The 72,089-nt window shown below is 40.0% G+C and overlaps 4 protein-coding genes and 1 non-coding gene across 5 annotated transcripts; 1 reads left to right on the forward strand and 4 right to left on the reverse strand.

Annotated features, from left to right (window-relative positions):
* Positions 1–8,018: 8,018 nt before the first annotated feature.
* Positions 8,019–8,681, reverse strand: LOC107811122 (uncharacterized). The gene has a single exon (XM_075232372.1). The coding sequence runs from the start codon at positions 8,679–8,681 to the stop codon at positions 8,019–8,021; it is 663 nt and encodes a 220-aa protein (XP_075088473.1).
* A 2,255-nt stretch (positions 8,682–10,936) lies between these two features.
* On the reverse strand, positions 10,937–12,561 carry LOC107811123 (uncharacterized). The gene is made up of 4 exons (XM_016635994.2): positions 12,409–12,561; positions 11,962–12,264; positions 11,476–11,721; positions 10,937–11,341 (listed from the first exon to the last, which is right to left on the reverse strand). The coding sequence occupies exons 1-4, from the start codon at positions 12,559–12,561 to the stop codon at positions 10,937–10,939; spliced, it is 1,107 nt and encodes a 368-aa protein (XP_016491480.2).
* Positions 12,562–16,669: 4,108 nt separating this feature from the next.
* Positions 16,670–16,776, reverse strand: LOC142171341 (small nucleolar RNA R71). The gene has a single exon (XR_012700913.1). It is a non-coding gene; the product is annotated as a small nucleolar RNA R71 (small nucleolar RNA).
* Positions 16,777–26,819: 10,043 nt separating this feature from the next.
* Positions 26,820–27,350, reverse strand: LOC107811124 (uncharacterized). The gene has a single exon (XM_016635996.1). It carries the CDS (start codon positions 27,348–27,350, stop codon positions 26,820–26,822), a length of 531 nt encoding a protein of 176 aa, XP_016491482.1.
* Positions 27,351–31,773: 4,423 nt separating this feature from the next.
* On the forward strand, positions 31,774–36,058 carry LOC142170457 (uncharacterized). Its single transcript, XM_075232374.1, has 10 exons — positions 31,774–32,589; positions 32,706–32,822; positions 32,998–33,141; positions 33,265–33,469; positions 33,692–33,790; positions 33,875–33,925; positions 34,046–34,132; positions 34,250–34,472; positions 34,556–34,816; positions 34,930–36,058. The coding sequence occupies exons 1-10, from the start codon at positions 31,774–31,776 to the stop codon at positions 36,056–36,058; spliced, it is 3,132 nt and encodes a 1,043-aa protein (XP_075088475.1).
* Positions 36,059–72,089: the final 36,031 nt, after the last annotated feature.

The following is a 72,089-nucleotide window of genomic DNA, read 5'->3' on the forward strand; positions in this document are numbered from 1 at the left end:
TACACTCCAATAAAGAAGAACGAGCGACCGTGCAAGCTAACACCCGACTGGGCTCAAAAACATCCAACCTCACGAACTGATTGGCCAAAGCCTGAACATCCAAAGCAAGCGGCCTCTCACCGATTGGAATATAAGCAAGACTGCCTATATTGGCTGACTTCCTGCTCAAGGCATCGGCCACCACATTGGCCTTTCCCGGATGATATAAGATGGTGATATCATAATCCTTCAACAACTCCAACCACCTCCTCTGCCTTAAATTCAATTCCTTTTGCTTGAACAAATACTGAAGACTCTTGTGATCCGTGAACACCTCACATGCCACGCCATACAGATAATGCCTCCAAATCTTCAATGCATGAACAATGACTGCCAACTCCAAATCATGAACCGGATAGTTCTTCTCATGAATCTTCAACTGATGCGAAGCATATGCAATGACCTTGCCATCCTGTGTCAACACTGCACCAAGTCCAATACGAGATGCATCACAATAAACTGTATAGGGCCCTGAACCTGTGGGAAAAACCAACATCGGTGCCGTAGTCAGAGCTATCTTGAGCTTCTGAAAGCTCGCCTCACACTCATCCGACCATCTGAACTGGGAACCCTTCTGGGTCAACCTAGCCATCGAGGCTGCGATAGATGAAAACCCCTCCACAAACCGACGATAGTAGCTTGCCAATCCCAAGGAACTCCGAATCTTTATAGCTGATGTTGGTGTAGGCCAGTCCTTGACTGCCTCAATCTTCTTCGGATCAAACTGAATACCCTCTACTGATACAACATGACCCAAAAATGCAACTGAACTCAACCAGAACTCACACTTTGAGAACTTAGCATATAACTGACTATCCTTCAAGGTCTGAAGAACCACTCTAAAATGTTGCTCGTGCTCCTCAGGGCTGCGAGAATAGATCAAAATATCATCAATGAATACTATCACGAACGTATCCAAATAAGGCCTGAACACTCAGTTCATCAAATCCATAAAATCTGCTGGGGCATTTGTCAACCGAATGACATCACCAAGAACTTATAATGCCCGTACCGAGTGTAGAAAGCTATCTTAGGGACATCGTATGCCCTAATCCTCAACTGATGGTAGCCAGATCTCAAGTCAATCTTCGAAAATACCTTGTCACCCTGAAGCTGATCAAACAAATCATCAATCCTCGGTAATGGATACTTATTCTTGATCGTAACCTTGTTCAACTGCCGGTAATCAATACACATTCTCATCGACCCATCCTTCTTCTTAACAAACAACACCGGCGCACCCCAAGGCGAAACACTGGGTCTAATGAAACCTTTCTCAAGCAGGTCTTGCAACTGCTCTTTCAACTCTTTCAACTCAGGCGAGGCCATACGATACAACGGGATAGAAATGGGCTGAGTGCCCGGAGCCAAATCAATGCAAAACTCAATATCCCTATCGAGTGGCATACTCGGCAGGTCTGAAGGGAATACCTCAGGAAACTCACGAACAACAGGCACAGAATCAATAGAGGAACCTCAGCACTAGAATCACGAACATATGCCAAATAGGCCAAACAACCCTTCTCGACCATACGCCGAGCCTTCACATAAGAGATAACACTACGGGTAGAATGACCAGGAGTCCCTCTCCACTCTAAACGAGGTAAACCTGGTAAGGCTAAGGTTGCAGTCTTGGCATGACAGTCCAAGATAGCGTGGTAAGGTGATAGCCAGTCCATCCCCAATATGACATCGAAATTAACCATTTCCAGAAGAAGCAAATCTACATGAGTCTCAAGACCTCCAATCATAACTATACATAATCAATGAACACGATCCACCATAATAGAATCACCCACTGGCGTAGACATATAAACAGGGGCACTCAAAGAACCACTAGGCATGACCAGATGCAGCGCAAAATAAATCGAAGCTTCTATGCTACAAACCAGAACAATACCTGCGCCTCCACCTCTAATACCTCTACCTCCACCTCTAGCATCTCTATCTCCACCTTTAATATCGCTACCTCCATCTCTAGCTAACTAAGCGGGCTAGACGAGTCCCTTAATGAACCTCCTCGCTCTCTCTCTCTCTCTCTCTCAGTGGGAAGCATGATAAGAGCATGACGATCCAAGTCGATGAATCTGATCTCGTACTGAGTAACAGTCATAGAACCCTGCTGGAGATGCTCAAACTGCCTCCGATAGGACTCTCTCTGAGTGATGGGGAGAAACTTCTCCAGAAATAGCTGTGTGAATTGTTCTCAAGATAAAGCTGATGACATAACTGGTATAGCCAATCAATAATCTCTCCAACAGGTCTTGGCAGATCCAGACAAGCGAAAGGAAACAAGATCGACCCCAATTGGTCTCCATGATCCCCATTTCCTGAGAACCTCATGATAACTGTCTAGATAATCCTGGGGATCCTCAGTAGAAGCACTAATGAATGTAGTAGTGAAGAGCATGGTGAAACTTATCCAACCTCCACAAAGCCTCCTAAGACATAGCTGATCTATCACCGGTCTGTGCTGCTCCTCGGCTGAAAAAGCGGTACATGACCTCGCCTGTCGCGAAAGGATAAGAGTAGAGGTTTCAATTTAGCATTGAGAGAACAAAATCGCATGATAGGGAAGAATAGAAGTGAAACTTTCCCTAACTCTGTAGCCTCTGGTGGATAAATACATACGTCTCCGTACCGATCCCTAAGACTCTACTAAGCTTGTGTGTGAACTTTGAGACCCATGTAACCTAGAGCTCTGATACCAACTTGTCACGACCCGGATTTCCCACTCTCGGGAGTCGTGATGGGGCCTACTAATATGAGTTAGGCAAGCCAATTATATGAACAATTTACCTTGGTTACCCATTTTATATTCATTAATAATTGCGAAGTAATAACATATAAACAATTGAATTTAACATAAGCGGAAGAAAAAGCAATAAGCTAGCTAAACATGAATCCAATACAGCTGTTTGAGTCTCGACTACCCAGAACCGGTGTCACAGTTTCACAGATGGTCTATGAATACTACAATTAAAGGTCTGAAAGAATAAATACAACACTATCTCTGGAAATGCATGAAAGAAACATGAATAGTAGATAGAAGGAGACGCCAAGGCCTGTGGACGCCTGCAAGACTACCTCGGGTCGCCTGATGAGCAAGAATCAACAATCCTACTGCGGTCTGAAGTCGACAACACTGGGGTCTGCACAAAAGAGTGCAGAGTGTAGTATCAGCACAACCGACCCCATGTGCTGGTAAGTGCCTAGCCTAACCTCAACGAAGTAGTGACGAGGATAGGACCAGACTACCAAATAAACCTGTGCAATTTAACTATATACAGCAGAAAAGAAGTACAGAAAGAAACAATCATATAGAGTCAAGTATGGGAGAGGGAAAACATGCTACGGGGAAACATCAAATAGTAACAGAAGAGCAACAAATAAATATGAGGATCACCACAGTTCAATTGAAAATTGGAAGGGGAAATCATGCTGCGGGGTACAGCAAGTATCAACAAGAAACCAGCAATTTAGTGTAGAGAAATCGTAACACAGTTATCAATAAAAATTAGGAAATCAAAAACAAGTGCACAACATCACCCTTCGTGCTTTTACTCTCTCTCACAATACACGATATTACACTTCGTGCTTTAATACTCTCTCACCAAAACAAAACACGGCATCACCCTTCGTGCTTTACGCTCTTCCTCACCCAAACAACAATCACAAGGAAAATAGGGTAAGGAAATCTATAACCTCGAAATACAATCAAATAACAATAGAAAATGAGTAAATAAACGTAAAGGACAACATAACTCAATTATCAGCAAGAATCAGGGAAATCAAGGACAAGTGCACGGCACCACCCTTCGTGCTTTTACTCTCGTCCTCACCATAAGAATCAATACAATAGGCACGGAATGGTACATCGTGCGGCATGACATCACCCTTCGTGCTTTACACTCTTTCCTCACCATGAAATCAATATAATAGGAACGGAATGGTACATCGTGCGGCACAGAATCACCCTTCGTGCTTTACACTCTTTCCTCACAAAACAAACAATGCACGACATCACCCTTCGTGTTTTAACTCTCTTCCTCACCCAAACAACAATCACAAACAATACAGCAAGGAAATAAAGGAAATTTGCAATATGAATCCTGGCAAGGGAGCAACAAGTCAACAATTAAATCCCGGCAAGGGAACAACATCAATAACATCCACATCCCGGCAAGGGAGATAACAAATAAATCAACAATAGCCCGGCAAGGGTGACAAGATAATGATCTCTTCTCTTTCTCAATTTTACTTCACAATTCACTTCACAACTCGAGCTAATACTCTAGAGGTTCAATTATCACTCATACCTTTGCAACTCATTTCACAACTCGAGCCAATGCTTTAAAAGTTCAATTTTCACTTGTACTTTCAAAATTCGTTATACAACTTGAGCCAACGCTCCTCAATGTTCATAGGTCACAATTCTTTCCACAAACTTTATACAACAATTAGAAACCCTCACCAAGGCATGAAAGATACAACGAAGTCATGATAATCACAATTTAAGGGCTCATGGTCATGCTAGATACCAACGTATAGATACTCGTCACCATGCCTATACGTCGTACTCAACAATTACCACATAACAGATAGGACTCAACTCCTAATCCCTCAAGCTAAGGTTAGACCAAACACTTACCTCGATGCCACGAACACAATTCATGATTCAATTATAGCTTTACCCCTTGATTCTACCACCAATTTGTTCATATCTAGTCACAAGTTACTTAATTACATCAATAAACGCCAAATGAATCAATTTGAATGCATAAAAATGAGTTTTCCAAAGTTTTGCCCAAAAAGTCAAAAATCGCCCCTAGGCCCACATGGTCAAACCCGAGGTTCGAACCAAAACCCGATTACCCATTCCCCCACGAACCCAAATATATAATTTGTTTTGAAATCGGACCTCAAATCGAGGTCCAAATCCCCAATTTTTGAAAAACCTAGGTTCTACCCAAAACACCCAATTTCCCCCATGAAAATCATTGATTTCAAGTTGAAATCATGTTAAAAGATGTTAATGATTAAAGGAAATGAGTTAAAATTAACTTACAATCGATTCAAAAGAAGAGTTGTTCTTGGAAAATCGCCCTAAGGAGTTTGTGTTTTGAAAAGATGTGAAAAATGGGTTTAAAATTGTTTAAGTATAAACGTTGCAGGTCTCAGATATGGGAATTGCGAACAGGGGTTCGCAATCCTCTGCTGGCTTGGGAATTGTGAAACAGGGCTCGCATTTGCGAACCCTTCAGGAAAATAGGACATTCGCATTTGCGAACAACTTGTCGCATTTGCGACTTGGGAATTGCGACCACTTCATCGCATTTGCAACTCAAGACTGGAACAGGGACTTTCGCATTTGCGAAAGAAGTCTCGCATTTGTGAGAATGGGCAGGCCTGGGCTGGTTTCGCATTTGCGATCCAGCCTTTGCATTTGCGAGCCAGGCCTGCAGGTTTGGACACACCAGCTAAAATCTGCAACTTTTCTAAGTTTAAAATGCACCCTGTGACCTATCCAAAACTCACCCGAGCCCTAGGGGCTCCAAACCATATATATACACAACCTCAAAAACATCATACAGACTTATTCGTGTAATAAAACCACCAAAATAACATCATGAACATCGAATTAAACCTCAAGATCGATGAAATTTTCAAAACTTCTTTAAACATCAAATTTGCATTTAAGGTCCGAATCACGTCAAACGGATTCCGTTTCTTACCAAACTTCACAGAATTATCTTAAATCATATATAAGATCTGTACCGGACGCCGGAACCAAAATACGGGTCTGGTACCAATATGTTCTAATCAAAATTCACTTCCAAATCCTTTAAACAATTTCAGAAAATAATTTTCTTCAAAAATTCATTTCTCGGGTTTGGGACCTCGGAATTCGATTCCGGCCATACGCCCAAGTCCCATATTTTCCTACGGACCCTCCGGGACAGTCAAATCACGGTTCCGGATCCGTTTACCCAAAACGTTGACCGAAGTCAAATTAATTCATTTTATAGTCAAAATTTATCATTTTTCACATTTAGGCTTTCCGGCTACACGCCCGGACTGCGCACGCAAGTCGAGGTGATGCTAAGAGAGGGTTTTAAGGTCTCGGAACGTAGAATTTATTTAAACAAGTGATGAATGCAATCACAGTAATTTATTTAAAATAAATATAAAATATTTTTCTCCTGGTTACCGATCAACTTTGGTCGCTTTTTTGGACCGACTAAATTTGGTCGCTAATTACCGGATTTCTAGTAGTATAGCAGTGATATACCATATCTGAGAGCTAGGAACAAAAAAAATTCAAGGAAGAACGGTAAATAGAGCAGAGGTAGTTACACAAATTAAGAGGGAAGTTATAGAAAGGGTAGAGTTACTTCAAAAGTCTAAGAAAGCACAAAAATGTAGGAGTTTAGTTGGACAAATTATCTGTATTTAGTTGATTTTCTGTTTTGTTGGAGGCTTGAAAGTCGGTGGTCAGATTTTGCTCTATAAGTGTAATTATTTGGTGTTGTCAATGGTAATATTCACATTGAAAAAAAAAAAAAAAAAAAGTTGGCTACTACTACTTTATTTGTCGAATAATGTACAGGGTCGTTATTTTTCACCTGTCTAGATTAAAATCCTAATCAAATAGTTTCCCAATTCTTCTCGCTTTTAGGAGTTTTGCCCCTTCACTCAACTTACCATGCACAGTCTCCATTAACGTTTGCCACAATCTCTTCTGCAAAACAAAATATAAAAGAAATAATGCATGGAAAGCTTTTTGCAATTATGAGAGCGCTGAGAAAAATTCTGTCGGTTGAATGAACTAGTTACCATATAGGGTCCAAGATTGCTTCGTCGAATAGGACGGGAAAAGGAAGAAAAAACACTCAACCAATACTATTAAAAACACGGTGAAAAGCGACCAAAATAATCGACCGAGGGTGGTCGATTAGTTAAGAAAACCGACCAAAAGCCGACCGAAATGCGTAGTCAGTAACTGGTTGGTCGCTAAGGCATATCCGACTGAGACGGTCGATAAATTCCGACCGTTTGTGGTCGATAAATTATGTTGTTTTTAATTAGACAAAGCTTGTGCATTAATTAATTGACTAAAGGTGTGAGAAGCATGCATGGAGTTATGTGAGGAAACAATACAATGGGGCAGGCTAGTAAAGCATTTGCTTTAGGCTCCCAAAATTTTGGGGCCCCAAAAATAATTGTGAATTTTTAACTTATTTTTGCTTAGACAATATTAAAGTTTATACAAACTCCTTATAAAAGTAGAAATAAAGACTGTCTACTTTTAATAATAAAAATATTTTAGAACTTTGAATTAAAATACTCAAATCTTCATACTGGTAAATAATATTTTTTACAATAAGATCCATGGTAACACGTTGTAAATATGTTGCTAACATCTTAGTAACTTGAATTTTCTTACCAATATAAATATTAGTACTACGTATTATATTTTGTAAGATAACTAAATTACAGACAAAAAGAAAGGAAAAAACCAAAGTAAATATTAGTATTACATTTTGTAAGTTAACTACAATATAAATAAAACAAAAAAGAAAAAAAGTCCCATTGTTAAAATTTGACTTTAGGCCACGAATTTTATTGAGACGTCATTGCGTGAGTATGAGAAGTACGATGGCTGCCATAGTTGAAGCTCCAACCCAAGGACTACTAAAATAATTACGCTTCAAACTTGCCTTCGTTCGGTTTCATGGGTTTTCACAATGTTGAACTAACTTTATGCATTCTTGTTTGCAATAGAACTCATCTGAAAAGGACACCCCTTTCCCGATTTTGTTGAAGAGGCTAGCCACTTCTTTGTTCTCTCCTATATATTGTTCCTGATGATTCCTTTTAGGCGAAGCAAACTTACATCTTTCTCCGAGTCAATAAGATAATCCATGAAAGTTGCAAAATCACTGAAATATGTTGGATGTACATCAGATTATTGTTGCTCATACTATAAGATTTCGCATGAGAGTCTCCGTATTATCATCCACTTCAAAACAAGGAATTTCCATTAACCCATTCTCAAATGTGACATCAAATAAACTTGTGTTATATCTAAGGTCGTCTTCGTCTAACCTTCTATAAATATATCCGACTTTTACGAAGCTAGCTCCAGCTTCCGAAAGCTCTATTGCATTTGGCATGACCTTTAGATGGTCCTTATCTCTTGGCATATCTTTCATCTTTGAAGAGTGGCACGATATGTGTACTATTTGAAGTAAATGTTTGATTTCTGTTGTGTTACCTTCACTCTCATTAAAGGATGCAGGGGTCATCTTTGGTAAGAAAGGAAGAAAGGTCTTCTTCACCATATTTATGAATGGTATTTGATGGTTTGTCGTCGTGTCATGAAGTTTGGTCAGGACAAAAAAAGGAAGTTTGTTTTCTATTAACAACAAATCTTGACGTACAATACCTCTCATGCAACCTGCCTTGATAATTATGTCTTCTCCGTTTGGCTTTATCCTACTACGCTCTCGAATATACTCAACCACAAAACATCCATCAAGCAACAATATTTCTGAAAATTTCTCAACAATATCACTGCCAAGGTCGTCATCCCCTATATCATCATAACACTTAAGTGCTTCATCTTTTAGTTTCTCCATTTCACTAATGTAACTTTCACATTAATCTCCGTTTTTCGTTTGAGAAACCGTTGTAGGTACAACAACTTGTACTTCTCCATGGACCGAAGTTGAGGACTTTTGATATGGTAAGGACCAGTGGAGATCATTTTTGGGGTATAAGCATCTGGATTTGAATCACGTAACCCCACATTTACTTTGAATATGGTACATGATTTGGTAGACGAATTTTTCAAATCCTTAATTCTTTTATCAAAGATATGTTTTGCGGATTTATTGGTATTCAACGCTTGACCATACGTAGTTTTCTTTTATCTCAATTAAATGATCCACTTTCTTCCCTTCTTCTATCTGTAATTAGTGGAAAGGAGTCGGTCACATTTTATTTTTCTTTCGCATTTTCTTTACATAAAGTGTCACTAAATAATGATCAGACAGAACAAAACTATATTAAGACTGAAAATTACCTCTGTTTCATTCAGAAAAAGACAGAAGTCTTTCCAAAATAAATAAATTTAATTAACTAAATATCAAGCAGTGCGTATATGTTCTGTAAAGAAAAGGTATACAGAGAAGGATGTGCCATTTACAGAGAAGTCTCTCTCACACTCAGGGGCGGATGTAGTTTGTTATCAATGGGTTCAATGAACTCATAACTTTCGACGCGAAGTAAAATTTCATTAAAATTGCAAAAATAATAGATATGAATCCATAACTTTAAAATATAATGGATTTAATGACAAAACCCTTAAAAGTTGAACCCATAGAATTTAAATTTTAGATCCGCCTTTGCTCACACTTTGTGTGCGTGTGTGTGCATGAGAGAGAGATTTACAGAAGTTTGAACAAGTAGTGGAATTTGATGATCCATTTGGGTAATCTCAATATGATGTGCCATTCTTCTTGAAACTGCAACTCCTACAACAGAGAGAGATAGGGAGATGAGCTAATTACTTTAGTCTATCAACCCAAAGTAATTACAATTTGCAGCTGTATTAACTTCTATTCTTTTGCCCCAAAAAAAAAAAAAGAAAAAAAGAAATACAGTACATTTAAAGAAATGGAAACACAAAGGATTGACATGTCATAAAGTGAAAAATAGATAGTGGCGATTTATACAGCTGATTCTAGTTATCTTGGGATTGCAGCGCGTCCGTAATTGTACTTGTTCCTCTAAAAACTAGAAAAAATTACCATTTCTACGAAATGTATATTGTATGAAAAAATTTAATGCTAATTTGCAACAGAAAAGTATTGAGTAGCAAGACGAAACAAAATAACAGAAAAGATTGCTACGAACTGTAACTTGGGAGGTAGCAAATTAAAGAATGAAAGAAAAAAACCTTTCTTTATTCTCAATATATTATATTCCTTTCTTTGACTCGCTAAACTTCCCTGCAGCTACATTAATACTTATAAAATAATTGCAAAAATGTGAGATAACATGGGTAAAGAATGTAACGATTCAACCACTTGTTTTGAGCCTGTTCCCACTTTATGTTTTGAGCATGTTTATGATATTATTATTTGTGACTTGCATTGTTGGGATGATTTTGGTTGAGACGCAAGGTGCTCGGGGGTGTTTCGGAGCACTTGAAAGTTAAAACAAATTGCTGGTAATTTTGTTATTGTATATAGGGTGGTAATTAATATTATAGAACCGTAATGAAAGGTCTTTGGAATTATTTCTATATTAAATTATTAATGCCTAATGGTAGAAATGAGTTTTGACTATAAATGGCTTTTGGCATATATGACATAATTTCATACAAGTATTATCCTAAAGTCAAAGGACATGAGCTGCCTTTCACATTACTAATTTTTTTTTTTAATAGAAGAGGGATGGTGGTCATATTCTTTTACATAAACTGGCTCTAATTAATTGCATTAGACGTGCTGCCTTGATCACATTACGAATTTTCAATGAATTAGCATTATTTTATTACATGAACGGAACTAGCTCTGGTTGCAATGGATCAACTGCATTTTTTTTAAAACCACTCCCAAATTAGGAGGATCTATAGTGTTTTCACCCGTGGCGGACCCAGATTTTTCATCAAGCGAATTCAATAGATGAAGAAGTAATGCATAAAGAAATTGAAAAAATAAATTATTATTAATTGAAAAAATAATCTAACATATTATTCCAACTGTACTCTACGAGTTTTCATTTCATGAAACCTATTCATAATTGTTTCATCAGAAACACTATTAAACATTTCTCTTTCTACATAAGGTACCAAACAACCACTCATAAATTTATCATTCATTCGATTTCACAATTCACTCTTGATCAACTTCATTGTGGAAAAAGTTCTTTCAACTGTAGCAGTGGCAACTGGCAGGAGCAACGCAAATTTCACTAGGCGAAACACAAATGGATAATTCAAATGCTTCTTTGTCTTAACTAGCTTTTCAGAAAGATCACTAAGTCCTTTTAAATTAGAGAACCTTTCATCAACATCACGGATATTAACGATATAAGTCGCAAGCTGATTCTCAAGAGTAATCATAATATTTTCATCAAAATCATCAGGATATAATTCAGTCACTCTCAGTATCTTCTTGATGTCAAAACTAGAAAATGAGTCAACTGGATTCAAGCAAGCGACTCCCATAAGCAAATATGTTGTCTCCTCATTAAAACACTCCTTGAGTTCATGAAGTTGCCAATCAATAATCTTAATAAACACATTAACACGATAGTGATGTGAAATGGTATGCTCTGCAACTTTGCGTTGAGATCTTCCAGAGTTAACATAAACTCATCAAAATTAGGTATCACTATGTCATGCTTGATACAAAATGCAGACACCTTATCAATAAGTAGATCCCATCCTTCATCCCTTAGCCTTTGCAATCGTTTTCTTGCCACATCAACAAGTAGAACAACATTTGTAATATCCTGTTCTTTCTTTTGTAAGGATGCATTAAGCTCATTTGTGATCACCAAAACATCTCTCATTAAACATGAAAGGAACCTCAAATGTTTGACATGTTCTAAGATATCCTGTTTCCTTAGCTCTTTCTTCTCAAGACCGAGCATCAATAACGATAGTATCTAGAACATCAATAATAGAGCCAAACATATTAATAAAGTTCTTAAAAGATTTATAGTGCGACCCCCAACGAGTATCAGCAGCTCTAGCTAGACCAAGTTCTTGATTTAAGCCCTTGCCAGTATCAATTTCTCCCATATCTAATAGAATAAGCTGATCTACTTTCTTTTTGAATCAAAGTTTTAAGGCCACTTAGATCCCCTTGCATATTTGCTTGCTCCATCATAGCATTGTCCACGTACATAAGATAAACTCAAAGAATGCTGAGCAAGGTAATTAACAATTGCTTCCTTTAAATATAAAGAACCAGTGTCACGAACATGTACGATCCCAATAAACCGCACCACCATAGATCCCATTCTATCAACATAACACAAGACAATAGCCATTTGTACTTTGCGTGAAATGTCACAAGATTCATCCACTAACAATGCAAAATTGTCACCATTTAGATCCTCTATAATAGCTTTAATTGTCTCAAGCTTACATGCAGTGATAATATCTTTTTGAATTTTATGAGAAGTCAACTTATCATTTTTTGGAGCCTTTTCCAACACAAGATCACATATTTTATCACACCTTTTTGCATACCACTTAAGGATTTCAAGAAATTTACCTTTGTTTAATGATGATTCATCTTTACGATGTCAGCGGAATGCTAATCCTTGATTCAGAAGGAGTGTCACCACCTCAATTGAAGCCTTTAAATGAAGTCGGTGTTCGAGCTTTGTTTGAGTGGATTGCCTATCAAATGCATTTTGAATTGACTGTTTCTGTTGCATTAGATCTTCACATTTTTTCTTTGCTTGGTTATGAATGCTGCTCAGCCCTCCAATATGCATGTCTAATCTTTTCTTTTTATGCCAACTTTTAAGTCCTATACTCAAAAATACATCAACTCCACCTTGATGAATGCTTTCATCTTGAAATAAATAACAACACAAACTTTGATGTTGCATCTTCTATCATACTATACTCTAACCAATCATGATATTGATCAAACTATTTGGGATTAAAACGATGCGTTAAACAGAAAAAATCTCTTTTAGGAAACTTGTGATTTCGAGGTTGGTAAGGACCTCTTTGAAGGTATGCTCTTCTAATTTCATCACGCTCATTTGGATGATAGTCCCTAATAGATATTCTTTCCTTTGGATCAGCCTTTAAAGAGTCCAGATCAACTCCTTGCCTTTGTTTTTTAGATGAAGGAGGTTGTTCTTCTAATCGGTTCGGATTTTCTTCTCCTGGAGGAGCATTTTAACGGGAAGAACTTGATTGCGGCAACTTAGAAGATACTGGAGTGAAATATCGCTTCATTGAATTTTGAAACTGGATTACCAAATTAAATTTCTAATTAGAACAATAATTTAATAAGTATATTTAAACTTATGTTTCAACTAGCATCACAAACAAGAATAATCTTAAAGTCAATTCACAAAATAATGATGGTGATTGGTGCCAATTCCCAAATTACAAGAGAGAAGAAATACCCAAACCCAACTGTAATTACCAATGATTTTAAGAGGTGCAAATTTTTCTTATTTGAAGAAATCACAATTCACACACAACCATGCTACTTTTATAATCAGATATAATTAGATACATTATACAAAAAGTAGAGAATAAAGAAAAACCTGATTGGTGACTTTGCGGATGGCGCGAGAGGTGGATTCTAGCGAGATGACAATGGGCAAACAAAAGCGAGGCTACGGCCGATGGTGGAGACCTTGAGGTTTGAATGTTTTACGGGTGAAAGTTTTTAACCAAGAGAAGACTATTCAATATTTAATATGTAGTTTTTTTTCCTAATGAATAAAGAAAGCTTTTACCGGAGAAAAAGTAAAAAAGCTTATACACAGAGGAAACGTTGTTGGCCAGTTTCGAACTTGGGATCCTTGGAAAATAATGAACCCGCTATGCCAGAGAGCTGGGCGCTCTCTTTCTGTCAAAGTGGATTCAAAATCTTACTTATCCACTTATTTTCTCAAAGAAAAATGAGATATACCTATATAAACAGTATAATTTTTCGGCGAAGCGGATTCATATGAACCCGTTTGATCCCATGTAGGTCCGCCCCTAGTTTTCACACTTCCTCTTCAGCGTGACTTGAAATCAGGATCTAACGGTCGTGGGTGGATATGTTTTTACCAACTGAGCAAGCCTCATCAATTGCAGCTAATTTCACATTATAGGTACTAATCTATAGTGAACAGGTGGTGGTACTATCTAAGTACATAAATAGGCTTGGGTAATTATGTGACTAACATAGTAAAAATTCTCATAACTTAACAAAAGCATTGACATACACAATGAATTATATTAGCTATAAATTAAAATCATCTTGATTTGTACTTACAAGTTTTTGATCTTTCATTGAGGAAAATTTGAAACTGTACATATTTTGGACTATATTTATAATGTCATAGGTCATCGAGCTTGTGAGATAGCTAGCCACATTTACCATGTTCAAGATTATTTGATGATTTAAGAATCGCATAAACCAAAACTCAATCTTATTTTCTATAGCTAATTGCAAGTACTTCTGTGATGATTTCTTCACATTCTCACTTACTTGCTTTGTCACTACAGAAGGCAATTTTCTCGGAAGAAATAAAGAGTGAAGGCCTGCAAAATTAGAATTTGAAGTTTTTGGGTCTAGAAATCTAGTCTGTTTAACTTAATGGGTTCTAAATTAATAATTGCAGATATTCAATTAATTTCTTAAGACAAAAATAGAGTTTAGATTAAAGTTATTGGGTTCAACCAAACCCGTAACCTATGTTCTAGCTCCGCCCCTCCCTGCAATTGGACCTCTGAGTTAGGGTAAGTAAGCCGATTAGGAATATAGCGTGGCTCGCGGGAGTCAACTCTTGAGGTGTGGATGTTACACTAATGTACTCAATCTATGAGGAATATTCTTGGTGTGACGAATTAGGGAAGTCGCTCAGGGAAGTTAGGCCTCTGTAGAGTGTGGTTTGATTGCTCAAGGACGAGCAAAGGTTTAAGTGTGGGATGTTGATAGTAGATGATAACTATGCAATTTAGATACTATTTACACTCTAATTTGGGTGCACTTTATCAATGTTTGAATGTAAAAGATAACAAAATAATCTAATTAAGAGTTTTACATTTTGCAGGAGCCATTCCGAGCTAGGAGAAAGCTAAAGAGTGTTTTGGAGTCAATATGGCCAATCAGAGGATAGCACGGTCGAAAAGGAGAAAGAAGATCAAGTGCCAGCTCCGCAGTCGCGAACAGAACAATTGCCAAATCCGAGGTCGCAGACGGGTTGACGGGAGCTAAGAACCCAGGGTCAATTATGTAATATCGAGGATGACTAACCTAAACCTATATGAAGCCTAATTCGTCCAAAAAAGAAGAGAGTTATTTTTAGAGAGATTTGAAGCAAGAACACGGAAGAAAGACAGAGAATTTCCTTAGAGTTTTTATATTCTTCTTTTTAATTCCATTGTTGATTATGACTTTATATAGTGAATTTTTATCTCTTAGTATGAGTAGCTAAACCCGTCATCTAGGGTTGATGGAACCAATTGTTGGATTAAGTCTTGACTCTGTTTTGATATAATTGAGCCATTTTTACTTTATGATTGTTCAACTACATGTTGTCTTGTGATTAATTGAAAGGGCCCTTGATTAATCGTGTCTAGTTATCTTATGTTTCTTGAGAAAGAACACTTGGTTAGATTATTGTTGAACAATACCACTTTCGGGTAAGTTAAGAGATTAATTACTTAAATTTAAAATCAGGGTTAGAGATAACGAAGCTTTGGTGGGATAACTCTGAGTTGCATAAATTGTTAACTAGAGTAGTTCGAGAGAATGCTTCTAGTAAATTATCATAATTGATCGAGAGATAATTGCGGTAACCCATGACTCATATTTCTTATAGAGTGTTACGGCGAGATTATAGCTAACGTGTCAGGAATTAATCCGATAATTGGGGAGATCAATAACCCTAGACCATTTTACCATTGAATTCAACTCTATTCTAGATTATTGCTAGTTTTATTGTTATTTTTCCTTAGTTAACTAAATTCTACTCATTATCCAATAAAAATCTTGCATCCGGGGATTGTTTGAGCTATTCATTAGCAGTGTTAAAAGTTATAGTAAATAGGTTAGTTTTCTGTGGGATTCGACTCCGGACTTGAACCAGATTATATTTACAGAGATCACTTAGTCCTTTTTATAAGGCATAGTTGGGCGTGATGAAATTTTGTCTCCTTTGCCGGGGAACTAACAGTGTTATTTATTGCAACTTGGAAGAATTGCTAGGATTATTAGTTTAGATCAATTTTCCGTGGTGTTAAAAATATTTCCATTGAAATTCTCACGTTTGAACTCTTGTGTGACTCAAGTGCATGCCTAGAAGCTCTTTGAGAACTGATGAACTCTTTGAAGGACTCTCAGATCCCGAGAAAGCATTCTGGACATTGAACTGGGCTAATAAGAAGAGCAAACAGCTAGAACAAAACGAACAAATTGAAACTGAAATGGGTGACGTAGACAACATGAATGATCGAGATGACCCAAACGTCAGAGTGGTAGCACCTCTTATTCCGGAAGTTGCTCTTTATGATTGGGCGCAACCAACTGCTGATAACTTAGCCACAACAATTTCGGTTCCTAAGATACAAGCGGAGACATTCCAGATTACCAACAATATGGTGCACTTGTTTCAGAATAAAGGGCTATTCTCTAGGTCATGCATCGAAAACCCACAACAACATCTGAAGAGCTTTCTATCGATATGTGTCACTCACAGACAACCAAATGTGACTCCTGAAGCAATCAAATAATTATTGTTCCCATTCTCAGTGACTGAGGAGGCTCAAACTTGGCTGAATTCGCTCCCAATAAACTCCATTGCTACTTGGGAGGAACTAGTCAAGCAGTTCTTAAACAAGTTTTATCCACCCAACAAAACTGCGAGGCAGATTGATGAGATATTGCAATTCAGGCAGAAACTGACTGAGACTTTTCAAGAAACCTGGGAGAGGTTTAAGAGTATGTTGGTGAAGTGTCCTCACCATGGCATTCCAGATCAGATGCTGGGACAGAGATTCTATATGAGTTTGGCTGACAGTCTGAAGGCCAATGTAGATGCTTCTACCGAGGGCGCATTCTTGAGAAAAGCCTTCACAGAGTGTAAGAGTCTTTGTGACAAGATGTCTCAAAATTCAGGCTGGATGATGAGAGACACAACACTCACTCCAATAGTACATTCTTTCGCTCTTGACCCAAACAACACAAATGTAGAAAACATAGCCACTCTTATGACCTAGATGAGCTTACTGACAAAGAAAATTGATGAGATGGGTACGAAACAGGTGCACATTGTTGATACCACAAATGGAGGCTTATGCACTCCTTGCATAAACCAGTCATATGTGTGCTCGTAGAGTGGAGAGAATGACAACCAGGGTTTCAGAGAAGACATGAATTATGTCAATAATTTTGGAGGTCAGAGGCAAGGTGGGCAGAAATGGGGACCAACATCAAACTAGCAGTATAGACCAAACCAACCACAACACAAACCCAGTCCAGAAGGAGCACGACCACAAGGCCAAGTCGTGCCTTATCAAAGGCAGCAGGGCTATAATCAGCAGCACCAACAACAGTTGACCTACCAACTACCTTGATAAGTACATTTTACCTGATTTTAATATATCACTTTCCTCGCAAAAGTATAAAAATTATCATATTTCTTTCACAAATTTAATTTGATTGCGCAGGAAATGCTACGAGAAGAATTGGTGCACAAGCAATAAAACTTTAAGAAGAAGAAAAAAAGGGAAACAAGCTACAACAAAATACGGATTGCATAAAATCCATCTACCACAACAAAGTGGCCGTAACCAGATTCAAAAAATAAAAGAATCTTTCATAACCAAAACAAGTGGTTATAACCAAACCAACTTGTTTTGGTTTGATTATAAAAGCATACGATGATGAAGGAGAGGGGGGAGCTCAGCAGACAACAAAAATCCATTTAAGAGTCTTTCCTTTGCATTTCAGTCAGTTGTTTAGTTCTTTGAATTTTTATCCAGTCATTACAGTGGCTTTTATTCCTAGTTCCTAATAAATCTTAGCTTTGAAAATTACTCTATATCCTGCTTTTAATTAAATAGGGGAAATTATTCTTTCTGAATATTTCTTTCTATTTTCTTATCTAATGGATAAGAATATTTTCATTAGCAGTATTAGCTCCAGTATGGAGTAACTTTTCTTGTGTTGGGAGAAATACGGATCTTAATAGTTCTATATAATAGTTGATATTATTCCTCAAATTCACATGCTTGAGCTAGAATTTATTTAACTTTTATCTGCTTTTACAGTTAGAAGTTATTTAATTTATTAACATCTATCCATCTTGTATTACATATTAACTATTTATTAATTCTGTAATCGAGAGAGGCGGAAGAAAATAATATAGTTAAGTGTAGTATTGATAAATATTAATATTTATTAAGTAACATCTATCTCTTTTATGTTATAGTTAATTTTACACTTATTTGTAATCGAGAGAGACGAATAGTGTAATAATCAGCTATAACAAGTAGGGTAACCGAAAGGGACTTACTAAAAAAAACGTATTTTAGTTCAATCATATATTTCTGGTTCTTTAATATTACTAGTTTGAAGATTAATTTGTATAACCGAAAGGAGTGCGATTAATTATTCAACTTAAGTAATAATATAAATTTGTAATCGTGAGAAGCATTTATACATTTTTGAGAAATAGAAATTGAAGAATAATAATTCTACTACATAGAAATATTAAGTGAAGTCAAGATCCCAACACCTTTTTATTATATTTGTGAAAAACAAAATATTTTCTATTGCTTTATTCGTGCATTTTTAGTTAGTTAATTCACAACTCAACTCTTTTGGATTTTCTTAAATAGTAATTAAAACAAGAAACGTCTGTAGAATAGATAAATCAATCTTTGTGGGTTCGACATCTTTCTATACTACAATTTCACAGAGTACGAGTTTAAATAATATATGCCAGACACTCGTCAAATTTTTGGCGCTGTTGCCGGGGATTGGCAAAATCTACTACAAATTAATTGTTTTATGATAACGACAAACTATGCCTTATACAAAGACACACACAGACGTAGCAAATATAATCTGAGTAATTCTGCCCAGAGTCGAACCACAAAGAATTAACCTATCAATTACTTTTGACTGATTTACTAATTCACAGAATCAATTTTCCCAAAAATTTGTAATTCACAATTGATGATATTTCTAACAACTAAAGTCTGAAATTAATTAACAACTGAAAATTAACTATGTTTGATGTGTAAACAGTTGGAATAAGGTCTAAGGTAATGGTTTCCCCCGTTAGTGATTTCCTTGGTTGTATGTTTCTTATAGCGATACCTTAGTTGTCTCTATCAATCAAGAACTCTCCAGCTATCATAAATCTCTCTCAAGTAATTATGATAATTTACTAGACGCACTCTCTCAAGCTACGCTAGCTAGATTCACATTACTGTTCTTTTAGATTGCACTCGAGGTATCGTTATCTCTAATCCAATCTCTAAACCCTCGGTTGTGACTCTCGTCTATACTCCGGGAGTGATGTTGTTCAAACAACTACCTAATATACACTCTCTCTCAAGAAGATACATAATAAATAGGAACGGATAATTGAGGGCCCTTTCAACTAACCACAATCAAAACGTAGATGAACAAATAGAGATTAACAACCAATTCAAACTATATTAATATAACAACCAAGTCATCCCCAACGGTTTCACCAAAACCTTAGATTAAAGTATTTAGCTACTAATGACAACGTAAGAATAAACTACGAAAATATTCACATGGAAAATTGCAAGAAAAATAGTAGAGAATAAGAACTATGATGTTTTGGGTGATCTCTCACACTTGTTCTTCTTGCAAAAGTAATCTCAAAATAAGCCTTTTTGTCTTGGGCGAGTTTCCTACATCTTATAAGGGTTTTACAAAAGCTTTCCCGAATTGACACTTTGGCCCCTTAAATTTCTGGACTGTTAATATGCCGACGCGGCCGCGGCGTCGACCGCGGCACTGACCGCGGAGAACACTGACTCTAACCACGGTGCGGACCGCGGTGAGTATGCTGGACCTTTTTGTCTCCACGTTCCTTCTCTTTTTGCTCTTTTGTGTTTGGGTACTTCTTGAGTGGGTGTTTTCTTCACGTTATTGCCTCTAAACACTTCATGTTGCTTCCTCACATCTTATATTCCTTGCGAAACCAAATAGCATTAATTAAAATATTTTATTGGTAACTTACATTATAAAACAACAACAAAGCATGGGCAATTATGGTGAAAATAACAACTATATAGCCTATTATCAACACCCCACACTTAAATTATTGCTAGTCCTCGAGCAATTCACCACACTCCATAAAAATTCATTCCCTATGCTTTTCCCTCAACGACTCACGCCATGAACATTTCACAAGAGTTACACCTAGTAGTGAACAGTTTTTACCTCAAGAATCAAGTTTTTCGTACCCTGTAACATTTGCACTTACTCAAACCACTCTACACAATAGTCAAGATGCACCTTTCCTTTGTGAATCACATTCCCTCACATCACACAAGAGAGTAGTTCCATATATATAATGATAGTGATAACAATTAGGAACTCAAATAGACAGAATTCGCTCACTCTCCAAAAAGAACATTCACATGCCATAAAGATGCACATAGGCTTGCCCCTAGTGTAGTACTCGACTAATCGAGCCCCACTCAGTCTAAGATCAATAGGACTTTATTTGGTTGTAATGTAGGCTAAGGGACGGGTAGGATACATTTGGATATAGTGACTAACCTCCCTAAGCACTTTTAATACAATTACGTTGAATTTAAAAATCATCATTTTGTAAGCCAACACTCCTCCACATTTATTTAAACATTCACATACATTAGGTGCAATTTGTACAAGCTACCACTTATTAATCACTACAAAATATATAATTTCTTTTTCGTGGTGCTTTTCTTTTTACGCTTCACATTCTGCACCTTTTCTCTATTTCCATGGTTCCACTTCAAAAATCAAACCACCACCCCACACTTTTATTTTTACATAATCTCAATACCAATCTAGTACTTAGTGAGAGGGAGAAAAATTGGTTCAAACAGTAGGCTGTTCAAACAAGTGGTTAAGGTTCACATTGTGATTGCCAAAGAAACAGGCTTATAGACTCAACGGGGTTAACTAAGATGTAATGCATTCAGGTGGGTTCACTTTATATGTCTGGCTCAATAAAGAAATGCCTATATCACTTCTAAAACCGAATGAAGCTACTATTTCGCTTTGCAAATACACAGGGCAAGTTCTAGTCATCAAATGTACAACATGGAATACAATGATACTCACACCCACATGGCACATGACTCACTCCGAATTAGTTTATCAAAACATTCTCTTTTGAGTGTTTAAGTTAGATACAAACATACAATTTTTAAGGCACTTAAACAAGATTCAACCCTTGAAGCTAAGCGCTACACTCTAGCGTCTATCGTGTTCGGGTGTAAGAACGCTAAGGGTTTTTCTTCTTCAATTTTAAGCTCGTCACCCATTAATCCTAACCTAAAACAAAAAAAAATCTACCTATACCCGGTTCAAGCTAAACCCTTAGAAAAGAACCGTGGCCCAAAGAAAAACTAAGTGGGAGTTACTACACTACCTAAGAAATAAAAAAATCTTTTTGGTGTTTTCTATAGACTAGCTTCCCTCAAGAAGATTGTCTAAAGAATCCGTCATTAGGAAGAGTCTTTATATTTCAAAAAAGAAATTCTCAACTTAGTCCCTCAAGAACCCCGCCAAAAGAGATCCATCGTCGGTACAAGTCGCTTCTATTTTCACTTCCTAAAAAAACTGTTACTCTATTTCTAAAGTCACTAACACAAAACAAAACCAAGAACAACAAATAGATAATATTCACAAGTAGAACATACAACGAAGTCCCCCACCCCACACTTAAAATTAAGACATGTCCCCATGTCTTGACAATATAAAAAGCAGTGAGGTAAAGAAACTTTCCTGAAGGGTCACTCTTGATCTGAAACTGTGAAGGGTCAGTGACTGAGGTCCGTAGTCCAGTCATTTCCTGCTCCAGAGCAGCCATCCGAGTGATCTGGCGTGGCTGTGATGATCCTGCCTTGTCCCCTCTAGGAGGGGCTGTGATCTCAGTAGCTTCAGCAGCATCAGAATCATCCTCAGACTCAGACTCATCAGACGAGTCATCATTGCGTCGTACTAGCTCTCGTCCCTCTTGCCCAATTTTTCTCGCTCGGAAAAGGGTTTTTATAGGTAATTTCCCATCAACTCGGGAGTTCTCAGGAACATTAGCAAGGCGGCATATACGGGTGACAAGCGAAGGGAAGTAGTGGCCTTTGCTTAGTTCGGGCGATCGGATGAACATTTCTTCAGAGAGGACTCGGGCGACATCAAACCCTTGGTGAGTCATAAAGCAGTAGATCATAGCGGCCCGTGGCCCATTTAAATCAGTGGTATTGCTGGATGGTAGCAACCGAGTGATGCTGACAGTGAGCCAACATTTGGCCTCCCAAGTAAGAGACTTGGAATGCAGAGTCGACGGTTGTGCTACCCATTTGGGTTGTCTGCCAGGTATACAGATGACCTCTAGAATTTTGTCCCAGTCAACCATCGGGCGACTAGCCATGATGTAATGATCATCACCCGTGAATGCGGGGAGGCGATACACTCTGCGGATGACCTCTATAGCAGCATTAACCGGGGTGTTGCGCACAGTCACAACCTTGTCCTCGTGTTCTGGCAGGTTTGCATAGAACTCCCGCACTAGCTAAATATTGGCTTCCTCGGGAGCCTCAAAGAAGATGTCCAGCTGACACCTCCATAACTCATCAAACATATTGGGGCATTCCTTCACTAAAGCCTTCCTGTCAATATGGACCTCATGGAGTAACTTCTTGGCAAGTTTCTAATTGTACCGTGCCTCTGCTTCTGCAGAGACGAACCGAGTGCTATAAAACCATGGTGCACTGGTTTGGCCCCTAGATCGTGAGGAGCCTCCTGGGACACTAGTAGAGGACTCGGTGTTTCGTCTCTTACGGGATGAACTCATAATACCTGTCAAAACAGAGAAACACGTATTAGGATGAGCCTAAAATATGTGACTATGGATGGTTACTCAGACTTCACCACAACCATGTCACAACATCTTCTTATATCACCATTGAGGCAATTTCTCAAACACATTATGGGCAAGGCATTTTCTTCATGTTCATGGCCCCAATGGAATCAAGAAAACTTCCCCAAATCAACTATCTACTACACCCACACATTCCACACTTTTGTTAACCATCACCCACCAGCAACACCATTCCAAACATTCAAAACACAGCCCCTTCACCAGACATATGCTAAAAACGAAATTACACTAAAAAGAAGAAGAAGAACTAAACAAAACAAAATCCTATCACAAACACTACATTAGAACAATATGAACTAGCATAATGCAACAAAAACAGTAGAAGGAAAGGAGAAGGGGGGGTCAGAAACATACCTTGGGGGGAAGAAGATGAGGGGTGTTGTGAAGGAGGAAGAAGAAGAAGAGAGTATGGAGGGGAGGGTTATGGTTTAGAGAGAGAGAGAGAGGGAAGTGAGGATTTTAGGGGGAGGGGATTATTTATTTTGATATAGGGAATGGTTTTAAAATTAAAAGAAGAGTGGGAAAAAGAGAAAAAAAATTAAAATATCAGCGGACGTCACCGCAGTCGACGCCGCGGTCTGAGACAGAGTCCCCCGCGGTCCGAGCCGTGGTCGCGGTGAAAAATTGAACATTCAGTGATTTCTGCGGTCCTGGCCGCGGTCGCGGCTGGCATAAATTTTTGCTTTTGTGTTTTTTTTACACGAAAATACATACTACACTTACAACACATTCGTGGGTTGCCTCCCACACAGCGCCTGATTCAACATCGTGGCACGACGCAAGTGGTTGAGCCTTCACTCCTCATTCGCATACTGGGGTTCTTTCAAATTGATCACCACTGTATTCCCTTTTTCTTCAGCTATTCCAAGGTAATGTTTCAACCTTTGCCCATTTACTGAGAACTTTTTTGTCCCATCTTCTAACTCAATCTCAATAGATCCACTTGCGAACATTTGCACCACTCTAAATGGTCCTGACCATCAGGACTTTAACTTACCCGGAAACAATCTCAGCCTTGAATTATACAATAATACCTTGTCACCGGGTTTGAAATTTCTGTCCACAATGTGCTTATCATGCATCTTCTTCATTCTTTCCTTGTAGAGCCTCATGCTTTCAAAGGCTTGATATCTAAATTCTTCCAGCTCATGCAACTCTGTCAGTCGATTTTGTCCAGCTGCTTTGGGATCCATGTTCAATTGTTTCAGTGCCCACCAAGCTCGATGTTCTAGCTCCACAGGCAGGTGACAGGCCTTCCTAAATACCAACTTGTATGGTGACATACCTATTGGTGTTTTGAACGCAGTTTTATAGGCCCAGAGTGCATCATCAAGCTTCTTTGTCCAATCAGTTCGTGTGGCATTCACCGCCTTGGTTAGTACACTTTTTATCTCCCTGTTAGACACTTCAACCTGCCCACTGGTTTGTGGATGGTAAGGGGTAGCCACCTTGTGGCGTACATCATACTTTTCAAGCAATTTCTCGAAGGCTCTATTACAGAAGTGAGTGCCTCCATCACTGATGATTGCTCTTGGTATCCCAAATCGGGTGAATATATTCTTTTTCACAAAACCTATCACCATTCTTGCATCATTAGTGGGCAACACTGCATCTTCCACCCATTTAGACACGTAATCCACAACAACAAGTATGTATTTATTACCAAATGAGCTGACGAAGGGGCCCATGAAGTCAATCCCCCAAACATCAAACACCTCTACCTCTTGAATCGGGTTTATGGGCATCTCATGGCGATGGGAAATGTTCCCGGTTACCTAACATTCGTCACAGCCCTTCACCCATAGGTGTGCATCTCTAAACACTGTTGGCCAAAAGAACCCGGCCTCTAGCACTTTCGCAGCTGTCCTGGCTCCTCCAAAATGTCCTCCATATGCTGATGCGTGACAAGCCTGCAAAACAGAAGATTGTTCTATCTCGGGGACACACCTCCGGATCATATTATCAACACAGATTCTAAACAAATAAGGCTCGTCCCAATAATACATGCGGCAATCACGATAAAATGTTTTCTTTTGGACAGATGAAAGGTCATAGGGAACAGTACCGCAGGCCAGGTAGTTTGCAAAATATACATACCATAGCGCATCCAGCTGCTCGTCTGGAAAGGTTTCCAGGATCTCTTCGACCTCGACTGATTTTTCAGCTCCTTCAAGTCGCGATAGATGATCAGCGACTTGATTTTCTGTGCCCTTACGGTCACGAATTTCGAGGCCAAATTCTTGCAACAGTAGCACTCAACGAATCAGGCGCGGCTTAGACTCCTTTTTCTCAATTAGGTACTTGAGTGCTGCATGGTCAGTGTATACAATTACCTTGGAACCAATAAGATATGATCAGAACTTGTCAAACGCAAACACCACCACCAACATCTCCTTCTCTGTCATTGTGTAATTGAGCTGTGCACCGCTTAGCGTTCTGCTTGTGTAGTAAATCGGGTGCATCAGCTTATCTTTTCACTACCCCAAGACTACTCCTATAGCATAGTCGCTGGCATCACACATGAGCTTAAATGGTTGCTCCCAGTTGGGTGCAATAATGATGGGTGCAATGATCAATCTCTTCTTCAGTTCCTCAAATGCCAACCTGCAATCATTAGAAAACACAAAGGGCTGATCCTTTTCAAGGAGTTTGCATAATGGGTTAGCAATTTTGGAAAAATCTTTTATGAAACGCCGGTAGAACCCAGCGTGTCCAAGAAAACTTCTCACCCCCTTGACTGAAGTGGGCGTTGGTAACTTCTTAATCACATCAACCTTAGCATGGCCGACCTCAATTCCTTTACTGGACACTCGATGCCCCAGGACTATACCTTCTTGTACCATAAAATGGCACTTCTCCCAGTTTAGCACTAAGTTTGTCTCCACACATCTTTTAAGCACTCTCCTTAAGTTGTGAAGACAGTCTTCGGATGAATCTCCCACCACGGAGAAATCATCCATAAAGACCTCCATAATATCCTCCACCATGTCTGTGAAGATGGCTAACATGCACCGTTGAAAAGTCGCGGGTGCATTGCAAAGCCCAAAAGGCATTCTCCGAAAGGCAAAGATGCCATACGGACAGGTGAAGAACATTTTCTCTCTATATTCGGGGGCTATTGATATCTGATTGTACCCCGAATATCCATCCAAGAAACAGAAGTGTGATCGCCCAGCCAGCCTGTCCAACATTTGGTCAATGAAAGGTAAGGGAAAATGGTCCTTCCGGGTGGCTGTGTTCAATTTCTTGTAATCCATGCAGATACGCCACCCTGTGACTGTACGAGTTGAGATCAACTCATTGTTCTCATTTTTTACAACAATCATTCCCCCCTTTTTCGGCACACATTGGACAGGGCTGACCCAATTACTATCAGAGATGGGGAAGATGATTCCCGCATCTAATCATTTGATTACTTCTTTCTTTACAACCTCTTTCATGTTTGGGTTCAGCCTTCATTGGTGTTCCTTGGAAGGTCTGTGCCCCTCTTCCAGGAGAATCTTATGCATACAGAAGGCTAGGCCGGATGATATGATAACATGCAAGGTCGAATTAGGGCCTAAGAACATATACCTGAGGTGATCTGGGAGTGGCTTCAGTTCCAACTTGGGTGGTTCCTCTATTGATGGATTTGCTGGAGGAGTGGACCTTTTTTCTAGCTCAAGGGACTCAAACTGAGGTTCCCTTGACCAAAATCCTCGGCCTTCCAGCGCCATGACCCATTCAGCTAACCCTTCATTATCCATTTCTTCTAAATTCGTCAGACATGCCTCCAATGGATCTTTTACAGTTAGGGTCATATCATCTTCTTGCAGGATTACATCCACTGCTTCCACTAGAGAGCAATTATTATATTCGCTGGGTCTCCTCATAGATTGCTAAACATTGAATATGACTTCTTCATCGTTCAATCTCATTTTTAATTCCCCAGTTTCATAGTCGATCAGTGCTCTCCCCGTGGCTAAAAATGGTCTCCCTAAAATAAGAGGTATCTCCTCATCTACCTGACAATCCAAGATAACAAAGTCTGCAGGGAACACGAATTTCCCCACTTGTACCAACGCATCATCAAGAATACCAGTGGGCCTCTTCACTGTGCGGTCAGCCAACTGTAGTAGCATCGAAGTTGGCCTAGCTCTACCAATGCCCAGTTTGGTGTACATAGCCAGCGGCATCAGATTTATGTTGGCTCCCAAATCACGCAACGCCTTTGCAAAGGCATAACTTCCAATTGTGCATGGAATAGTGAAGCTACCTGGGTCCGACATCTTTTGAGCCATCGGTTTTGCCACCACTGTGCTGCAGGTCTGTGTCAAAGTCACAGTGGATAGATCTTGAAAATCAAACTTCTGTGACATTAGATCTTTCATAATCTTAGCATAACCGGGCATCTCCCTCAAGGCATCCATCAAAGGAATATTCAACTAAATTTGACGCATCATCTCCATGAACTTCTTATATTGGTCTGCCTTCTTTTGTTTGACCAGTCTCTGAGGAAAGGGTGCAGGTATCACCCTTTGTGCATTGCTTGCTGGCTTCTCTCTGTTAGAATTTTCTGGCACAAGAGGTGCCATCTGTTCTACAACTTGCTCATTCATCTTTTCTTTGCCTTTTTCCTCCTGACTTTGCTCAACCACCACTTCAGTAAGTTTTGTTGGTTCCTCTACCTCTAATTGAACTGGAGTAGCCGGTGTAGTGTCCTTGCTGGCTTGTGCAATTTCCTGCTCTCTGTCTAAATCTCTCCTATTCCGGAGACTTACTGCCATCAGCTTATTCGGGTTTTCGTCCTTGGGGTTTATGTTTGTGTCTGCAGGCAAAGTTCCCTGAGGACGGTTGTTCAAAGCCATGGACAGCTGACCCAACTGCGTTTCAATATTCTTTATGGCTGAATCATGCACTGCCAATTTTTCCTACACTTTATTATTTGCCCCGATGAGTTGCTGAAGCATACCCCTGATTTCCACCATGTTGTTATCTTGCTGTTGAGGGGATGGTTGGTATGTCAATTGTTGTTGATTTTGTTGTGGATAGCCCTGTGGTTTCTGATATGGTACTGTCACCAATTGGTTTTGAGGGTGCATACCCCCAGGCTGCTGCATATTAGGCCTGTACTGCTGATTTTGTTGCGGTCTCCACTGTTGTGCTCCTTGCCTCTGACCCCCATAGTTGTTGACATAATTCATATCTTCCCCTGCCCCTTAATTTTCACCTTATCCGCTTCATGAACACACATAAGACTGATTAATACAAGGTTTACACAGTCCCTCATTTGTTGTATCAACAATGTGCACCTGTTTTGTACCCATCTCATCAATCTTCTTTGTCAATATGCTCATCTGGGTCATGAGTGTGGCCATGTTCTCTGCATGCGAATTATTTGGGTCAAGAGGAACTGAATGCACTATGGGTGCCAGTGTTGTACCTCTAGTCATCCACCCCGAATTTTGTGACATCTTATCGAGAAGGATTTTGCACTCAGTGAATGTTTTACTTAAAAATGCACCTCCAGCTGACGCATCCACATTTGCTTTCAAATTGTCAGCTAGCCCCATGTAGAATCTCTGGCCGAGCATCTGGTCTGGAAAGCCATGGTGAGGACACTTCACTAACATGCCTTTAAATCTTTCCCAAGTTTCTTGCAAGGACTCAGAGGGTTGCTGCCTATACTGCAATATGTCATCAATCTGTTTTGCAGTCTTGTTAGGCGGATAGAACTTGTTCAGGAACTGCTTGACTAATTCCTCCCAGGTGGTAATAGAGTTGATAGGAAGCGAATTTAGCCAAGCTGAGCTTCCCCAGTTACCGAGAATGGAAACAGTAGCAGCTTGATAGATTCCAGAGTCGCATTTGGCTGCCTTTGGGTCATACAAATTGATAGAAAAATTTTCAAGTGTTGTTTCGGGTCTTCAATGTGTGACCCGGAGAACAGTCCTTTATTCTGTAGCATGTTGTTGGTGATCTGGAATGTCTCCGCTTGAATTGTGGGCACAGCTATAGCAGTGGCCAGATTATCAGTTGTGGGTTGTGCCCAGTCATAAAGTGCAGCTTCGGGCACAAGAGGTGCCACACTTCTGACATTTAAGTCAGCTGGCTCATTCCTGACGTTTCCGTTGACGTTATCTACGTCACCCATGTCAAATTCGAGTTGGTGTGATTGTTGAGATTGTTGAAGTCTTTTGTTGGCACGGTTCAATGCCCTGAATGTTTTCTTGGAGTCTGAGAGTCCTTCTAGAAGTTCTCCAGTCCTCGAAGAACTTCTAGGCATACACCTGCTTTCCACCAGAGTTCAAACGTTAGAATTTCAATGAAAAGATTGGGTATAGAGAAAACTGACTACACTTAGAATTTTTGTACTTCTCTCAATTGTAATTGATAACACCGTTAATTCCCCTGCAATGACGCCAAAATTTGATAACGCCAAACTATGCCTTATACAAAGACACACACAGACGTAGCAAATATAATCTGAGTAATTCTGCCCAGAGTCGAACCACAAAGAATTAACCTATCAATTACTTTTGACTGACTTACTAAATTCACAAAATCAATTTTCCTAAAACTTTGTAATTCACAATTGATGATATTTCTAACAACTAAAGTCTGAAATTAATTAACAGCTGAAAATTAACTATGCTTGATGTGTAAACAGTTGGAATAAGGTCTAAGGTAATGGTTTCCCCCGTTAGTGATTTCCTTGGTTGTATGTTTCTTATAGTGATACCTTAGTTGTCTCTATCAATCAAGAACTCTCCAACTATCATAAATCTCTCTCAAGCAATTATGATAATTTACTAGACGCACTGTCTCAAGCTACGCTAGCTAGATTCACATTACTGTTCTTTTAGATTGCACCCGAGGTATCGTTATCTCTAATCCAATCTCTAAACCCTCGGTTGTGACTCTCGTATATACTCTGGGAGTGATGTTGTTCAAACAACTACCTAAATATGCACTCTCTCTCAAGAAGATACATAATAAATAGGAACGGATAATTGAGGGCCCTTTCAACTAACTACAATCAAAACGTAGATGAACAAACAGAGATTAACAACCAATTCAATCTATATTAATATAACAACCAAGTCATCCCCAATGAGTTTCACCAAAACCTTAGATTAAAGTATTTAGCTACTCATGACAACATAAGAATAAACTACGAAAATATTCATAATGGAAAATTGCAAGAAAAATAGAAGAAAATAAGAACTATGATGTTTTGGGTGATCTCTCACACTTGCTCTTCTTGCAAAAGTAATCTCAAAATAAGCCCCTTTGTCTTGGGCGAGTTTCCTACATCTTATAAGGGTTTTACAAAAGCTTTCCCGAATTGACACTTTGGCTCCTTAAATTTCTAGACTTTTAATATGCCGCCGCGACGCTGACCGCGGAGAACACTGACTCCAACCACGGCGCGGACCGCGGTGGCAACCGCGGTGAGTATGATGGGCCTTTTTGTCTTTGCGTTCCTTCTCTTTTTGCTCTTTTGTGTTTGGGTACTTCTTGAGTGGGCGTTTTCTTCACGTTATTGCCTCTAAACACTTCATGTTGCTTCCTCACATCTTATATTCCTTGCTAAACCAAATAGCATTAATTAAAGTAATTTATTGGCAACTTACATTATAAAACAACAACAAAGTATGGGCAATTATGGTGTAAATAACAACTATATAGCCTATTATCATTTTACTACTAATTTGAGATTTTTGTTTTTAATTATTTTGACTTTTATGCAAAAATTTCAGGAAGTGTATGACCCGTTCCTCCTCGAGAGAACTAGTTGAATACGATCCTGAAATTGAAAAATCCTTGTGGTTGTTGCGAAAAGAACAGGTTTCACAATCTCAAATTTCTTCATAAGATAAAATGGAGAACGAAGAACTTAACAACAAAAATCAACTCCCGCCACATCAAGTAGAAGAACAGTTTGATGAAGTGGCACCACGACGTGATAGAATACTAAGAGATTATGTAAGGCCAGATCATTTTGAAGGAGAATCAAGTGTAAGGAGACCACCAATTGCAGCAAATAACTTTGAAATTCGCACAGGCTTGATTCAAACTATTCAACAGTCGTGCCAATTTACTGGTGATGCAAGTGAAGATCCTCACACCAATCTAATTGATTTTCTTGAATTAGTTGAAACTTGCACGTATAATGGAGTCATAATAGACACTATCAGGTTGCGGCCTTTTCCTTTTTCTTTAAAAAATGAAGCCAAAATATGGTTGCGAAGTCTGCCAAGAGGTTCAATCACTACATAGGACCAAATGACTCAGAAATTTCTTAATAAATATTTTTCACCTGCAAAAACATTTAAAATGAAGCAAGAAATCAATAATTTTGTGCAAACAGATACTGAATCTGTATACCAAGCATGAGAACGATTAAAATCAATGCTAAGAAAATGCCCACACCATGGTATCCAAGATCCTGACATTTTATATATTTTTTATTATGGTCTTAAACCCTATGCTAGAAATGTTATTGATACAGCATTAGGAGGATCCATAATGAGCAAAACTACTTCGGAAGCCATGAGATTGCTCAAAGAAATTTCAGAAAATGTTGCTCAATGGCCCTATGACAGAATGATTGTTAAGAAAGCAGCAGGAGTCAATCAGGTTGAAGCTTGGAATTCATTAGCGCAACAAATTGCAACTCTAACACAAAAAGTTGAGGCATTTCAGGTAAATACTCAATCATCATCTCAACATGAGAATTGTGACATTTGTGGAGGCAATCATCCCAATCATGAATGTCAAGCTTCAACGCAAAATTAAGGGCAAGTAAATAGTATTAGATATAGAAACAGTTATCCATTCGGTAGTCCAATGGCACAAAAACATTCTAGATTCCAATGGAGTAACCCAAATGGTGCTGAAAATCCTCAAAGATTTTTCAATCAAAAGCAGCAGGTACAGGGACCACCTGGTTTTCAAAATCAAAACAGAGGCCAACAAGATTTTCAGAAATATCAACAACCACCCCAAAAAGCTCATCAGCAAAGCCTCGAAGACATGATGTACAAATTCATTAAAGCTACTGATGAGAAGGTTGAAAGTCAAAGTTCAGCCATCAAGAATTTAGAAATTCAGATGAGCCAATTAGCAACCCTCATGTCTGAACAAATAAAAACTGCTCTACCAAGCAACACCGAAAAAAATCCAAAGGAACACCTCAAAGTCATCTCTCTGCGGTCAAGTAAAACTCTTGATCATCCATATGCAGATAGACAAGGAAAATCACAAGAAGTGGAACAGGTAAATGAAAGAGAGAATAAAAGAGACTCTGAACTTCTAAAAGAACAAAAAGAAAAAGAAAAAAAGGTACAAGAAAATGAACTGAAGACAAATCCTCACTCTGTACCCCTCCCGTTTCCCCAAAAAATGAAAAGAGAAAATCTTGACAAACAATTTTCAAAGTTTCTAGATATTTTAAAGCAACTTTATATTAACATACCTTTCACAGAAGCTTTGACACAAATGCCATCATATGCTAAATTCTCAAAGAAATTTTGTCAAGTAAAAGAAAATTGGAAGAAGTTTCAGTTGTTAAACGTACAGAGAAATGTAGTGCTATACTTCAAAATAAGCTTCCACAGAAGCTTGGCGATCCAGGGAGTTTTACAATTTCTTGTACTGTGGGAGGTACTCACTTTGAAAAAGCATTATGTGATTCGGGTGCTTCAATAAATCTAATGTCTTTCACAATTTTCAGGAAATTAGTACTTGGTGAAATGAAAGATACTTGTTTGTCTCTTCAGTTAGCTGATCAAAGTACTAAAAGGCCCAAAGGAATAATTAAAAATGTTCTTGTTAGAGTAGATAAATTTGTATTCCCAGTAGATTTTATTGTACTTGAAATGGAAGAAAATACTGAGGTACCATTAATTTTAGGCAGACCATTTCTCGCATCAGGAAGAGCGATCATTGATGTTCATCAAGGACAATTAATATTGCGAGTTGATGAGGAGAGAGTAATTTTTGATATGCAGAAAATGATAAAATTTCCTGGGAATGAGTCGTCATCATCTTATTTTCAAATTGACTTACTAGATGACTGTAGATGAATTCAAGGATAATCAATTAATTATTGATTCATTGGAAAGATGTTTGGTCAGGTCAGGGACCACAAATGATGAAAATCCCACAATCAGAGAAGAAGCTGAAACACTGGAAAAAGATTCAGAAAATGAGAAAGTCTCACAAGAAGAAGTTCAATCAAAAATTGAACTCAAAAAACTTCCTTTTCATTTAAAATATGTTTTTCTTGAACCTGAATTATTTCCAGTAATCATTTCATCTTCTTTGACTCCAGAGCAGGAATACAAACTGATAGAAGTCTTGAGGAAGCATAAAAGAGCTTTAGGGTGGACTATAGCTGACATAAAAGGAATCAATCCAGCTATTTGTATGCATAGGATCCTCATGGAAGAAAATTACAAACCTATAGTCCAACCCCAAAGGAGACTGAATCCAGCAATGCAAGAAGTTGTCAAGAAAGAAGTAGTGAAACTTGTAGCGGCAGGTATCATTTATCCAATATCTGATAGCCCTTGAGTAAGTCCTGTACAGGTAGTACCAAAGAAAGGAGGTATGATCGTAATAAAAAATAAAAATAATGAACTCATACCTACTAGAATAGTCACAGGATGGAGAGTCTGTATAGATTATAGATGACTTAATGATGCCACGAGGAAAGATCATTTTCCTTTGTCTTTTATTGACCAAATGCTTGAAAGAATTGCAGGCCATAGATTTTATTGTTTTCTTGACGGATATTCTGGGTATAATCAGATACCAATTGCTCCAGAAGATCAGGAGAAAACCACATTCACATGCCCCCAAGGTACGTATGCTTACAGAAGAATGCCAATTGGACTATGTAACGCTCCTGCTACATTTCAGCGTTGCATGTCGGTAATTTTCTCAGATATGATTGAAAAGTTTCTTGAACTTTTCATGGATGATTTCACACTTTTTGGTAAGACATTTGAAGATTGTCTCTATCATTTAACTTTGTTGCTTAAAAGATGTGAATAGACAAATCTAGTTCTTAACTGGAAAAAGTGTCACTTTATGGTAACAGAGGGAATTGTTTTAGGACATAAAATCACTGCTAAAGGAATAGAAGTTTATAAAGCTAAAATTGATCTTATAGCAGGATTACCCCCTCCCACCACTGTTAAAGGTATTAGAAGTTTCTTAGGGCATGCAAGTTTTTATAGAAGGTTTATAAAAGACTTTTCAAAAATTTCAATACCTCTGACTAACCTACTGATGAAAGATGTGAAATTTGAATTTTCAGATGATTGCAGAAAAGCATTTGAGTTTCTCGAAGAACAATTGACTAATGCTCCAATTGTTGTCTCTCCTGATTGGAGCCAGCCATTTGAAATAATGCGTGATGCAAGTGATATAGTAGTAGGAGCGATATTGGGGCAAAAGAAAAATAAGATCTTTAAACCTATATACTATGCCAGCAGAACCCTCAATGAAGCTCAAATGAATTATGCAACAACCGAGAAAGAGTTATTGGCAGTAGTATTTGCATTTGACAAATTTCGTTCTTATTTGATAGGAACAAAGGTTACAGTATTCACTGATCATGCAGCCTTAAAGTATCTATAACAAAGAAAGATGCTAGACCTAGATTGCTAAGATGGATACTCTTTTTGCAAGAATTTGATCTCGAAATAAAAGATAGAAAAGGTTCAGAAAATCAGGTAGCTGATCATTTGTCACGTCTAGAGAATCCTCCTACTGAAATACTAGATATCCAAGAAGAATTTCCTGATAAGCATATCTTTTCTGTCGCAACAGTTGTAAATAGACCTCCTTGGTTTGCTGATATTGCCAATTATTTAGCGGGAGGGTGGATTCCAAAAGATTTTTCTTATGATCAAAGAAAAAAGCTTAAAAAGAGGCAAGACATTATTACTGGGAAGATCCTTATTTGTTTAAATTTTGTGCATATGACATAATCAGGAGATGTGTACCTGAAACAGAAATGAACAATATTTTAAGTCATTGCCATGATGGAGTTGTAGGAGGATACTATGGAGGAAGAAAGACAGCAACTAAATTACTTGAAGTTGGATTTTATTGGCCTACTTTATTCAAAGACGCAAGAAATTATGTTGTCACTTGCGACAAATGCCAGAGAAGCGGTAACATTTCAAAAAAGAATGAGATGCCTCTTAACTCTATCCTTGTTTGTGACATTTTTGATGTTTGGGACATTGATTTTACGGGTCATTTTCCTCCTTCAAACGGTTGTGAATATATTTTAGTTATTGTTGACTATGTTTCAAAATGGGTAGAAGCAATTGCTACTAGAAAAAATGATGCTCATATTGTTTGTACTTTTCTCAAGAAAAATATTTTTTCTAGATTTGGAACTCCACGAGTTATCATAAGTGATCAAGAAACTCATTTTATAAATAGACAATTTGCTAGTTTGTTGTCAAGATGTGGAGTTACTCATAAAACAGGAACTCCATATCATGCTCAAACAAGCGGACAAGTAGAAGTATCCTTTAGGGAATTAAAAAGAATTTTAGAAAAAACTGTTGGTTCTTCTCGAAAAGATTGGTCTTTAAAATTGGATGATACGTTATGGACGTACAGAACTGCTTATAAAACTCCCATAGGCGTATCTCCTTATAGACTAGTTTTTGGAAAAGCTTATCATTTACTTGTAGAGTTAGAACATAAAGCATATTGGGCTATAAAATTGTTGAATCTAAACTTACCTGATGCAGGTAAAAATCGTCTATTGCAACTTGATGAGTTGGAAGAGTTCAGACTTACAGCATATGAAAATGTTAAATTGTACAAGGAAAAGACAAAAAAGTGGCATGACAAGCTCATCCGTCATAAAGATTTTAAAGTGGGAGATCATGTTCTGCTATACAATAGCCGATTGAGATTATTCCCAGGAAAGTTTAAGTCACGCTGGACAGGACCATATATAGTGACAGGAGTGACCCCCTATGGTACCATTGAAGTACAACATGCATATGGGGGAGACAAATTCAAAGTAAACGGTCATCGTTTGAAGCCTTATATCAGTAGATTCTTCGACAAACAGGCTTCAATAATCCTTTTTGCCTAATTTTTTAAATAAGTCGAGCCGGCGACGTAAAACTCAGAACTATTTTTTTCCCTCTCTCTTTAATCTCAAAAGTAAGTATTAGTAGTAACATATAATATTTTCTTTTTAGTAAATATATATAATAAAATTACCTTTTTTTTTCTTATAAAAAAAACAAAGTAAAAAAAATATATATTAAATACTTGACAAAACAAAGAACTCTCACAGTTACGTAGTAGTGTAGATATACTTTTGAAACAGTTTAAATATTATAAAAAGAAAAAAAAAGCAAAAAGAGGAGGGAATTGACAATAACGGTGATAAAGTAAAAAAAATGGGGTTTTAAGTGTTGTAAATCCTTTATCACATCAATGCAAGTGTTGAGCCAGAACTTACAATCATTACCTGCTCTTGTTATCTTCTCAATGTTGTCCATTTAATTACTATTTTACTTTTACCTCAATCTCCAAGAAAACCACCTCTATCACTGGTCACATCTCTCATTATCTCCACAAATAGATATACACTATTATTCTATTATATTTTTACTTTTGAATATATATATATATGTGTGTGTATATATATATATATATATATATATGTGTGTGTGTGTTTGTGTGTGTGTATTATATTAGAATAATATCAAACCATCCTTGTTAATGTAGATTACACTGAGATTACCAAATAACATTTTTTTTACATGGTTTACCTACTGTACATAGAAATTATAATATTATTGATATTTGAAATATAAATTTATTAAAAAAAAGAATATCACAAAACCAGTCACACCTCCTCTATCAAATCACACACAATGATCGAGAAAACTAAGTTAGTGATAGCATATGTTTTCACCTTTTGAACTCAATAAATACATTAAGACACTTACATCCTTGCTCATCTATCCCAAAAAAAGAAAAAGAAAAAGAAAGTAAAACCAAAAGACAAACATCTTTTTTCTCACCGTCATTTTCAATGTAAATTAGATTGCCTTTGTCTTTACCTTTTTTTTCTATGTTCATTCCTTTCATAAGAAAATAAAAAAAATCTTACCCAAAAAAAGAAATCCTCTTTTAAGAGAACTAAATCAGGAAATAGCTTGCAAGTCCATAAGAAAATGCAAGATCTTGATCCTATAGATTGGATTTTCTCAGAGAGTTTCAGGAAAGTGGTTGAGCTATGGGGGATGAAATTTTTACTTACAGATGGAGATAAGGCAATGGAGATACTGCAACAAATCAGTTCTTTGGATTGGGAATAATTTGTACAAAACTCAGGAACTGAAGAATATCCTTCACAATTAGCAGGGTCAAGTATGAGAGAAACAGGAAGGACATGGGGGAAGTTCGTAAGTTCTCGTTTATTCTCATATGTGAACAATTCAAATTATAATTTGAAAAGGGTCCTTTTGTTGTATGCTATTAGAAAAAATTTGCCGATTAACGTTGGGCGGATGATTTTTGATGGAATGATGAATTGTCGTTTTAGAGACGATTATGAACACCTATATTTTCCATCGACAATCACATGCCTGGCAAAAATATTTAAGCTAAATATGGAAGGTCTTGCTGAACTACGAAATGGTTATCTCATAGAACAGAGTTACTTGAATTCTTTAAAACCTCCGCGAGGTCCAGCAAAGCCAGAGAATTCGAATGCAAGTACTTCTTCACATGATGTTATGACTTGTATGAAACATTTGCTACACGGACAAGCTGAAATTAAAGAATAATTGGACGATTACAAAAGTGAACAAAAAATTCGTGAAGAAAGGCTAGCGGAAAATATGGCACATGTCCTGAATGAATTAGCAGAAGCTAAAAGTTGTCAATCTTTCCTTTATCAGACGTTGCGAAATGAATTTGCAGCCACTTCCCCCATCATCCATATGATTGGAAATTTCACGCGCCATGTTAACAATGATGTGAAATGTTTTGACAATTCAAGTTTTCAGCAATATTCTTTTGCATATCTAGGAAGTAGCAGTCTCCAAGGTGCGAGATTATTTCCAACTCTAGAGCTTTCAGTACCAATACTGCAAGCACCCCCGACTATGTTCGTTCCACAAAGAGTAAGTCCAGCTGATTTTATAGGTAAGGGACCCTCTATCCCTTTGCAACGCGATGGAATTGGAGACTTTGAAGTTGATTTTGACTTTCTCAAAAATAATGAAACAAGAAATGGTGGTCAGTAACGTTTACATTGTTCATCCAGGAGGATGAATAGTCCAAATGTAGGGATGGTTGAACTCTACTCAATCATTCCTTTGTTAAAAAATTTATGGTGTCTTTTTGTTGTTGATGTCATCCAGCAGATATATCTTTTTGATAGCTATGGCAAACAGCTTGTAAATAGACGAACCTATTGGTTCTTCTATGTGCTAGTAAGTTATTATTATCTTTATTTTATTTTGTTTTGTTTGTTTGTTTGTTGTCAGGAACTCATCAAGCAGGTAACATCTTTTGATAGCTATAAAAAAATAAGCTTGTATATAGTTTGACCTTTTAGTTGGAATGTGATAAAATGCCGAACCTGCGATGAAAGTGTCAATACATGTTATTCAGTATGTTTTCTACATTTCTTTTTAAAATATATATATATATATATATATATATATATATATATATATATATATATATATATATATATATAGAGAGAGAGAGAGAGAGAGAGAGAGAGAGAGAGAGAGAGAGAGCAACAAAAAAATTAAGGACTTTAAGGAATAAATTACACGTAAATGACTTTCGATCATATTCTGACAACATATCATGAATATTTCAAGTTCATAGAACACTGAAAAGTTCTTACTTTATGCCTCCAGTTTTGCTAATGTAAATTATCTGTTGTGGTGCAACTTTGAGTGTCTGAAGAAAATCAGGGCATGCTGAAATCAATATAATCAATAACTAGAACTTGCCTCTATTGTTGGTCAAGGCAAAATCTTAGAAAAATGCTGATTTCAGAAAAGGAATTAGGCCATCCTTGGATCGATTGAGCCTTTTGATTTATCCTACCAAATGAAAATTATCCTTAGTATCCCATTTTGAGCTTCAAATATCTTTTTGTTCATCTATACCTTATAATCCAAAGCCAATAAGTGCACATGTACATCTGATTTAAAAAAAATCCAATCCTTTTCTTACTGGCACCGTGGTATACGAGTTTGAGAGATGACAGCTTGCATTGGTATATGATAGAAAAGAATATGGATACTTGTGAAGTTTCCAACGAATATTTCAAAAAAAAAAGAGAAAGAAAAGAAAAAAAAAGCGTGTATGTATATATACACATATATAAGAACATGTACATAGTATATGTACGGGTACGAGTGTGTGTTCTATTCCAAAAAAAAAAGAATACACATGAAAACTGGAAGGCTAAATAATTTAATTCTTCGTGATCAGTACTAATCTATATATTTTTTTCTTTTGCTGAACAAAGTCATCTAGCTTAACAAACCAAGTCAGAAGGAAAGAAAGTCACTATAAAAAAATCATTTATCCTACCAGCCCACAACTTAACATTACAAGCTAACAAAAGTCCTAAAAGATTCTGAAGTCAGCATTGATCTACATTAGTGACGATTGACAATAAAGGCAAGTCTATGGTTTATTGTAGATAATTGAGTCAGTATTCTTGATTTACCTAAAACTCGAAGATGTCGTACAGTGATAGTTGCAGAGTAAAATTGGAGATATAAAGAAAATAAGTTTTACAAAGTTCAAATGGATTGAAATTTCGGGTGGAGTCATTAGATGTCGCAAAGTTATAAATGTGTAATTATTCCTCAATTTCAAAAAAAAAATTGTTTCCTCAAAGACGAGTAAAATCTTAATTGTGGGAGAGTTTGATAAGTACATTTTACCTGATTTTAATATATCACTTTCCTCGCAAAAGTATAAAAATTATCATGTTTCTTTCACAAATTTAATTTGATTGCGCTGGAAATGCTACGAGAAGAATTGGTGCACAAGCAATAAAACTTTAAGAAGAAGAAAGAAAAAAAGGGAAACAAGCTACGACAAAATACGGACTGCATAAAATCCATCTACCACAACAAAGTGGCCGTAACCAGATTCAAAAAATAAAAGAATCTTTCATAACCAAAACAAGTGGTTATAACCAAACCAACTTGTTTTGGTTTGAATATAAAAGCATACGATAAAGAAGGAGAGGGGGGAGCTCAGCAAACAATAAAAATCCATTTCAGAGTCTTTCCTTTGCATTTCAGTCAGTTGTTCAGTTCTTTGAATTTTCATCTAGTCATTACAGTTTGAAGATTAATTTGTATAACCGAAAGGAGTGCGATTAATTATTCAACTTAAGTAATAATATATATTTGTAATCGTGAGAGGCATTTATACATTTTTGAGAAATAGAAATTGAAGAATAATAATTCTACTATATAAAAATATTAAGTGAAGTCAATATCCCAACACATTTTTATTATATTTGTGAAAAAACAAAATATTTTCTATTGCTTTATTCGTGCATTTTTTAGTTAGTTAATTCACAACTCAACTCTTTCGGATTTTCTTAAATAGTAATTAAAACAAGAAACGTCTGTAGAATAGATAAACCAATCTCTATGGGTTCGACATCATTCTATACTACAATTTGATAGAGTACGAGTTTAAATAATATATGTCAGACACTCGTCATACCTCATCAACAACAGGATAGTAACATGATCGAAATCAGGGGTATGCTGCAACAACTCATTGGGAAAAATGGAAAGATGCAAGAGAAGTTAGCTGCACATGATTCAGCAATCAAAGCCATTGCAACTCAATTGTGACAGCTATCTATGGCCTGGAACAATCGCCCACAAGGAACATTGCCTGTATATACAAACATTAATCCAAAGGAGCAGAACCCAAATCAGCTCATGGCAGTGAGTCTCAGGAATGTGAGAGATTTAGATAGGGAGCAAGGAGTTTCTCAATCTAGGAGAGAGACAACTCCAACTACTCCAGCTACTCCAGTTACATTAGAGACAGATGAGTCAGCAGAACTCACCGAGGTTGTAATCGAGCAAGCACAGGTTGACAAGGGTAAGGAGAAGGAAGGTGAACAACTCCCAGAACAGCTAGTAGAAAAATCTTCCAGCAAAGAAAAGACACAAAGCAGTAGGCAGAGGTTAATTCCTGCACCATTCCCTCAGAGGTTGGCAAAGCAAAAGAAAGATGATTAATACAGGAAATTCATGGAAATGCTCAGACAAATTCAATTGAATATTCCACTGATGGATGCTTTGAGGGAAAGGCCAGGGTATGCAAAAATGATTAAGGACCTGATGTCGCGAAAATTTGACTTCCAGGACCTATCCATTGTAACTCTGGCAGACCTGCAGCGCGGTAGTGACAAGGCATATGGCTCAAAAGGTGCCTGATCCAGGTAGTTTCACTATTCCGTGCACCATTGGGAGTTATGGTTTTGCTAAAGCATTGTGTGACTTGGGAGCCAGTATAAACTTGATGCCCTTGGCAATCTTTACAAAACTGGGCATTGGCAGAGCTAAACCGACCACAATGTGGCTGCAACTGGCTGATCGCACAATCAAAAGACCGACATGATTTCTTGATGATGTGCTTGTTCAAGTGGGGAAATTTGTATTCCCTGCAGACTTTGTCATTCTTGAATGTCAAGTGGATGAGAGATACCAATCATTCTGGGCAGATTGTTTTTAGCCACTGGGAGAGCATTGTTTGATTGTGAGACTAGAGAATTAAAAATGAGGTTGAACAATGAAGAGATAATATTCAATTTTCAACAATCTCTAAGGAGACCCAGTGAATTTGCAAATTGCTCACTAGTGGAGGCTATAGATGTAATACTACAAGAGGAGGATGAGAGTATTAATGTTAGGGATCCGTTAGAAGCATGCTTGATGAATCTAGAAAATGTGGATGGTGAGGAGTTTCCCGAGTGGGTCATGGCTCTTGAAGGTCAAGGGTTATGAAAAAGGGAACCCGAGTTCGAGCCCCTACATTTAGAAGAAAGAACAACACCACCTACGAAACCATTGATAGAGGAGCCACCACAGTTGGACCTGAAACCGCTTCCAGCACATCTCAAGTATGCTTTCTTAGGGCCTAATTCTACTTTACCTGTTATAATATCATCTGGTTTGCTAGATGTTCAGGTAGAGCAACTCCTACAAGTGTTACAAGAATGTAAGACTGCTATTGGTTGGACCATGACAGACATAAAGGGTATCAGCCCAGATTTTTGTATGCACAAGATTCTCTTGGAAGAAGGGCACAAACCTTCCATCGAACATCAATGAAGGTTGAACTCGAATATGAAAAAGGTGGTGAAGAAGGAAGTGATCAAATGGTTAGATGCGAGTATCATCTTCCCCATCTCTGACAGCAATTGGATCATCCCTGTTCAATGTGTGCCGAAGAAAGGAGGAATGACGGTCGTACAAAATGGGAATAATGAGTTGATCTCGACTCGTACTATCACAGGATGGCAAATTTGCATGGATTATCGGAAATTGAACACAGCCACCTGGAAGGACCATTTTCCCTTGCCATTTATTGACCAAATGCTGGACAGGTTGGCTGGGCGATCTCACTTCTATTTCTTGGATGGATATTCAGGGTACAATCAAATCTCAATAGCCCCCAAAAATAGAGAAAAAAACATCATTTACCTGTCTGTATGACATCTTTGCCTTTCGGAGAATGCCTTTTGGACTTTGCAATGCACCGGCTAGATTCCAACGATGTATGTTAGCCATTTTAACTGACATGGATGAAGACATTATGGAGGTATTTATGGATGATTTCTTAGTGGTGGGGGATTCATTCGAGGACTGCCTTCACAATTTAAGAAGAGTTATCAGAAGATGTGTGGAGATAAATTTATTGTTGAATTGGGAGAAGTGCCATTTTATGGTATAAGAAGGGATAGTCCTGGGGCATCGAGTGTCCAACAAAGGAATTAAGGTTGAGCATGCTAAAGTTGACGTGATTGAGAAGTTTCCACCAACCACTTCGGTCAAGGCAGTGAGAAGTTTCCTTGGGCACGTCGGGTTCTACAGGCGATTCATAAAAGATTTCTCTAAGATTGCTAACTCTGTATACAAACTCCTTGAAAAGGATCAGCCCTTTGTGTTTTCTAATATTGCAGGTTAGAATTTGAGGAGCTGAAGAAGAGATTGGTGACAGCACCCATCATTGTTGCACCCAATTGGGATCAACTGTTCGAGCTCATGTGCGACGCAAGTGACTATGCTATAGGAGCAGTCTTGGGGCAGCGAAAGGATAAGTTTATGCACCCAATTTATTATGCAAGTAGAACGCTAAACGGTGCACAACTCAATTACACCTTGACGAAAAAGGAGATGTTGGCTATAGTTTTTGCATTTGACAAATTTAGGTCATACTTGATTGGTTCAAAAGTTATCGTTTATACTGACCATGCAACAATTAGGTACTTGATAACAAAGAAGGAGTCAAAGCCAAGCTTGATCCGCTGGGTTCTTTTTCTACAAGAATTCGATCTGGAGATCCGTGATAGAAAAGGAGCAGAGAACCAGGTAGCAGAACACCTCTCAAGGTTGGAAGGAGTTGAAAAGAAGGTAGAGGTTGAAGATATAACAGAGACATTCCCGAATGAACAGTTACTAGAAGTGACAATGGAGTAGACACAATGGTATGCTGATATTGCTAATTATTTTGCAAGCGGTATTGTACCTTATGAACTCTCTTCAATTCAAAAGAAAAAGTTCTTTCGCGACTGTCGGTTTTATTATTGGGATGAACCTCTACTTTTGAAAATATGTGTAGATAATATGATCCGGAGGTGTATCCCCGAGAAAGATCAACCTTCTGTTTTGCAGGCTTGCCATGTTTCACCATATGGTGGACACTTTGGAGGGATTCGGACAGCAGCTAAGGTGTTGGAATCGGGTTTGTATTGGCCAACACTGTTCAAGGATGCCCATTCTTGGGTGAAAAGTTGCGATGAGTGCCAAAGGACAGGCAACATATCTCGACATCACGAGATGTCGATGACTACTATTCTAGAGGTGGAGGTATTCGACATGTGGGGAATTGACTTTATGGGGCCATTCATCATCTTGTATGGTAACAAATAGATATTTGTAGTAGTTGACTATATCTCCAAATAGGTTGAAGCTGTGTCTCTCCCAACCAATGATGCAAAGGGTGTGACATGCTTTCTAAAGAAAAACATCTTCACACGTTTTGGCACCCAGAGAGATATAATCAGTGATGGTGGAACCCATTTTTGCAATAGAGCGTTCGCACGGTTGTTGGAAAAGTATGGAGTTCGTCATAAGGTGACCACCCCTTATCACCCACAGTTAAGTGGGCAAGTTGAAGTGTCAAACCGGGAAATCAAGAGTGTCCTAACCAAGACAGAGAATGCGACAAGGACTAATTGGGCAAAGAAGCTGGATGATGCATTATGGGCGTACCGCACAAAATTTAAAACTCCAATTGGTATGCCACCATATAAGTTGGTGTTTGGAAAAGCATGTCACCTTCCGGTAGAGCTCGAGCATAAAGCCCTTCGAGCACTGCGGCAATTAAATTTGGATATGGAAACCGCAGGCACCAGTAGAGTCACTAGGTTACATGAACTCGAGGAATTCAGGTTCCATGCATTTGAGAATGCAAGATTGTACAAAGAAAGGATGAAAATGATGCATGATAAGCATATTCTAGATCGGAACTTCAAACCCGGAGATCTAGTGTTGTTATACAACTTGAGACTAAGATTTGTTTCGAGTAAATTGAAGTCCTGATGGTCAGGACCCTTCAGAGTGGTGCAAGTGTTCTCAAATGGAGCTGTAAAAATTGAATCCGAAGATGGAACAAATAAGTTCACACTGAATGGGCAAATTTGAAACATTACCTTGGAATGGTCGCAGAAAAGGGGGATAGAGTGGTGATATCTTTGGAAGAGCCCCAATATATGAACGAAGAGTAATAATAAAAGCATGCATCGTGCCACGACGTTAAATCGGGCGCTTCTTGGGAGGCAACCCATGGTTTGTTGTAAATCATTGTGACATGACGTTAAATTAGGCGCTTTTTGGGAGGTAACCCATTATTTTTTCTTTTTTCTTATTTTTGTAATTTATTTTTGAACGGTGAATTGATCGATCTGTTAAGGTGCAAGAATGATGGTATGCATAGCGGAAAGACTCCGAGTGACGAAATTATCCCAGAGATAGGCAAAAGTGCGAAAAAGCAAAAAAATTACTGGATGCCTAATCCGCGGACGCGGATCTGACCGCGGATTTTGCAGAAGTTCTGTCCGCGGCCGCGGATCTGGCACCGTTCAGGTTCAATTTTTTTTTCTTTTTTTCTCTCTTCTCTCCTTTTTTAATTAAGCCCCCCCACCCACCCCCCATCCGCCCACTCCCCCACTCTTTTCTCTCCCCTTTAACAAAAACAAATCTAAAACCCTCCCCTTCCCCTAATAACAAAACAATGAACCCTCCCCTTCTTCTCCCCAGTTTTTTCTCACTTAACAAAATCTCCTCCCCTTCTCCCTCTTCTCTACTCAAAAACTACCCAAGCTCCATTCCTCACAAGATTTTCAAGTAAGTACATGATTCTACCTTTCTTTTTTTTAGTTTTCAATTTTTAGTAAGTGTAGGAAAGTAGAAGTATGGGTATTCTTCTCTTTGTTTTTGTTTGTTGGTATATATGTTGGTATGTGAGGACATTAGATTGGTTGGGTTGGGAACACATTGTTGAATTGTGAAGAATGGGAGTTTCATTAGGTGTTTGGGTACATTGGGAGCATATGTACAGTAGGTGTTTGTTGAATTGCCACAATGAGTTTATTTAGTATAAATTGTGACCAATGGTGCGGGTGAAGTCTGAGCAACCGCCCTTGGTTCTCATATTCCGTCGATTATTGATAGTGGTGGTTGTTATGTAGGTACCATGATGTCACACCTCCTTTTTCCGCACCCGAGAGGGCGCAAGGGAGTTTTTCCAATTAAAGGACAATCGGAACGGGATTAGTTTATTTATTTCAGAGTCGCCACTTGGGAGATTTAGGGTGTCCCAAGTCACCAATTTTAATCCCGAATCGAGGAAAATAATGACTCTATATTACAGTCTGCGTACCAGAAATCCGGATAAGGAATTCTGTTAACCCGGGAGAAGGTGTTAGGCATTCCCGAGTTCCGTGGTTCTAGCACGGTCGCTCAACTGTTATATTCGGCTTATTTATCTGATTTTTAATACAATTATGAACCTATGTGCCAATTTTATCTTTTATCCGCTTTTATCGTTCACCGTTATTTTTATAGGACTTGCAACGTCGTGAAAACATATCTCGAACCACGCTACATCAATGCACCCGTGGTTATTGATATATCTCGACTCGGCTGAGATTTGGATTTGGGTCACATAAATGTGCACCCGAATTAAGAAAAAATAAATTATTTAAGACGCGCCTAAAGCAACTAACGTATGGTTGTTTTGGGGAGGGCCGTAACATTCGCTAAATGACCTATCCCGAATTCTAAGTGTTTTAATATATATACAGTTGGAGGGCCCCGTGGCTGTGTACATTTTTCATTTTTTGACGAGGCTCGTCTCGTTCTACTTTTAAAAGGAATTAGCGACGTCATGGATATGCCTCTCGGATCACGTCACAATCAATGTACCCGTGATTAGAAATACATTTCGAATCCGTCGAGATTTGGATTTGGGTCACATAAATGTGCACCCGAGTTTTTAAGAAGGCAAGGCTTATTAAAGCGCATCCTAAAGAGACTAACGTATTGTTATTTTAGGAGGGTTGTGAGATTTGCTAAACAACCCGTCCCGGAAACTAAATGCTTCAATAATATACATTTAACAAGGGCCCCGCATCTGCGTGTTTTGTTTATTTTTCGTCGAGGCTCATCTCGTTCTTATTTTTTTTTAAGGATATCCTATAGCAACTACGTTTCTTGTCGTGTTCGTCTCTATCAATCGAGAACAGTAGATAGTCCTAATTAATTATATGCTTGCAAGTTGTTTGTGATGTAATTAGGAAATGCTTCAAAATCAGGACCGAAGTTGCGTGCACAGTCGGCCAAACGAATAATCATGGGCCCAAATCCAGCCCACGCGCGGTTGGCCAGACCTGGGCCACTGCTCGTTCGATGCGGGCCTGTCTAGTCTGTCTTCGACCTGGGCTCGACCCTTGTGAGGTTGAGGCCGTGAACTCGTTCTGGGTTCTATTGGCGTGGTATAAAGGGATCGCCTATTAAAGGGAAAGAAATTAACTAGTAGGGGATAGTTTTCATGCTTGGCCTACATTAAAGAATATACTACACAGTTAAACTAAGTCTAAGATACAACCTATTATATTGGGAATATTTCCACCTAACAACATACATATATAAACTAACATTCAACTAATCCACATTGATATATACTGGGCATACAGGCTACTTCCATTGTCAAAACAGAAATGAAAATCATTATACAGTACATGATGTCTAATGTAACAATTTATGTATAAAAGTCACTCTTCAGGTCTTTTCTTTTGTATTCATGCTCAACTTTCCAATTACATTTGACAGAGTATTAGTCATGTACCTGGTATAGAGAGACAAAAGAAGAAGGAAATGATCAGCTGGGCAGTATGCAGTAAATACAGCAGCAACACAGACACGCAGCAACAACACAGCAATAACCAACTAGACCAAGTGTTTTCCACAGCCACAGATAACCAACAATATCTCCCAGAATACAAGGACTAACAGATAGTCGAAACCAAGCCAGCAATCCCAGGAAAGAATAATGAAACAACAGCAATAACTGAGTGTTCAATGCAGCAAAACCACCAGTTCAACAACCCCAAACAGCTCAGTCAATGCAAACAATAGAACTTGGCCAAGACAGCTTGACCAATATGCACTCTTATACAACTTTCAGGCAGTGTTTGGTTACAATGTTTATTGGAAACTGCCTTATACTTTTCAGTTTTCTTTAAGCTCACTAGACCTCTCTTTAGACTAAGAGTTCCAGCCTCAAGACTAAAATTCCAACCTTTCGTTTTTTCCTTTTCTCCAGACTAAAAATAAAAATCCCCCTTTAAGTTATCAAATGGCCTATTTATAAGCCAAATGACTCAGTGCAGCTAGGCTGCCCTTTTTGCTGCAACTTGCAGCCTGCCCATACCCCTTTAAGCCCCATGCCTCAGCATCTTCTGGTGTCAGCCCCCCTTTATTCCCCACGCCTGGTTTTTGTTTAATCCAGAATTATGGGCTCATTTGTTTACTCATTTTAAGCCCCATACCCTTGTGTCTTGTTCCCCATTGGTATTAGTTTAATCCTAAATTAGTACCCTACTTGTCAGCCCATTTATACTAATCTTTTTTGTCTTTTTCAACACCCCAGAATGCCCTTGTTATCCCTGGATTATTACTGCCTTGCCTATTGCAGCATCAGGGCATTTTGGGCTTTGAACATTCGATCTCAGAACTGCCCCGACCTGGCCTTTAATTGTTTACAATGTAGTTACAAACTACCATTCATGGGTAATGCCCCTATTCCAAATCACAATACAGGCTCATTAGTGATGCGACATTATTAGCTCATTCGATTCATTAGTTATAGAAAACTAATCGACGACATTTATCGAGTCGACTATACTAATTATAGCAGGTAATAATCGATCGCTCACATAAACAATACATTTAGGGACCTAAAGGGCATCGGACAATTTTTGTTCAATTACTGGGGCCTATATGAGTCAACTTATCTGACGATTAAACTAATCGACGATCATGTTTACTCACAGAGTACATTCAGAGTCATACACAGAATACAATCGACCAAATAAAAAGGCCTTTACAGGGAAGAAAGAAATCCGGATGAAAATAACAGAAATAACAAACAAACACAACGAAACATGCTGACCACTTAATCAAAACTAACACAAAAGAAAGGAAAAACTTACCGAAAATGTTTAAATCAAACAGACCCAAACTTGATTCAACGTCGACCTTCTGAGGCCGAACAAACTTTTAATCAGGGTGTTCTCACACGAGAACACCTTGATTAAGGTCTATTAGACCTCAAACCCATGTCAAAACTGGCCGGGTTCCCCAGGTGCATGTGTTTCAAAAGTCTGGATTTCCAGATCTGGATTTTTGGGAGTTGTGGGTAGATTCGGACCAAACCAAGTTTGGTTTGGTCACGAGGAAGGTCAGGGGAGTGTCTGGTATGAAGATGGGATGATTTGGCATGGATTCGGGTTCGGCTCAAATCTTCAAACGAAGATTCGAGACGAACGGAAGTGATTCGAGGCTCGTGGTTAGTGGATTCGTGTTCAGGACAGTGAGGTGGTCCTAGGGTGTTCAGGAGGTGGCCACCGGCGTCCATGCCGCCGGCTTTAATGGCAAGGGAGACGAGGGCGGCTAGGGTTTCTAATGGGAGGTCTGGGTTTGAACTTGGGGACGAAGGGGTGGGGTGTTGGTATAGGGGGCGTGGGTGTAAGGGAAGGTTTATATACGGAGTAGGGGATTGGATATGAGCCGTTAGATCAAATGATCTCAACGGCTTGGATCTGATGGTGAGAAATGAGACGGGGTCGTTTGGTAGTTAAACGAGGTCGTTTGGTTTAAGTGAGGGGTTGGGTCGGATTGGTTATTGGGTCGGGTTTGAACACGGGTTGTTGAAAAAGGTCCTGAGCCGTTGGATTGGCCTGGACGGACGGCTCAGATCGAACGCCCTATACGGCGTCGTTTTGGGGGCGTGCCTGGGCAGGCCTGGTTTGGACTGGGTCTTGCCTTGGCTTTGGGCCTCATTTTGGGGCCCAATCCGATTTTCCCTTTTCTTCTCTTCTTTTTTTTCTCTTTTTCAAATCTAAAAATTCCTAAAAATTGTAAAAATTAAAATAAACTTACACACATATTGGTTAGCACCTATAACAATTTAACATAAAATAAAAATAAAAATGGTTAACTCACAGCTGAGAATGAACGATGCACACATACACACATTTTTTGAATTTTCTTTTAACGACAGGCCTTTTTTGTATTTTTGTTTGATAATGACTAGATGCAAAACGGACAGACTCACAAACGATTAACAAAACATGTCACGGAAAGACCGAAAAATTGTACAGCGAAGCCCTTTGCCGCTATTTTTATTTTCTTTTGGAGCAATCGTCCGTGAAGCAAAAATCACGTGCTTACAGCTGCCCCTCTTTGCACGAAGACACGAAGGGTTTTTGCGCAAAGATAAAGCGAGCGATTTTTGCCCGTCCGAATACTCCGTGTGAAGCATTTTTGAAAATGATTTGACCGAACCTTTGCTTCAGAGGTTTCCTACATATCCTGGGCTGAAACAGGAATCAGGTCAATGTAGTTCGGGAAATTTTGGTAGCTGGGACTACCGTGCGACTGTAGTGTTTGCTGTTGTTGTGCGCTGTTGTATGCTGCTGTAGGATGCTACTGCTCAACCGATCCCCCTATTACATTGCTCTAAAAGGAAAACAAGAAGCTAAGCTAAACTGAGGATCCTGAGATCTCATCCATCTTCAACTTGTTCTTGCTGCCTTGCTTTCTTGTCGGCTAACGTTTTCCTCTGACGCCTTTATTTTTTGAACTTGGAGATGATGCTGGTCCTTCACCTTTTCTGACTGTCAGTTCTCATCACTTTGCTTGATTTGCTGGGGATACGGCTTTCTTCTTTAAATCTTCCAATGGTTTCTTCAGTGGTATGGCTTTTCATCAGAATTGTTATACTAGGCATGCTACAACGTTCCCAAACTGTTCCTTTTTCCTTTTGAATGGCGCGCTTGCCTCTGCAGTTGTCTGCTTCTTGGTGCTGGGGATTTCATTGTTTCCCGTTTGGGGATCTCTGTTGTACCCTTCCGTCTTCAGGTGGGGCGACTGATTCCAAAATCTAGAGCTGAATGTATTCCCGCATTATACTGGTGGGCGACCTAGAACTTAAGAGTATTCCCGCATTATACTGGTGGGCGACCTAGAACTTAAAAGTATTCCCGCATTATACTGGTGGGCGACCTAGAACTTAAATGTATTCCCGCATTATACTGGTGGGCGACCTAGAACTTAAAAGTATTCCCGCATTATACTGGTGGGCGACCTAGAACTTAAAAGTATTCCCGCATTATACTGGTGGGCGACCTAGAACTTAAAAGTATTCCCGCATTATACTGGTGGGCGACCTAGAACTTAAAAGTATTCCCGCATTATACTGGTGGGCGACCTAGAACTTAAATGTATTCCCGCATTATACTGGTGGGCGACCTAGAACTTAAAAGTATTCCCGCATTATACTGGTGGGCGACCTAGAACTTAAAAGTATTCCCGCATTATACTGGTGGGCGACCTAGAACTTAAAAGTATTCCCGCATTATACTGGTGGGCGACCTAGAACTTAAAAGTATTCCCGCATTATACTGGTGGGCGACCTAGAACTTAAATGTATTCCCGCATTATACTGGTGGGCGACCTAGAACTTAAAAGTATTCCCGCATTATACTGGTGGGCGACCTAGAACTTAAAAGTATTCCCGCATTATACTGGTGGGCGACCTAGAACTTAAAAGTATTCCCGCATTATACTGGTGGGCGACCTAGAACTTAAAAGTATTCCCGCATTATACTGGTGGGCGACCTAGAACTTAAAAGTATTCCCGCATTATACTGGTGGGCGACCTAGAACTTAAAAGTATTCCCGCATTATACTGGTGGGCGACCTAGAACTTAAAAGTATTCCCGCATTATACTGGTGGGCGACCTAGAACTTAAAAGTATTCCCGCATTATACTGGTGGGCGACCTAGAACTTAAATGTATTCCCGCATTATACTGGTGGGCGACCTAGAACTTAAAAGTATTCCCGCATTATACTGGTGGGCGACCTAGAACTTAAATGTATTCCCGCATTATACTGGTGGGCGACCTAGAACTTAAATGTATTCCCGCATTATACTGGTGGGCGACCTAGAACTTAAATGTATTCCCGCATTATACTGGTGGGTGACCTAGAACTTAAATGTATTCCCGCATTATACTGGTGGGCGACCTAGAACTTAAAAGTATTCCCGCATTATACTGGTGGGCGACCTAGAACTTAAAAGTATTCCCGCATTATACTGGTGGGCGACCTAGAACTTAAAAGTATTCCCGCATTATACTGGTGGGCGACCTAGAACTTAAAAGTATTCCCGCATTATACTGGTGGGCGACCTAGAACTTAAAAGTATTCCCGCATTATACTGGTGGGCGACCTAGAACTTAAAAGTATTCCCGCATTATACTGGTGGGCGACCTAGAACTTAAATGTATTCCCGCATTATACTGGTGGGCGACCTAGAACTTAAAAGTATTCCCGCATTATACTGGTGGGCGACCTAGAACTTAAAAGTATTCCCGCATTATACTGGTGGGCGACCTAGAACTTAAAAGTATTCCCGCATTATACTGGTGGGCGACCTAGAACTTAAAAGTATTCCCGCATTATACTGGTGGGCGACCTAGAACTTAAAAGTATTCCCGCATTATACTGGTGGGCGACCTAGAACTTAAAAGTATTCCCGCATTATACTGGTGGGCGACCTAGAACTTAAAAGTATTCCCGCATTATACTGGTGGGCGACCTAGAACTTAAAAGTATTCCCGCATTATACTGGTGGGCGACCTAGAACTTAAATGTATTCCCGCATTATACTGGTGGGCGACCTAGAACTTAAAAGTATTCCCGCATTATACTGGTGGGCGACCTAGAACTTAAAAGTATTCCCGCATTATACTGGTGGGCGACCTAGAACTTAAAAGTATTCCCGCATTATACTGGTGGGCGACCTAGAACTTAAAAGTATTCCCGCATTATACTGGTGGGCGACCTAGAACTTAAATGTATTAAAATTGCTTCCTCGTTCTTCCGAGAAAATTTTCGACAACCGGCAGAAAATTTTCTGCCCCGGTCTTGGTGACTCCCTTGGCGTTGCTGTTCTCGTCAATCCTTTGCTTTCCTGCAGCAGACAGAAGGATTTAATTAGTTTTTATCGTGGTGGTAGAGGGTGCCTTTCTGGCGGATGGTCTTCCTTTCTTCCCCTTTTCTTGCTCTTTGTCCCCATAATTGGTTGGCGGGCAAAGTTGCCTGTTGGGGGTCTCTCGCCTGCTGGGGATCGGTTTTCAATTTATCCCCTTTTCTTCTTTCTCTTTAAACACATGATGTGGGGGTCTGCTTCTAACTCCCGAAACCACTCCCTTTTGGAGCTTACTTCTTCCAAAATTTCCGGGCACAATCCCTGCATTGCCTGGGACCGGCCTTTACGACTGTTTGTATCATCCGGCATTTGGATGAATTCTCCTTTGGTTTCTGGTAGTAAGCTTTGAAAAATCCTTTCAAGACACATTTTAGGAAAAGAAATAAAGATATGGAAAAAAGAAAAACTTTCTGAACCAATATTTTTGTGGGAGGAGACAATCCAAAGAACTTATCTGGAGGACACAATTGGTCCCCGTGATCATGACGTGCACCATAGATTCCCGACCCAGTCTATTTGTATCAATCAATTTGTCCGACGGTCTGACTTGCTGGGGATGATAAATGGATGTTCATCTTGTTGCAAATGTGGTAGCTTCGCTGATCTGTCTCGTCGCCTCATAGTGCCCTTCGAGGGGTTTTCACTAATGAGACTCTCTCTTTTCTCTCATCTCCCGGCGCCTTATGGTGCCTGTGAAGGTTTTCACCAATAAGACTCTCTCATTTTATATCCCTCATCTTACATCGCCTCTCGGTGCCTGCGAAGGTTTTCACCGATGAGACTCTCTCATTTTATTTCTTTCGAGGAATCGGGGTGTTGTAGATACGACCCTCTTTTCTGGAGATTCCTTTGACTATCAATTCGTTCCCAATCTTACGATCCTCTTCTTTGCTGGGGCTTGGTGTATTATTCTCGGCCTTATTTTCCGGATTTGGCATCTCTCGAACATTGATCGGGAGGTCTTTTGGATGTTGACGTTGGTTTTGGTGTGGGATTGAAGAAAGGCTACAAAAATGAAAACAATTTGAAGGGTGATGTGCTACAACTTTTGGAATCTAACCTTTGTTGGAACTTAAAACATAACCTCTGCCCCAGTTTTCTTGCTTGGGGAATTTTATTTTTTATGCTTATGTTGAGTTACGTGCGTTACGCACATTGTGCTATATTGTGCACACTATGTACATTATGCATCCTATATTTGCTATGATGCATACTATGACCGAGCCGTGAGGCGCCTACGTATCCTCTTTGCGGAATCAGGTCAAACGTAGTTCCCACGGTTTTATATTCCTTGATTTTTCTTTTCTTTCTTTTCATTTTCTTTTCCTTTTCTTTTTCTTTTTCTTTTCTTTTCCTTTCTTTTCTTTTTTTTTTTTTTTTTTTTTATATCTTTCCCATTAGTGATTCCAAAAGAGGGGTATTGAAAGAATTTTCTCAAGGCTCAAAGGGGAAAGCGAAGGTTAAAAGTGTTTGGATAGAAGAAAGAATTGCCTCCGTCATCTCATTATTCAACAAATGCCAAATACAAACAAATAAACCAAAATTGCCATAATTTAAAGAAATTACGCATAATATCTCTTGACTGCATCTGAATTGATAGCCATGTCGACACATCCACCTTCGACATCTGTCAAACACAAGGCACCATTGGCCAAGACTCTGGTCACAATATAAGGCCCTTGCCAATTTGGGGCGAATTTGCCTTTCGCCTCGACCTGATGTGGGAGGATCTTCTTCAATACCTGCTGCCCTACTTCAAACTTCCTGGGGCGCACCTTTTTATTATACGTTCTTGCCATTCTCTTCTGGTACAGCTGACCATGGCACACTGCTGCCAATCTTTTCTCATCTATCAGGCTCAACTGTTCCAATCGAGCTTTGACCCATTCATCATCATCAATCCCGGCTTCAGCGACAATTCGGAGGGACGGAATTTCGACCTCCGCTGGTATCACGGCCTCAGTCCCATACACCAACAAATAAGGAGTTGTGCCTATGGAAGTCCGGACGGTAGTGCGGTAGCCCAACAAAGCAAAGGGCAATTTCTCGTGCCACTGTCTGGACCCTTCCACCATTTTTCGCAGTATCTTCTTGATATTCTTATTGGCTGCTTCGACTGCTCCATTTGCCTTAGGACGATATGGGGTGGAATTGCGGTGTGTAATCTTGAATTGTTGGCATACCTCTCTCATCAAGCTGCTATTAAGATTCGCACCGTTATCCGTGATGATCACTTTTGGGATCCCAAATCTGCAGATGATATGGGAGTGAATAAAGTCCACCACTGCCTTCTTGGTTACCGACTTGAAGGTTTTAGCCTCAACCCATTTGGTGAAGTAATCAATGGTCACTAGAATGAACCTGTGACCGTTGGATGCTGCTGGCTCGATGGGCCCGATGACATCCATGCCCCAGGCCACAAACGGCCAAGGTGCTGACATCGTATGTAACTCTGTTGGCGGAGAATGAATCAAATCTCCATGTATCTGGCACTGATGGCATTTCCTCACAAAAGTGATACAGTCGCGCTCCATGGTGAGCCAATAACACCCTGTTCGAAGGATCTTTCTTGCCAATACATATCCGCTCATGTGTGGTCCGCAAACTCCCGCATGTACCTCTTCCATAACCGTCATTGCTTGACTGGCATCTACGCATCTCAACAATCCCAAATCCGGGGTTCTTTTGTACAACACTCCTCCACTGAGGAAGAAACCATTCGACAAACGCCGAAGGGCTCTTTTTTGGTCTCCCGAGGCATGTTCTGGATATATCCCCATTCTGAGGTATTCCTTGATATCATGAAACCAGGGTTCGCCATCTGCTTCTTCTTCTATGGTATTGCAGTAGGCGTGCTGATCACGGACTTGGATATGCAGAGGATCAACATACATTTTGTCAGGGTGGTGCAGCATTGATGCTAAGGTGGCTAAGGCATCTGCAACCTCATTGTGAACTCTCGGGATGTGTTTGAACTTCACCGATCGAAATTGCTTGCTCAGATCATGCAAGCATTGTCGGTATGGTATGAGCTTTAGATCTCGTGTTTCCCATTCCCCCTGAATTTGATGTACCAAGAGGTCCGAGTCTCCCAAGACCAAGACGTCTTGGACATCCATGTCAGCAGCCAAGCGCAGACCCAGAATGCAAGCCTCATATTCGGCCATATTGTTAGTGCAGTAGAAGCGCAGTTGGGCCGTAACAGGATAATGCCGTCCTGTTTCAGAAATGAGTACTGCCCCTATTCCAACCCCTTTTGCGTTTGCAGCTCCATCGAAGAAAAGCTTCCAACCTGATTCCTCGGGTAATTCCAACTCATTCGTATGCATCACCTCTTCGTCAGGAAAATACGTTCTTAAGGGCTCGTATTTTTCATCAACGGGATTTTCTGCCAAATGGTCTGCCAGTGCCTGGGCTTTCATGGCCGTCCTTGTCACGTAGATGATATCAAATTCTGTGAGCAGAATTTGCCATTTTGCCAACCTCCCCGTGGGCATAGGTTTCTGAAAGATATACTTCAATGGGTCCAAGCGGGATATGAGATAAGTAGTATATGAAGACAGGTAGTGCTTCAACTTCTGAGCTACCCAAGTCAGGGCGCAGCATGTTTTCTCGAGTTGAGTGTACTTGACCTCATGCACTGTGAATTTCTTGCTAAGATAGTAGATGGCCTGCTCCTTCCTCCCTGTGTCATCATGTTGCCCCAGTACACAACCAAATGAATTTTCCAAGACCGTCAGGTAAAGGATTAGGGGTTTCCCGGGCTTAGGCGGGACCAATACGGGTGGATTAGACAGATACCCTTTGATTTGGTCGAAAGCCTCCTGGCACTCTGCCGTCCAACCTACTGCAGCATCCTTTCTCAGTAGCCGAAATATGGGCTCACAAGTTGCTGTGAGTTGAGCGATGAACCTGCTGATATAATTGAATCTACCCAGCAAGCTCGTTACCTCTGTTTTGTTCCTTGGCGGTGGCAAATCTCGGATGGATTCAATTTTGGATGGGTCCAACTCAATCCCCCGTCGACTGACGATGAATCCTAGCAACTTCCCTGATGGAACCCCGAATGCGCATTTGGCCGGGTTAAGCTTGATATCATACCTCCGGAGTCTTTGGAAAAATCTCCTTAGGTCTGCTACATGGTCCTCCTGACGCCAAGATTTGATGATCACATCATCGACGTACACCTCAATTTCCTTGTGTATCATGTCATGAAACACCGCAGTCATTGCTCGCATGTACGTTGCCCCGGCGTTCTTTAACCCGAACGGCATTACCCGATAGCAGTAGGTTCCCCATGGCGTAATAAACGCTGTCTTCTCAGCATCCTCTTCGTCCATTAGGATCTGATGATAACCCGCATAGCAATCCACAAAGGATCCGATCTCGCGCCCAGCGCAATTATCGATCAGGATATGAATGTTGGGTAACGGGAAATTGTCCTTGGGACTTGCTTTGTTGAGATTGCGGTAGTCGACGCACACCCTGATTTTTCCATCCTTCTTTGGGACTGGTACCACATTGGCCAGCCACTCGGGATACCGAGTGACCCGAATGACCTTAGATTGTAATTGCTTAATCACCTCTTCTTTGATCTTTACACTCATTTCTGTTTTAAATTTCCTTAGTTTTTGCTTGACCGGAGGGTATGCCGGGTCAGTGGGCAATTTGTGAACCACTAAATCGGTGCTCAATCCAGGCATATCATCATATGACCATGCAAAAACATCTTTGAATTCCCTGAGAGTTTCGATCAATTCTGCTTTGACATTCGGCTCAATGTGGATGCTAATTTTGGTCTCTTGGATGTTATCAGCGTTTCCTAGGTTCACAGCCTCAGTGTCATTTAGGTTAGGCTTGGGTTTCTCTTCAAATTGGCATAGTTCTCGATTTATTTCTTCGAAGGCTTCCCTTTCGTCACATTCGGATTCATTATCACAAACGACCTCTTGCATCATTGAGTCAGATTCAGATTGATTTATTAGACTAGGTCGAAGATCCGTTGTGCATGCCATGTCATTAGGACCAGTAAAAAGAGAACTGTTCAGAAAGAAAACAAAACCAGAAATTAAAATGGGACAAAAGAAAAGAACTTTATTAAATTTGCAGGATAAAAAGGGTTCACACTTTTACAAAACGAAAGTAAAATTGGGATTACACCCTTGGATAATCCGATCAAACAAACAAACAAACAAAACATTAATCAAAGCCTACTACCAAGACTCCCCTCGGACAGGGAGAGGAGTAATCGTCCAATTGTTGGTCTTGGCCTCAGGCCCCACAAATTGTATCTCTGCCCTGCTGGAACCCTCTCCAGCTTCCACCATACTGACATCTGCGAATAGTCTCTCAAAACTCTGATTCAGGTCTTCATTTACACCGATCAAAGGTCCTCGAATCTTTGGGATCGCTGACCCCTTGGCACTTGCTTTAACAAAAGACCTTGAGAGGCGTGGCACTGGTTTAGGCAGAAACCAGACCTTCTTCTTCATTCTTCGCGCCTCCTTCCTGTCTGCTGCGGTTGGTTTGAACCCCAACCCGAAGGTTTCCAGATTCTTAGGAAGGGAAACAGGTTGGACTATCCCTTGAAGTTCAACTCCCAGGCCTTTTCCCGGCACAAATCCGTTACCCAGCATCTCCGATACCATCATGACTGTTGCGGCAGCTACCCTAGGGTGCGGGATGATTTCTCCTTCAGAGATTTTGTTGGCCGACCCTGTATCGAGAATCTGGTAGACCCAAGGACCCTTGTCATCACTGGTCTCTATGAAAGGCACAATGATTCCGCCCATGGTGTATGTTGTATCCTCACCGTGCAACACGACCTCTTGTCTTTCCCACTCGAACTTCACTGTCTGATGTAGGGTGGAAGGCACCGCTTTAGCTGCGTGAATCCAGGGTCGTCCTAACAGCAAGTTGTAAGATACCGTGGCGTCCAATACCTGGAATTCCATGGTAAACAGGACCGGGCCAATGGTTAGTTCAAGTACAACATCCCCCACAGTGGCTGTTCCGTTTCCGTCAAACCCTCGGACACAGATGCTATTCTCCCGGATTCTTCCACGGTCAATCTTTAACTGGTCCAGGGTGGACAATGGACAAATATTGGCGCTTGAGCCGTTATCCACCAATACTCGGGTTACCACCGAGTCTTCACATTTGACAGCTAGGTATAGAGCTTTGTTATGCTCCGTACCTTCCACCGGCAGGTCATCATCTGAGAATGTCACTCTGTTCACCTCGAAAATCTTGCTAGCAATGGTTTCCAGGTGGTTTACAGAAATCTCACTGGGTACATGAGCCTCGTTCAATATCTTTAACAGGGCCCGACGATGTTCCTCGGAATGGAGGAGTAATGACAATAGTGAGATCTGGGCAGGTGTTTTTCTCAGCTGCTCAACCACAGAATAGTCTTGTACTTTCATCTTCCTCAGGAAGTCTTCAGCCTCTTCTTCTGACACTGGCTTCTTGGTTGCCACTGGGTTGGTTTTTCTTAACTCCGCCGGAGCAAAACATCGACCTGATCGAGTCAAACCTTGCGCTTCACAACTGACTTCTTCCACCTGTTTTCCTTGGTACGTTACCACTGCTTTTTCATATTTCCAGGGCACAGCCCTGCTGTCAAGCACAGGCAGTTGGACCACCGGCTTTATGGTCACCCGTTCTCTACATACCCCTTTCAACATGACTGCCGGTGTGGGCAGGATCCCTGGTATTACCAATTTGCTTGGCTCGGGTTTGCTTGTTATGACGGACGGGTTCTTCCCCCATATTACTACCGGCTTGACACCTTCTCCCTGCGACTGTACATTTGTTCCTCCCCTGGTTAAGACTTCTTTTGGGGCAGCTTGGATCATCATCACTGTTTGTGAGGGTTTTCTTAATTCACCTCCCTCACACACCAACTCAATCATGTGAGCTTCGTGGTGCGCTGGCAGCGGGTTTTGGTTGATGTTAGGAGCCTCCGGTGTCTGGACCTCGATCTTATTGGTGTCAATAAGATCCTGTATGGCATGCCTTAACTTCCAACACTTCTCGGTATCGTGCCCGAGCATCCCTGAACAGTATTCACAACTGATTGAACGGTCCAAATTCTGAGGCGGGGGATTTGGTTCCCGAGTATGGACGGGACTAACCAAACCCAATTGTCGCAGCTTGTGGAACACAGCGGTGTAGGTTTCTCCCAGTTCGGTGAAGGTTCTTTGCTTCCGCAACCTGTCATTTCTGGCATCTGGATTTCCCCGGAAACCTGCCCCTGAAGGATTTCTATATGCCCTTGGTGGAGGGTAAGTGTTTTGTGGTGGTGCATATATGTTCTGGGGAGCCGGTGCGCGCCATTGTGGGCGAACCGGGGGCTGAGTGTATATCTGGGCTTGGTGTACGGAACAATGCGGTTCTCGAGGTGGATAGAAATTTTGTGGTGGGTTGTATGGATAGTTTGACCTGTGAGGCCTGGGTTGGTTGTAGTGTGGCCTGCCAGCCCTGGGCCAACTGCCTGCCTCGATCGTGGCAACCTCTTCTTTCTTTCTTCTTAGCGCACCTCCCGTGCCGCTTTGAATAGCCTGGGTTGTGGCCTTAAGTGCCGAATAGTTTAAGATCTTGTCCGACCTCAAACCTTCTTCTATCATGACCCCTATTTTGACCACCTCGTTGAAAGATTTTCCAACCGTTGTCACCAAGTGACCAAAGTAGGTTGGATCCAATGTCTGCAAAAAGTAGTCTACCATCTCTCCCTCTCTCATGGGAGGATCGACCCTAGCTGCTTGTTCTCTCCAGCGGAACCCGAACTCGCGAAAACTTTCCCCGGGTTTCTTCCCAGTTCTCAATAACGTGAGACGGTCTGGGACTATCTCCAGATTGTATTGGAAATGACCTGCAAAAGCCTGCGCCAGGTCATCCCACGTGTACCACCTGCTGAAATCCTGCCTGGTATACCATTCCAGTGCAGATCCGCTCAGACTTTGGCCGAAATAAGCTATCAACAGCTCATCCTTGCCTCCTGCCCCTCTCATTTTGCTACAGAATCCCCGTAAATGTGTCATGGGATCACCGTGCCCTTCATATAAATCAAACTTGGGCATCTTGAACCCAGCCGGGAGTTGGACATCTGGGAAAGGGCACAGATCTTTGTATGCCACGCTGACTTGATTGCCCAGCCCGTGTAAGTTCCTGAAGGATTGCTCCAGGCTTTTGAACTTTCTCAACACTTCATCCTGTTCAGGGGCCTTAACCGGCTTCTCAACCTCTGCCGGGACTTCCAAATGGGGATTGTAAGCCTGTGGTTCGGGTGCATGGAATGTAGGTTCAGGGGGATAGAATTGTGTATCGTGAGCCTGAAACAATGGCTCACTGGTCGTTCGTTGCAAAGGGGCCGATGCAGGTCCCACAAAAATGGGAATATTGGGTGTTGGGAGAGGTTGATGGGGTGGTGGAGCTTGGGAATCATGAGGGCTTCTTTCTTGATGATAGAGGGGATTTGGGCGGCTTGTGGAGGGGCCAGAGTGAGGGTATTCCGGCATGTGTCCCAGTGTCTCAGGGCTCTTTTGTGTTTTGGCCAGGGCTAGCTGCATTGCATGCATCTCTAGTCCCATCCTTTCAATCTTTTCCATTGCCTCTTTTAGCAACTGGCTCATCGGCCTTTCTTCCTCATTACTATTCTCTGAAGTAGTCATGCTTGTTGCTACCGGTCCTTTGGATCTGGTTTGGTATGAATGTGTTGCCAGAATTCTTTAACAACTAACTGTCTGGTTATCAGACAACAACAAACTTTGTTAGTGTTAGAGCTTAACAGATTTGATCATAACACATAGAGGATGCAATGCACCTAGGCAGTTAACCGTTTCTACATGCTTTGCTTCAAACCACATGCGTCATCCCGGTTTGTTCATTCGTCTCTTTTTAGAGTATTCTGCGAAACCCCGCGTCTTATTTTATTTACATTTTCTTTTCTTTATTTATTAAAAGCGGTCGAATCTTATGGGGATTGCCTACGTATCACGTCCCCGCGTGAATCAGACCAGGCGTAGTTCTGCCTTAAAGTAAAAACACACAATTTTTGTGAAATCATTGAATTCATTCTCAAAGTTTTGCTATTACAAATTACATCAAGCAAGGAATAGCAATAGTACAAACTCGACGGTTTCAAACTCGGTTTAACGAAAAAGAAAACAACATATGGAAAAACAACCAAAGCCAAATAAACAGGACTTGACCAAAACTAATTCTCCAATTTAAGGGGCCGTGAGGCATCATCCGGCCTTTTTGCGGCTCTAGGTGTAAGGTCTCTTTGCAAGCTCTTCAATTCGTTCATAATCCGGCGGACGCAACCCATGATGGAAACAAGGAGGGTCTTCCGAGGTGTTCGCTCATATGCCAAGCATTTCATGTAGATGTAATGCCCTATTTCATCAATCCTTCCCCGGATGTTGTCCCTTTCTGTGAACAAATGCCTTATCTGTTGGTTCTTCAATCCCAGTGTTTGCGCATTGTTGGCAAGCTGATCCTGGAACATCTCCATTTGCCTTTCCATTCTGGTCATTGCATCGTAATATTGCCTTCTGTCGTCTTGGGCATTTCGTGTTTGCTTGAGGATCCTTTCTCGAAGAGAGGCATTCGTTTCCCTTAATGTCCCGATGCTCAATTCATACTCCCTTATGACTTGTTGCAGGCGCTGCCTCCGAGCCATCGCACCCTTTGCCCACTTGGTTCGCAATTTTGCTGTGCTGGCCCTGGCTTTTTCCAAATCTTCCTGGCATTCCGCAACCTGATCTTTTAACCCTGCTATCAATCTTTTATCTGCCTGGCTTCTTAGCTGGCTATTAGCCTCTTTTTTCATTCTCCGGATCTGAGCTTTGAGGATCTCGCCTTCTCTGATTAACTGGTTCTTTTCTCCCTTGTGGGCAGCAGACTGTAATTGGCACTCAAACTTCATATCCTGGATTTGTTGCTTCAGTTTGCCTGCTTTGACAAGATATTCTTGCTCTTTGGCCAACCAGTCCCACTGTTCTTGTGAAGATTTGGCAAATTCTTGCAGGTGAGGTCTTTTGGTCGGTCTTCCAGGTGATGTCTCCCTTTTGTACCAGGCTTGATACCCGGGCGAAACTTCCCCTTTTGCCCGATTCATTACACAAGTATTTGCTTCTAAGTATTGACATTGGCTCCAAATTTGACGAACCCTTGCTTCAGGAAACTGGCCATCGGGACTGATCTCGATTACCTGGATGCTCAGATCCTCGTCTTTCGGCACTATCTGATACCTCCCAAGTTGCCTTAAAACCCGATGCGGCGCGTATGGTTGAATGCTCTTAAGTCCCATTAAAAGAAAATGGGGCCTGGCTGCTGGCATGTATATGACTTCGTCGATCGGTAACCATCCTAGCGCCCACTGTATTTGACTGGCGTTGAGGGTTTGGAAATATGAGGTCCATGCTACAACTCCTTCTGGTAGGTAGGTTTCATCAACTCTGGTATAGAACTCCTCTATGCAGGTCTTTCCAGCGGATCCATGGCTCAGAAACTGGGCTCGGGGACATAGGTGTTCGATCATCCACATTTGCAACAACAAATTGCAACCCTCGAAAAAGCTTCCTCCGGCTTTGCAAGAAGTGAGTGCCCGGAATATATCAGATACTATCATGGGCGCCAACGTACTATCACTCTGTGTGAGCAACGTACTGACGACCCCTGCTATCTTTATGTCAATATTCCCATCTTTTCTTGGGAATATTAGTAGTCCTAAGAAAGTTATCATGAAAGCAATTCGTCTATGTTCTTCCCACTTCTGGCGATTACCTTTGCTGCACAACTGGTTTTCTGGCTTGTCGAATCCTCCTATGTGACCATATCTTTGATATATGAAACTCGTGCTGCAAAAACCTTTTGCCAAGTCAGGGTTATGAACTGTTCTGACTATCTTTAAGGAGTCCAGGAACCGGTGTACTGCTACAGCTCTTGGAGCAATCAGATATTTGTGCCTCAAAGGAGTCTCAGTGCTGCCGATATACCCTGCTATTTCTTCTAAAGTTGGGGTAAGTTCGAAATCTGAGAAGCGGAAGACATTGTGCGCAGGATCCCAGTGGGGGACTAGTGCCCTTATGATATCTCCTCGTGGCCTGATATCCAACAAACTCGTGAGGCCTTTCAGATACTTCTTGATTTCGTCATGCCCCTCTTTGCCCAAATCATTCCACCAGAGCCGCAATTGGAGGGGAATTTTATTCATGATTGAAAAGGGTTCATTCGGAATCGTGCTCATTCTGCACATTTATTAACAAGATTTTAACAAACGACACTTATCCTGCTAAAAACAAAAATATATGCGATTTTTTGTGAATTTTGAATTTTCATATATATATATATATAAAACTTTCTAAAGAAGTCAATAACGGAAAATATTTTGGATTTTTTTTTTTTTTTTTTTTTCGAAAAACTGGGAGCCTGAAAGGACTTTTCTAGACCTTTAACAAGATAAATACTTTTGCCATAAATAAAGATATATACATTTTGAAATAAAGCAAAACTTTTGAATTTTTCATATATATATATATATATACATATATTTGTAACAAATAATAAAAGTAAAGACCACACAAGACTTTCTTTTTTTATTATAAAAAAAATTTTAAAATAAGATTTTTTATTTTTATGACAAGACAACTCTATATTTCTATTGATATATTTTTTATTATGAAAGGCAGAACAACGACTTTTCAAAATTTTGGCAGAGTTTTGACAGTATTTGTTTTTTTTTTCAACAATAAACAATCAATTCCTAACCGTTATTTCCCTTTTTTTCACAATATTCCAAATATTCAAACACCGGTCAGCATGCGGGCATGAGACAAATAAATGCACGGAAAACAGTGGGATGCACCAGAATGGTCTTTTCATATCAGGTTGCTAGTCCTAGACGGACCCAACCCCTGTGTTGAGTCCCCTAAGTCATATGCAACGTGATGCAAATAAGCGTTCCTACTAGGGATCCGGCATGAAGTCACGTTATTCTATGTTCAAAACCTGGGTCGGTGTTCTAGACAGTGTACCCGAGCGGACAACTCGAGTTGAGGAAGGAGCTCCTTTCCGGGAACCAAAAGGCCAGCCGGCTTAGAAACTTTCCGAACCTCTTTTATTTAGGGTATGACACTAACAGAATAAGGAGTCTCAACCAGTGAGCACATCCCCGGAGGTGAGAAGAGAAAGGTTTCGGCACAGTTTATATACAGTTCAAATAATATCAAAGCGGTAACAGCAACATTTAGCACATTAGTCTCAAAAACATGTAATAATCAGATAATAAATAAAGCCAAATAATAACAATTATTCTAAGCTCGACTTCTTAACCCTGAACCATTGGTTCTGGGTTTTATGTTCCCCAGCAGAGTCGCCAGAGCTGTCACACCTCCTTTTTCCGCACCCGAGAGGGCGCAAGGGAGTTTTTCCAATTAAAGGACAATCGGAACGGGATTAGTTTATTTATTTCAGAGTCGCCACTTGGGAGATTTAGGGTGTCCCAAGTCACCAATTTTAATCCCGAATCGAGGAAAATAATGACTCTATATTACAGTCTGCGTACCAGAAATCCGGATAAGGAATTCTGTTAACCCGGGAGAAGGTGTTAGGCATTCCCGAGTTCCGTGGTTCTAGCACGGTCGCTCAACTGTTATATTCGGCTTATTTATCTGATTTTTAATACAATTATGAACCTATGTGCCAATTTTATCTTTTATCCGCTTTTATCGTTCACCGTTATTTTTATAGGACTTGCAACGTCGTGAAAACATATCTCGAACCACGCTACATCAATGCACCCGTGGTTATTGATATATCTCGACTCGGCTGAGATTTGGATTTGGGTCACATAAATGTGCACCCGAATTAAGAAAAAATAAATTATTTAAGACGCGCCTAAAGCAACTAACGTATGGTTGTTTTGGGGAGGGCCGTAACATTCGCTAAATGACCTATCCCGAATTCTAAGTGTTTTAATATATATACAGTTGGAGGGCCCCGTGGCTGTGTACATTTTTCATTTTTTGACGAGGCTCGTCTCGTTCTACTTTTAAAAGGAATTAGCGACGTCATGGATATGCCTCTCGGATCACGTCACAATCAATGTACCCGTGATTAGAAATACATTTCGAATCCGTCGAGATTTGGATTTGGGTCACATAAATGTGCACCCGAGTTTTTAAGAAGGCAAGGCTTATTAAAGCGCATCCTAAAGAGACTAACGTATTGTTATTTTAGGAGGGTTGTGAGATTTGCTAAACAACCCGTCCCGGAAACTAAATGCTTCAATAATATACATTTAACAAGGGCCCCGCATCTGCGTGTTTTGTTTATTTTTCGTCGAGGCTCATCTCGTTCTTATTTTTTTTAAGGATATCCTATAGCAACTACGTTTCTTGTCGTGTTCGTCTCTATCAATCGAGAACAGTAGATAGTCCTAATTAATTATATGCTTGCAAGTTGTTTGTGATGTAATTAGGAAATGCTTCAAAATCAGGACCGAAGTTGCGTGCACAGTCGGCCAAACGAATAATCATGGGCCCAAATCCAGCCCACGCGCGGTTGGCCAGACCTGGGCCACTGCTCGTTCGATGCGGGCCTGTCTAGTCTGTCTTCGACCTGGGCTCGACCCTTGTGAGGTTGAGGCCGTGAACTCGTTCTGGGTTCTATTGGCGTGGTATAAAGGGATCGCCTATTAAAGGGAAAGAAATTAACTAGTAGGGGATAGTTTTCATGCTTGGCCTACATTAAAGAATATACTACACAGTTAAACTAAGTCTAAGATACAACCTATTATATTGGGAATATTTCCACCTAACAACATACATATATAAACTAACATTCAACTAATCCACATTGATATATACTGGGCATACAGGCTACTTCCATTGTCAAAACAGAAATGAAAATCATTATACAGTACATGATGTCTAATGTAACAATTTATGTATAAAAGTCACTCTTCAGGTCTTTTCTTTTGTATTCATGCTCAACTTTCCAATTACATTTGACAGAGTATTAGTCATGTACCTGGTATAGAGAGACAAAAGAAGAAGGAAATGATCAGCTGGGCAGTATGCAGTAAATACAGCAGCAACACAGACACGCAGCAACAACACAGCAATAACCAACTAGACCAAGTGTTTTCCACAGCCACAGATAACCAACAATATCTCCCAGAATACAAGGACTAACAGATAGTCGAAACCAAGCCAGCAATCCCAGGAAAGAATAATGAAACAACAGCAATAACTGAGTGTTCAATGCAGCAAAACCACCAGTTCAACAACCCCAAACAGCTCAGTCAATGCAAACAATAGAACTTGGCCAAGACAGCTTGACCAATATGCACTCTTATACAACTTTCAGGCAGTGTTTGGTTACAATGTTTATTGGAAACTGCCTTATACTTTTCAGTTTTCTTTAAGCTCACTAGACCTCTCTTTAGACTAAGAGTTCCAGCCTCAAGACTAAAATTCCAACCTTTCGTTTTTTCCTTTTCTCCAGACTAAAAATAAAAATCCCCCTTTAAGTTATCAAATGGCCTATTTATAAGCCAAATGACTCAGTGCAGCTAGGCTGCCCTTTTTGCTGCAACTTGCAGCCTGCCCATACCCCTTTAAGCCCCATGCCTCAGCATCTTCTGGTGTCAGCCCCCCTTTATTCCCCACGCCTGGTTTTTGTTTAATCCAGAATTATGGGCTCATTTGTTTACTCATTTTAAGCCCCATACCCTTGTGTCTTGTTCCCCATTGGTATTAGTTTAATCCTAAATTAGTACCCTACTTGTCAGCCCATTTATACTAATCTTTTTTGTCTTTTTCAACACCCCAGAATGCCCTTGTTATCCCTGGATTATTACTGCCTTGCCTATTGCAGCATCAGGGCATTTTGGGCTTTGAACATTCGATCTCAAAACTGCCCCGACCTGGCCTTTAATTGTTTACAATGTAGTTACAAACTACCATTCATGGGTAATGCCCCTATTCCAAATCACAATACAGGCTCATTAGTGATGCGACATTATTAGCTCATTCGATTCATTAGTTATAGAAAACTAATCGACGACATTTATCGAGTCGACTATACTAATTATAGCAGGTAATAATCGATCGCTCACATAAACAATACATTTAGGGACCTAAAGGGCATCGGACAATTTTTGTTCAATTACTGGGGCCTATATGAGTCAACTTATCTGACGATTAAACTAATCGACGATCATGTTTACTCACAGAGTACATTCAGAGTCATACACAGAATACAATCGACCAAATAAAAAGGCCTTTACAGGGAAGAAAGAAATCCGGATGAAAATAACAGAAATAACAAACAAACACAACGAAACATGCTGACCACTTAATCAAAACTAACACAAAAGAAAGGAAAAACTTACCGAAAATGTTTAAATCAAACAGACCCAAACTTGATTCAACGTCGACCTTCTGAGGCCGAACAAACTTTTAATCAGGGTGTTCTCACACGAGAACACCTTGATTAAGGTCTATTAGACCTCAAACCCATGTCAAAACTGGCCGGGTTCCCCAGGTGCATGTGTTTCAAAAGTCTGGATTTCCAGATCTGGATTTTTGGGAGTTGTGGGTAGATTCGGACCAAACCAAGTTTGGTTTGGTCACGAGGAAGGTCAGGGGAGTGTCTGGTATGAAGATGGGATGATTTGGCATGGATCCGGGTTCGGCTCAAATCTTCAAACGAAGATTCGAGACGAACGGAAGTGATTCGAGGCTCGTGGTTAGTGGATTCGTGTTCAGGACAGTGAGGTGGTCCTAGGGTGTTCAGGAGGTGGCCACCGGCGTCCATGCCGCCGGCTTTAATGGCAAGGGAGACGAGGGCGGCTAGGGTTTCTAATGGGAGGTCTGGGTTTGAACTTGGGGACGAAGGGGTGGGGTGTTGGTATAGGGGGCGTGGGTGTAAGGGAAGGTTTATATACGGAGTAGGGGATTGGATCTGAGCCGTTAGATCAAATGATCTCAACGGCTTGGATCTGATGGTGAGAAATGAGACGGGGTCGTTTGGTAGTTAAACGAGGTCGTTTGGTTTAAGTGAGGGGTTGGGTCGGATTGGTTATTGGGTCGGGTTTGAACACGGGTTGTTGAAAAAGGTCCTGAGCCGTTGGATTGGCCTGGAAGGACGGCTCAGATCGAACGCCCTAGACGGCGTCGTTTTGGGGGCGTGCCTGGGCAGGCCTGGTTTGGACTGGGTCTTGCCTTGGCTTTGGGCCTCATTTTGGGGCCCAATCCGATTTTCCCTTTTCTTCTCTTCTTTTTTTTCTCTTTTTCAAATCTAAAAATTCCTAAAAATTGTAAAAATTAAAATAAACTTACACACATATTGGTTAGCACCTATAACAATTTAACATAAAATAAAAATAAAAATGGTTAACTCACAGCTGAGAATGAACGATGCACACATACACACATTTTTTGAATTTTCTTTTAACGACAGGCCTTTTTTGTATTTTTGTTTGATAATGACTAGATGCAAAACGGACAGACTCACAAACGATTAACAAAACATGTCACGGAAAGACCGAAAAATTGTACAGCGAAGCCCTTTGCCGCTATTTTTATTTTCTTTTGGAGCAATCGTCCGTGAAGCAAAAATCACGTGCTTACACATGAGATCTTCAAAGAAGAGACCCACTATTGGTGCCTCATCAAGTGGTCATGGAGGCTCGTTCCAGGCATGGGCACCAGCCAGTTCAACTCAGTTTGATCGCACCCGGTTTGTCTCCAGAGCTTCCCAAGACCATTCAGTTGGAAAGCTATTAGAAAGCCTGTACCAAAAAGGGGAGTCGACAGGGGATCCCTCTAGGCTGAGTGTCCCAATATGTATAGGGAGCTGATTAGGCGTAGGCTAGACATCTTCTTCGAAGAGTCGAAGGAAGTTAACTTGATGCTTGTTAGGAAATTCTACGCTAACTGCTCTGAATATAAGGATCACATTTGCACTGTGCGACAAAAGAGGATGAATGCCTCGATCGAAACCATCAGGAGAGTGTATCGCTTACCTGCATTTACTGGGGTGGTGGATTACTATGATACTTACAAGCGAGAACCAACAAATTGGTAATTATTTTTCAGAACTATCTGTGTACAAGACAAAGAGGTAGTGTAGGTTGTACCGGGATCGAAGTTGCACTCCGTCTCACTCACCTTTGAAGGAAAGTGTTGGTTGTACATTATCAATAGTTGACTGTTGCCGTCCCACAACACCATTGAGGTAAATGGTCCAAGATCTGCTTTGATCTGGTGCTTCATGAATGGCCAAGATTTTGATGTGGCCAAAGTTATTCAATCTAAGATGTTGATCCGTTCAACACTGAGGAGGTATGGATTCTTCTTCCCATCTCTAGTCACTAGATTGTGCCGGGTTGTGGGGGTGCCAGAGAACACCAATGTGGATGGCAAAGTGAAGAAAGAAGCAAAGTTCCGGGCATCCAAAATGACTATTGGGAAAGACACGGTGGTACCTGGTTCAACAGATAGTGATGATTATGAGGCGTCAGAGGAGAGTGATGAAGAGCAGGAGAAAGTTGAGCCTTCTTCAACCCCACAAGAACAAGTTGGGCCATCCTCAGCCCCACGGGAACGAGTAACCGCGGGTGAAGGTTCATCTGCAGTCAGATGGAGTACGTGGATGACATCCTTAGAACAGGAAATGGCAGGGTTGCGCACTTCTGTCACGGAATTGGGGACTAGTGTTGATGCTTTAGCCACCCAAAATGCGAAGTCGAAGAAAACAATCATGGGCTGGTTGCGCGCGCTGGGGAGGGCATGTCATCTCGACCCTGGCACTGTCTCCGATCAAGACTGATCTTCTAGGGAAGTTCCTTTACCTTGCATTACTTTATTTTGTATGAGATGGGGACAAGCCATCATTTAAGTGTGGGGTGGGGGATACTTTGTTGGTTTGTTGTATGTAGAATTTCGTAGTTTATTTATATAAATTATTTTCGACTTGTCCCGACGATGGATATCATTCGAGGTTTTCTTGAGGGACTAAAGTTGAAGAAAAAAAACACAAAAAGATTTTCTTTTGTAGTAATGTATCAATTCCCCTTTGGTTTTCTTTAAGCCATAATTCTTTTTCAAGGATTTCATTTGAATCGGGTGTAGTTAGTTTTTTTTATTGTTGGTAGGAACCTGTGGGCTATGGGCTGAAATAGGCATATGATCTCTTAACATTGGAATGCCTTGAATATAGTGGGTACTTTAGTGTGTCGCTTAGGTTCAGTTGTCGACTCTTGTAAGAATGCCTTAAACTGTATGTTCTTAATTTGGCTTAAGTACCCTGATCAGAGTGTTTGATGACCCAATCTGGAGTGAGTCATATGCCATGTGTGTGTGAGGCTTGTTGTATTCTGTGCACGACATTTGATGCCTAGAACTTGCCATGTGTGTCTGCAAAGTGAAATAGTAGTCTTGTTTAGTCTGAGAAGTGATATATGCATTTCTTTGTTGAACCATATATATACTTCATCCACCCATTTTTTATGTATCATAGTTAACCCCGTTGAGCCTGTAACCCTATTTCTTTGGCAACCACACTACAAGCCTTACTCATTTGTTTGAATTAACCATCTTTATGAACCTTTTCACCTCTCATGAGCACTTGAATTGTATGAACTTTGTAAAAGTTAAAGTGTGGGGTGGTTGGTTTGGCTCTTTTGAGTAGAACTAATGAGATAAGGAGAAAGGTGCACAGTTTTGAAAAAGTAAGAGCCACTTGAATTGAAAAAAATATATATATAAATAGTTGGATTGTTGTGAAAAGTACTCCTTGCTAAGTGGTGGCTCTTGATATAATTGTGCTTAACGAAGAAGGGAGTTAATATATAGTGATGTGAAGGTGGAGTCATGGTTTGATATAAGTGTGGGGTTTTGAATGTTAACGTACATGTATTAAAGTGCTTAGGGAGGTGTAGCCACTTGTATATATAAATGTATCTTACCCGTCCCGCAGCCTACATTACAACCAAATAAAGTTCTACCTGATCCTAGA

The sequence above is a fragment of the Nicotiana tabacum genome, chromosome 16 (assembly GCF_000715075.1).
Source record: "Nicotiana tabacum cultivar K326 chromosome 16, ASM71507v2, whole genome shotgun sequence".
Classification (NCBI taxonomy): Eukaryota; Viridiplantae; Streptophyta; class Magnoliopsida; order Solanales; family Solanaceae; genus Nicotiana; species Nicotiana tabacum.

Coding starts and splice junctions, on each gene's coding strand:
- LOC107811122 (XM_075232372.1), bottom strand. CDS start 8,681: ATGGAGAAACTAAAAGATGAAGCACTTAAGTGTTATGATGATATAGGG.
- LOC107811124 (XM_016635996.1), bottom strand. CDS start 27,350: ATGGATGCCTTGAGGGAGATGCCCGGTTATGCTAAGATTATGAAAGAT.
- LOC142170457 (XM_075232374.1), top strand. CDS start 31,774: ATGGCACAAAAACATTCTAGATTCCAATGGAGTAACCCAAATGGTGCT. Junction 33,470..33,691: donor AGTGAAACTTGTAGCGGCAG/GTATCATTTATC, acceptor AAAGAATTGCAG/GCCATAGATTTTATTGTTTT. Junction 34,473..34,555: donor TATGCAACAACCGAGAAAGA/GTTATTGGCAGT, acceptor CTGATCATGCAG/CCTTAAAGTATCTATAACAA.
- LOC107811123 (XM_016635994.2), bottom strand. CDS start 12,561: ATGCATATTGGAGGGCTGAGCAGCATTCATAACCAAGCAAAGAAAAAA. Junction 12,265..12,408: donor ATTTAAAGGCTTCAATTGAG/GTGGTGACACTC, acceptor GTGTTGGAAAAG/GCTCCAAAAAATGATAAGTT. Junction 11,342..11,475: donor GGGATCTACTTATTGATAAG/GTGTCTGCATTT, acceptor GTGTTTATTAAG/ATTATTGATTGGCAACTTCA.